Here is a 72,089-nt window from a genome sequence, read left to right on the forward strand (position 1 = left end):
CCAGAGAGCAGAACTGACCCATATAGCCGGGACTTCAGAACCACCCGCTGGAAGTCCCATCCAACCTGACCAGACCGTGACGATGCCTATTTCAAATTGATATTGTGAGTACCTAGCAGAACTGTGCAGAACCAATCTCTTAGTTAAAATAATCTAATCCAAACTATTTTAACCTAAGTAGAACAGCCTCCTAGAAATCGTGTCATCTGTCATTTTTAAAGCTGCACAACTGTCACCTGTCAATTCTGCAGCTGCAAGCTGTCACCTGTCATTTTGAGTTTTACTTTAAATCCGAAAATCTACCTTTATAAAATCGTCCGTATCTCTGGAACCGTTTGGGCTAGGAACGTGGTGTAACTTTCATTTTAAAGCTGAAAGCTGTGATTCTAGGCTTTCCAACGAACCTAGAACCGACTTCCTAGTCCCTATACTTTTTCCGAATCACGATTTACGCACTCGCGAAATTTACCGCGATTTGCGATTTTGGCTCAATTTCTCCACTTGTCAAAATAGCAGCTCCATTCTTTCTTTTGTTAAAATCCGTTTGCAACTTGGTAATAACTCATAGAGCATTGCTAAAGTGAGCCTGAACTAATACCAACACGCATCTCCCACTCACCCTGAATCGCTAGAGGGAATTAAAATCAGTTGGCACAGTTTCCCATCCATTGCCATCACATTTAAAAAGCATTTTGGGCCTGTGTTTCAAACTCCTACCTGTTTCCTCTAAGCTTGCTGGGGGGGAACTGAATTTCGTATTGTATTTGATTGTATTCCTGAAGACTGTGTGTGTTACTTCCATCTCCTTGCATTGCATATAGGGGGGGGGGGTGAATTGCCACCAGGGGAAAAGTGAACATATTATCTCTTGTGAAACCATATCAGTTTATTTTCTGTACTGCATTTATTCCACCTTGCATTTCCTTGAAACCATAAAGCATTTCAGCTACCTCATCCTCTATACTACTCCTAAGTAATCAAGTGTACCACTGTAACATTACCCATTGTGGATCCACATCATATATCTAAATGTACTATCAGATATTAATTTGTTATAAAAGTGTGACACATATATATTGTTTAATTGTCCAAATAAACCTTTTTATTTGCAAAACAAACCTGCTTCTTGGCTCAGTGGGGTCAGGGGGATTCTAAGAGGGGGGTGTTATACAAGGGTTGTCATCCCGAGTACTGAACTGGATATAAAAATACATCAATAAGGGTTTTCCTCAGCATCCCAGACTAGGCATTGACTTAGCTGTAGTGTTGATTGAATATCGCTTACATCGTATAAATATGCAGGTGTCCTCCGCTGTGTGAGGGATTTCGCTTTTGAAGGTAAGTACGACTGAGCTGGGCATGTGTTGGAGAAAGGGACTGTGGCGGGCAGGGTGCTAACATCTGTATACATGGGAAGTTATTTGTTTATAGGGTTGCTGGCATGGCGTAAGACGAGGGTACACGGGGTGTGTAAAATTAGAAACATTGGGCCTCATTTTAAGTTTGCTGATCCGGAAACAAGCCTGCCGATAAGCTTACTGCCACCCTTGTTTCCAGACCAGCAAACTATGAGTATGCCTGCCGGGCCTCTGTACCCGTCAGTTCTGACACTGCCGGGCACAGCTGTCACGGTAGGCAGACCGGTCACGGAAGCAACGGTGGCGGTGCTTCCATGGGGACTTATATTTTACTGGCACCTGACTTCCCGGGCCGCTGGACTTGGAATCTCCCGGTGGCACCGGGTAGTCAGGTGTCGGTATTATTTTTTACGAGTCTGCCGGCAAACCGCTGGTAGCACCGGCAGGGTTACCTCTGGATTTGTAATGAGGCCCATATTGTCTTTTTTACACCAACCTCAGGACTGGAACCATAGTCATCAGGATCGCAGGCCGACCACTTCACCACTGCACCTTATAACCTGATGAACTATAATACACAGCTAAAGGTGAAATGTCACATTTCAGGACTGCATGTTTCTTGGAAAGCATTAGTATTGGTCCTTGGAGTTTAAAACATGCACACTTTTCAAAACACTATTAGAAGAAAATATCGTCCCTTGGTTTTTGTTTGTGTGGATTTTATGAAAGGCAAATGCCATTCGCCCTGGGCAATGTGGGTGTTTATGCAATGCCAATTGAATTACATTTGCATCCCATTATGTATGTTAATGAGTCCCCCGCACTTATATATTTAGGACTTGACCCCTGGTCCTACCTTTAGTTTTCTATCTTGCCTGGCTGAAGGCAATCTCTGGAAGCAAAGATGCAGGCAGGCTGGCTGAAAACTGGCAAATGGCAAGAGGTGCCACTGCCAGTCTGCCACTGCTGCTGGAGTCGAGTCAAGACAGGGTGACTTTACTGACTGACTGACTTTCGACTGACTTTAGTGTTCTTTATATATGCTTGCACAGTGCACATTAATTTGCCCCGTCCATCAGAATGATGTAAGCACAATTTCATGGCTGGTGGTCTTGACTGGCCATTAACTGCTGCAGTTTTCAATGCAGCTTAGCAGGAGTCGGCAGCTCAGCAACAGTGACACGTGCTGCTAATGAAACTTAGCAGCAGGGGTCGGCCGGCGCTGCAGCAGCAGTGACACGTGCTGCTAATTAAACTTAGCAGCAGGTGTCGACTACTTAGCAGCAGGGGTCAGCGGCTCAGCGACAGTGACACGTGCTGCTAATGAAACTTAGCAGCAGGCGTCGGCAGCTCAGCGACAGTGACACGTGCTGCTAATGAAACTTAGCAGCAGGGGTTGGAAGCTCAGCGACAGTGACACGTGCTGCTAATGAAACTTAGCAGCAGGGGTCGGCGGCTCAGCAACAGTGACACATGCTGCTAATGAAACTTAGCATCAGGGGTCGGCGGCTCAGCGAGTGACACGTGCTGCTAATGAAACTTAGCAGCAGGGGTCGGCGGCTCAGCGACAGTGACACATGCTGGTAATGAAACATAGCAGCAGGGGTCTGCGGCTCAGCGAGTGACACGTGCTGCTAATGAAATTTAGCAGCAGGGGTCTGCGGCTCAGCATCGCTAATGAAACTTAGCAGCAGGGGTCTGCGGCTCAGCATCAGTGACACGTGCTCCTAATGAAACTTAGCAGCAGGGGTCTGTGGCTCAGCGAGTGACACATGCTGCTAATGAAACTTAGCAGCAGGGGTCTGTGGCTCAGCGAGTGACACGTGCTGCTAATGAAACTTAGCAGCAGGGGTCTGCGGCTCAGCGAGTGACACGTGCTGCTAATGAAATTTAGCAGCAGGGGTCTGCAGCTCAGCATCAGTGACACGTGTTGCTAATGAAACTTAGCAGTAGGGGTCTGCGGCTCAGCGAGTGACACGTGCTGCTAATGAAACTTAGCAGCAGGGGTCTTTGGCTCAGCGACAGTGACACGTGCTGCTAATGAAACTTAGCAGCAGGGGTCTGCGGCTCAGCATCAGTGACACGTGCTGCTAATGAAACTTAGCAGCAGGGGTCTGTGGCTCAGCATCAGTGACACATGCTGCTAATGAAACTTAGCAGCAGGGATCGGAGGCTTAGCGACAGTGACACGTGCTGCTAATGAAATTTAGCAGCAGGGGTCGGCGGCTCAGCGACAGTGACAGATGCTGCTAATGAAACTTAGCAGGAGGGGTCTGCGGCTCAGCGAGTGACACGTGTTGCTAATGAATCTTAGGAGCAGGGGTCTGTGGCTCAGCATCAGTGACACGTGCTGATAATGAAACTTAGTAGCAGGGGTCGGTGGCTCAGCGACAGTGACATGCGCTGCTAATGAAACTTAGCCTCAGGGTTCGGAGGCTCAGCGACAGTGACACATGCTGCTAATGAAACTTAGCAGCAGGGGTCGTCGGCTCAGCGACAGTGACACATGCTGCTAATGAAACTTAGCAGGAGGGGTCTGCGGCTCAGCGAGTGACACGTGCTGCTAATGAAACTTAGCAGCAGGGGTCTGCGGCTCAGCATCAGTGACACGTGTTGCTAATGAAACTTAGCAGCAGGGCTCGGCGGCTCAGCGACAGTGACACGTGCTGCTAATGAAACTTAGCAGGAGGGGTCTGCAGCTCAGCGAGTGACACATGCTGCTAATGAAACTTAGCACCAGGGGTCTGCGGCTCAGCGACAGTGACAACTGCTGCTAATGAAACTTAGCAGCAGGGGTCGGCGGCTCAGCGAGTGACACATGCTGCTAATGAAACTTAGCAGCAGGGGTCTGCGGCTCAGCGAGTGACATGTGCTGCTAATGAAACTTAGCAGCAGGTCTCGGCCGGTGCCGCAGCGGCAGTGACACGTGCAGCTAATGAAACTTAGCAGCAGGGCTCGGTGGTTCAGCGACAGTGACACGTGCTGCTAATGAAACATAGTAGCAGTGGTAGGCAGCTCAGCAACAGTGACACATGCTGCTAATGAAACTTAGTAGGAGGGGTCTGCGGCTCAGCGAGTGACACGTGCTGCTAATGAAACTTAGCAGCAGGGGTCTGCGGCTCAGCGACAGTGACACGCGCTGCTAATGAAATTTAGCAGGAGGGGTCTGCGGCTCAGCGAGTGACACATGCTGCTAATGAAACTTAGCATCAGGGGTCTGCGGCTCAGCGAGTGACACGTGCTGCTAATGAAACTTAGCAGCAGGGGTCTGCGGCTCAGCGACAGTGACACGTGTTGCTAATGAAACATAGCAGCAGGGGTCTGCGGCTCAGCGACAGTGACACGTGTTGCTAAAGAAACTTAGCAGCAGGGGTCGGCGGCTCAGCGAGTGACACGTGTTGCTAATGAAACTTAGCAGCAGGGGTCGGCGGCTCAGCGAGTGACACGTGTTGCTAATGAAACTTAGCAGCAGGGGTCTGTGGCTCAGCGAGTGACATGTGTTGCTAATGAAACTTAGCAGCTGGGGTCTGCGGCTCAGCGAGTGACACGTGCTGCTAATGAAACTTAGCAGCAGGGGTCGGTGGCTCAGCGAGTGACAAGTGTTGCTAATGAAACTTAGCAGAGGGGTCTGTGGCTCAGCGAGTGACACGTGTTGCTAATGAAACTTAGCAGCTGGGGTCTGCGGCTCAGCGAGTGACACGTGTTGCTAATGAAAATTAGCATCAGGGGTCTGCGGCTCAGCGAATGACACGTGCTACTAATGGAACTTAGCAGCAGGGGTCTGCGGCTCAGCGACAGTGACACGTGTTGCTAATGAAACTTAGCAGCAGGGGTCTGCGGCTCAGCGACAGTGGCACGTGCTGCTAATGAAACTTAGCAGCAGGGATCTGCGGCTCAGTGAGTGACACATGCTGCTAATGAAACTTAGCAGCAGGGTCTGCGGCTCAGCGACAGTGAAAAGTGCTGCCAATGAAACTTAGCAGCAGGGGTCTGCGGCTCAGCAACAGTGACATGTGCTGCTAATGAAACTTAGCAGCAGGGGTCTGCGGCTCAGCGACAGTGACACGTGCTGCTAATGAAACTTAGCATCAGGGGTCGGCATGTGCGGCAGCGATTGAAAAAGGCTGATGGCCCAGGGGTATTCATGTTATGAAGCAGTAGGGCAGCAGCGGTGAAGTGATTCATGTAGGTGCGGTGTGAATATTGACAAGCGCAACAATAAGAAATTAATAGGGCTAATACACAGACAAAAACCACAACAAGTGACTTCCAATTATTATAGGAAGCCCAAGGTCACTTATAATAAGCGGACCTGGCAACACTTCTTCGCTGTACCCCCCGCTGTGGGTCCAACTTTGTCATGCGTTTAGGAGGTAAGTGCAGAGGTGGGGGGGCAACTGGCATGTTGGCAGGTCTGTGGCTCGTAGAGCCCCTTTGATTTTTAGCACCTTCCCTACCCCCGCTTACCTTGTGTTTGGGCCTTAAGGGGGACGGTTTGTGGAGCAAATTGAGTCGTGCAGGACTGAAGCATCGGGGTGGTTTTACCCACAGGCCATGTGTGGTGTTTTCCCATGTAGTGAAATTGTCTCATGAGGTTCCTCTGTTGTCTTTATTGTTGCGTGGCAATCTAGTGTGTTGTGTACGGAGTACACCGTTGTGCGCATGCGCGACCTCACGGGGTTCACGCATGCGGGTTTAGTTAATAAAGGCGGTGCCTAGCAGTTCGCACCAGAGCACCGGAACAGCAACATGTCTCCGGCATCTGTTCTTGCGCGCCTTCCAGCGCGAACGTGCGAGCGTGAGCGGGGGTTGCCCCCAGGCTGCAGGGCACCCCCCGTAGAATATAACACTGGCGACGAGGAGGCACGGATCTCGTTCTCTGCTCCGACAGCGTCAGAGAGACAGAACGTTGCTCCGTATCACGGACCCATTAGGAAAGCCGGCGGCCATTTTGTTTTTGGTTCTCTCTCTCCTCATACACAGTTGGCAGTGGTTGCGGCCCGGGAGGGTGCTCGTGCGCCATCTGCCAGCTGAAATTTGTGAATTCAATTTTTGGAACCTCCACACCCCAGCTGGTGCAGGGCTGTGGCACAAAGAGAAGAAAGAAGTGGACTCCGGCATTCTCCAGCACTGCCACACGTCCAGGACAAGTCACCCACCAGTAGGAGGAGGACATCGTGAGTACCTGGCGCGAAAATGGGTGAGGAGACAGATGATGAGGGTGCCGTCGCCCCAATTCCACGCAGATCACGCAGCTCCCTAGCCCCCATGCCTGAATTTGACACCACAGGGCCTCCATCCAAACTTGGTCCCAAGTGGTTGTTGTGGGTCAAAAGACTGGAAATATTTTTTTCAAGGCATCAGCGGAAAAAGATGATGAAGCAAAAGTTGCGATTATGATCTATTCAGCGGGAGCGGAAGTCCACAAAATTTACGACTCTCTCAACATCCCCGTGGTCACGTATGCTGCAGTCAAGCAGGCACTTAAGGACCATTTCCTTCCCATGGCAAATGTCGACTTTGACAGATTTGTCATGGGTGCCGAAAAACAACTGGACAATGTGTCTTTGGACAAGTTTTGTGCCCGCCTGAGACATCTGGCGACCTCCTGTAGATGGGTAAATGAGGAGGAAATGGTTCGCAATCAGCTACTGCAAGGGTGCAGCTCAGGTAAACTGAGAAGACAAGTACTGAGGGAACCTGGTCTGACCCTCCAGCAGATTCTGGACATGGGGAGAGCACACAAACTAGCAGAAGCCAGAGGAGCAAAAATGGATGCAGCCACACGCTCCAAGAAAGAAGAAGAGGCTTTCGCAGTGGGACGATCGGCTGCTGGAAGGTCAAGATGGACACCAAAGAGGGCTGAGACCCCGCCAGCACCAGGAAACACCTCATCATGCTCCTACTGTGGATATGACCTCCCACACGACGGCGAATGCCCAGCAAAGTCGAGAGTCTGTGGCCGGTGTGGAACACCTGGGCACTATGCAAGAATGTGCAGGGCTGCGGCGCCTGTGACTGCGGTGAGAGGACCAGAGAGAGTCGGAAGGGGTGGCACTCGCAGGGTGAGAGGTATTTCGTTGATCGATCAAGGTCTGCAAGACCTGAACATTGCTGAGGAGGAGGAGGAGGATGAAGAAATCTTCTTCATTTCAAGCATAGTGAAGGGTCCTGGCACAAGGCGACAACCCACATGCACTGTTAACATTGGTAAAATCCCCACTCCCGTTCTCATAGACACTGGTGCGTCGGTCTGTGTGTTGGCCACCAAACATTACGAGGCTCTACCAGGCCCACCAGACCTATCAGCGTCCACGGCACAAATATATGCATTTGGAGGGGACGCACCCTTGCCCATCCAGGGTGTGTTCGTGGCCCCGGTGTCTCACGGACAGAATACCATCAAAGCAAGGTTCTTTGTCACCAGCGTCAGCCCGCATTCCCTTTTAAGCTGTGCAGCGTCGGAAGCACTCAAAATTCGCTTTTGAAGTGTATCACGCCGATCTGAACGGCATATTGCACAGATTTGAATCACTCTTCAAGGGCATTGGGAAACTAAAAGCTGAGCTCATACGTTTACACATTGACAAGTCAATGAGGCCGACGGCGCTCAAACATCGCCGCATTCCTTTTCACCTAAGAGCCCAAGCGGAGGAAGAGTTGCAGCTGCTGGTTGACCGAGACATTATCGAAAGAGTAGAAGGTCCCACCCCCTGGGTATCTCCTATTGTGGTGGCCCCAAAATTAAAACAACCCGGGGCGGTACGTATCTGTGTAGATATGAGGCTACCAAATGCCGCAATCAAAAGGGAGCGTCATCTCACACCCACCCTAGATGACATCGTTGGGGAACTCCAGGAAGCCAAAGTCTTTTCAAAACTGGACTTAAGATCAGGTTATCACCAGTTAGAGCTCCACCCCGAGTCAAGGTACATTACAACATTCACGACTCATGAGGGGCTGTACCAATATAAAAGATTAAGCTTTGGGATCTCGTCCGCGGCAGAGGTTTTCCAAAACGCCATCAGAGGAGCCCTGTCTGGACTAAAAGGGGTCATCAATATGTCTGACGACATCTTAGTCTTTGCCAGGTCAGAAGCAGAACACCTAAAACGACTGGAAAGCACTTTCGAGAGATTACACGCCGTAGGTTTGACTTTGCACAAAGAAAAGTGCGAATTCCTAAAAGACAAGCTGGAGTTTTTTGGGTTCACATTCCATGCTGGCGGTGTCTCTCCGGACCCGGAGAAGGTGAAAGACATCAGAGAAGCATCCCCGCCATCATCACCGGCAGAAATACGGAGCTTCCTAGGAATGGTCAACTATTGTGCCCGTTTCATCAGAGACTTGGCCTCCTTGTCGGAACCTCTAAGGGCACTCACTAGGAACGATGTAGCATGGCAATGGACAGAAAAAGAGGATAAATCCTTCAAAGCCATCAAGGAGGCCCTATCGGAGCAGGAAACAATGGCCTATTTCAATCCCGACCGGGAATCTGAAATTGTGGTTGATGCCAGCCCGGCGGGACTGGGGGCAGTCCTCATGCAAGCGGACGGATAAGGGGTCATGCGACCCATTGCATATGCCAGCAAGGCCCTCACCGACACAGAGAGGAGATACTCCCAGATCGAAAGGGAAGCCCTTGCCATTCTGTGGGGGTGTAAACATTTCAGGATCTACATCCTGGGAAAACCCGTTGTGGTAGTGACCGATCACAAACCATTAATACCCATCTTGTCAGGAACTTCATCTAAACCACCACCCCGCATTGAGAGGTGGATGCTGTCACTCATGAAATACAGCGTTAAGTTAGTATACCGCCTAGGAACACATAACCCCGCCGACTATCTCTCTCGCCATCCGAGCACGAGAGGCCCCGGGGACCCAGTGGAAGTGGCGGATTGTGGAGATGCTATACACCTCGTCATTGAATCGGCCCTGCCCCTTGCCTTATCCAGACAAGAAATTGCGGACGACTCGAACTCGGACAAAGCATTTCTGAGAGTGAAGGGAGCAGTGGCTACGGGGGAGTGGCGGGAGATTCTCCTGAACAACGCTCGGAGAAACACCGAAGTACAAAGAGATTTGCAAATGCTCTGGAAGGCTCAACACAAACTTTCCGTGACTGCAGACGGACTGTTACTGCGGGGATACCAGATAGTGATCCCCAGGTCACTAGTGATGAAAGTTCTTCAATTGGCTTACACAGGACATCAGGGGATGGCCAAGATGAAAGCACGCCTCAGGCTCAAAGTCTGGTTTCCCGATCTAGAGCACAGAGTGGCCGAGTTTGTGAGGACCTGTATACCCTGCCAAGCTAAGAGCCCTGCAGAAAGGGGTCCGCCCATTCAAACCATGGAGAGGAGTAGTATACCGTGGGGTACGGTACACGCGGTCTTCGGATCGACAGGCAGGGGAATGTACTTTTTGGTGGTCACCGACCAGTGGTCGCGGTATCCCGAGGTGGAGCTAGTTGAATCGACTGCTAGTGACCACACCATCCTGGCGATGGGCAAGATCTTCGCCACCCACGGGTTCCCCCTCGAGATCTGCTCGGACAATGGTTCACCGTTCCAAGGACAGCAGTTTGCTCGATATTGCGAGGAACGGGGAATCAAGCACCGAAAAGTCACACCGCTATGGCCGAGAGCCAATGGGGAGGTCGAACGGTTCATGCAAACACTGAATAAGGTTTTTCACATTTCAGTTAATGGAGGGGAGGACCTACGGCACAATCTGGTTGACTTTCTTCGCGAGTACCGAACCACTCCACATCGATCCACCGGAATCGCCCCTGCTGAGGCGCTTTTCAAGCGGATACCGAGAGGACTGATACCCGAAGCCGGCGGGAGACATCCAGGAGTGATCGACGATGCCCAGGTGGAAGCCGAAAGAGCGGATCAGAATGAGAATGAGACAACACGGCGGAGACTGCCCGAGAGAGAGATCGCGGTGGGAGATACCGTGTTGGTCCGGAATAGGAGACCAGAGGGGAAACTCTCGATGACCTACGAAACACAACCACTGGGAGTAACACACGTCAAAGGCTCCATGATTACTGCTGCAAATGCGCGGGGTACAGTAACGAGGAATGTCTCATTCTTCAAGCGCATAGGACCCACGGCAACGGAGGAAGAACCACGTCAGGGTCTAGGACAGACAACTGAAGCGCCGCAAGGAGATGACAGACCGCGAGAGGATTTACAGTTTTACAGTTTTACAGTTTTTGTTGTTTGGGGGAAAAAGGAGGGATGTTGTGTACGGAATACACCGTTGTGCGCATGCACGACCTCACGGGGTTCGCGCATGCGGGTTTAGTTAATAAAGGCGGTGCCTGGCAGTTCACGCCAGAGCACCGGAACAGCAACACGTCTCCGGCGTGTGTTCTTGCGCGCCTGCCAGCGTGAGCGTGAGCGGGGGTTGCCCCCAGGCTGCAGGGCACCCCCCGTAGAATATAACATAGTGCTGCCAAAGTCGATGAAACTCGAGAGACGCGTGCTGGCAGTGGCGCAACAGTCACTGTGGAGACCAAGCTTTCGCCCCCTACCGCCACCCTTGGAAGATCATTGCTTGGGGTGTCTGAAAGTCCCGGCTTTACTAGCGTAAGCGTTTAGGTGTTTATTTAGTTCTGCGTTCTCATGCATACATTATGGACATTTGAAATGGCTTTTTTGCAGTTTGCCGAGTATAAGTGTTGTTCGTGAGAGTAACGCGGCTCTGTTATTGAAAGGGCCCGCCTTGGTCGTACTCTGAGGGGCCGTTAGTGGGGGAGAGAGTTAAGAGAACGTGGAACCTTTGTGGGTACTCCAAAATTCAGGCACCTGCTGCGTGTCAATGTCAATGACGGGCGCAACGGTGGAAACATGGTGTGATGAATCAGACATGATTCCTCCCAAAATCCTGACCTGGATCCCTTCTCATGTGGCCAGGGGAAGACAGACGCTCCCTGTTCCTGACCCTGGGGGTGGTGTTCTAAGGGAGGATCACATGGTGGGGAAGCAGGTCAGGAGGAATTTTCCCAGCAACCCCCATCTTTTAATGGCTTATGGTAAAGTGGAAGTAGTTGTGGAAACTAACTTTATCATCAAGGACTCAGAATCCCATAATTCCCGCAGTACTGGGACGAGGAAGAGTGAGATAGAGGAACAAAGATACAGGAGTGGTCAGCTAAGTGGCAACAGCGACCCACACCTGAGGGAGACTGAGAGGCTTAAACAAAAAACCTCAGGTGTGGGAAGGAGAGAAGCAATGGAAGCAGAAGAAGCAGAGAAAGCAGGACTGGAGAGTTCCCTGCAGGCTGTATATGCTGTGGGAAGCAAGGTTAGAGGAGTTAGAGGACCTGAGTCTGTACCTGGGTCTGTACCTCTAACACAGCTAACTGCAGAGGCTGTGCGGCGGGAAGCACGAGAGGGAAATGCTTACCCATCCACAGCGCGTTGTGTAGAGGCTGCACGGTGGGAAGCATAGGTAGCAGAAGTTGCAGAGAGGTTCCAGGTGGCTGGGATGCACCCAGAACTCTCAGGAGCCATGGCAGCTCAAAATCCGCGCAGACAAACGCAAAGGCGATCCAAAGGAATGTGTTGGCCTGACCCAGAGAATCCTCAAATACAGCGGTTCTGTGATCACAGAATGGGGCACACGAGAGTGACATACCTAGTGATTCTGCAGCATATGAATGACTTCAGGAGTGAGTGAGAACTGTGCAGACTGTTAGGGAGAATTATCATTTTGGTGCTAATTCCCTTCAACCTTAGAGACCCCCAGTTCTTTTGCTGGACTTTAGGACTGTTATCATTTTAACTCTGGAATGAGTGAGCCCTTTGTCTCACTCTATCATGTGTTTTGACCTGATTTGGATTATGTGTTCCTTTGTTTTTGGAGTCTGACCAACTCCAATGGCATTTACTTTTTGTATGGTGGCACACAGCAACTTCAGTGCAGTGTCACAGAGAAATATTTTAGATTTCTCATAAGGTTTAAATACCTTTTCTTGTGTGAACTACAGTTCCCAAGAATAGTAAAGTGGAATTGCCTTTACTTAACTTTTCTCTTTGTGGGTCCTGCACACACCATCTTATGTGGAGTGCTGGGGAGTTACTTAGTAGCCCCTTATCCTACCTACTCATGTAACATGTTTTATGTTACCCTCACTACTTTAAGTGGCTGGTGGCAAAGGTTTTTAATTTTCCTACCATTGTGCATTCCTAGCGCAGGCTGAATCCTCAGCTGTAGCATAGCACCCATGGGTGACCATTGTGTCAAAATGGTTCCGGTATTCTTTTTTTTGCCATTTTCTGTTTGTGAGGTCTTTCTTGGGCTTTACTCTGTGTGCCAAGCCAGATTTGAGCTCTTTGTTTGTTTTGTCTTTGGTTGGCAGGCTTCAGTACTAAAACCCACCTCTGGCTCCAGTGTGTCTGGAAGGGCAGGAAGTTGGGGAGGTTCCCGAAACTCCCCTGTCCTTTGTCTTTAGGAATGCGTGAATGCACCCAGTCCTGATTGACTGGCTGGTTGTCCTTGCAGAACAGCCATCCTGCTGTTTGAATGACAGCTAGCCTGTGCATGAATGGGATAAACCTGCTTAAAAGGTGAGGGTTTTGGGACTGAAGAGAATTGACTACTGGGAAGAACAACCCGATGAAGAAACCGTGAACGAAGCTGCTGCATCCTCCTGGACCTTTGAATTGCCCGGTGAAACCCTGCTGCTGTGCTGAAACTCCTTTTTCAGATTGACAAGAGAAGCTCTGGAAGGGACAACTTCTTCCCTTGGGTTAGTGGTTCAACTAACTCGGAGGCGAACTCTGCTGGACCATTCTTCCCGACTGGATGTACTTCTTTGCTGCTGTAGAAACCGAGTGCCAGGGGTCGAGAAATCCATAGTCGAGTGCAACGTCTGGGATCCGGCTAGAAGCTCCAAGAGTCTACAAAGGACCCTCCAGAAGTAGGACGACCAGAGCTCGAGTCCCCTCACTAGGGTGCAGGACTCAAGGAGTGAAGGAAGCCCAACTGGTATACAAGATCTGCAGTGGTGCTGTTACTGCGCTCGCAGAAACCGTGAAGTGCCGTTGTCCTGAAAAGAACCATAGCTGTCACCGACCTCCGAATTGCTGTGGCAGGAGTCCTCCAGATGTCCTCCCTCTTGTCCCCATGACTGAGTACCAGGAACCCGGGATCTGCATCGCTGCAACCAGACAGAAGCCAGCTGGACCACTCTTCTTCTAACCAAAGGTACTGTTCTGACTTTGGGTACTCAACTCAGTGTCTTTAGCTTTGCTCTTCTCAGTTGAGACTTGCAGTAGCTACTTTGCTAGAGTTGATTTCAGCTCTACCCTTCACAAGTATAACAGCTTGTGACCCTACAGTGATTTTTCTTCAACAAACTCTATAACTTTGTGCAAGACTTTGCTATATAAGAAGTGTCTCAGCTCCATAGACTGTGCTCCAATTGACTTTGGATGTCCTGGCTCCCTGCAGACTCTTCTAGTCCATTTGACTTTGATACTTACTGTCCCTCATTGGTGAGATCTTGGTTTTTAACTATTATTGCTGGGAAAGGTTTTTATCTAGACTTCATTGCAGAATTCAAGTGCTTATATGCTCTGAGAACCTGTTTAACCTTTTTCCTTCCTTTAACGTTTCCTTTCTGTGAAACCCCAGAATCTACAAAGTGTGCTAGTGATAAATAAATGCCAGGACTGTCCTAGTTAGTGAAGTCACCTCTGGGTGTAGGAAGTGTGTAAGAAGCTTCTCAAACCAGTATCTACTAGCTTTGTATTGACACCGGAAAAGTATTTAAAAGCATATTTGATTGTTGCATATATTGCCCTTTTTAAAGAACCCTTATTTAAAAATGACTGTTAACTAAATAAATTAATTATTTATAACAAAACCTTGAGTGTAAGTGTTACTTGGCTACTTGTATCTGCGAATTTCATTGCTAAAGCTCTACAGCTCCCATATACTCTTCTTGAGTTAAGATGGCTGCTCAGTCACACTACCAACTTGTGTAGTACAGACCTAGACCAAAAGGTGGGTTACCTAATACCAAGTGGACAAGGGTTGTGTAGTCTCGCAAAGGATTACTACACCAATTCTTGCCTAACACAGACGAATATTACGAATACTGAAACAAACAAAAGTGGCATTCCCTAAAATTAAAAGACCTAGAACTGAGTCTACATATTGTGAAAGGCTCATACCACCCGGTGGGGAAGTCCCATTGAAACCTCCGGTATACAAGCAGTACCTAAGCCAAAACATTGCCAAAGACCAGGGGGCAATGGAGAGAAGCCCAGGGTTGTGCAGACCAGCACTCAGATTCTGGGATGCAAACATGTGTAGTTGATACAAACCCACATTGCCAAAGCCTGAAGAGAAACCAGACAAAGCCTAAGCCTTGATGCAAACCCACATTGCCAAAGCCTGAAGAGAAACCAGAGAAAGCCTAAGGCTTGATACAAACCCACATTTCCAAAGCCTGAAGAGAAACCAGAGAAAGCCTAAGGCTTGATGCAAACCCACATTGCCAAAGCCGGAAGAGAAACCAGAGAAAGCCTAAGGCTTGATGCAAACCCACATTGCCAAAGCCGGAAGAGAAACCAGAGAAAGCCTAAGGCTTGATACAAACCAACATTGCCAAAGCCTGAAGAGAAACCAGAGAAAGCCTAAGGCTTGATGCAAACCCACATTTCCAAAGCCTGAAGAGAAACCAGAGAAAGCCTAAGGCTTGATGCAAACCCACATTGCCAAAGCCGGAAGAGAAACCAGAGAAAGCCTAAGGCTTGATACAAACCAACATTGCCAAAGCCTGAAGAGAAACCAGAGAAAGCCTAAGGCTTGATACAAACCCACATTTCCAAAGCCTGAAGAGAAACCAGAGAAAGCCTAAGGCTTGATGCAAACCCACATTGCCAAAGCCGGAAGAGAAACCAGAGAAAGCCTAAGGCTTGATGCAAACCCACATTGCCAAAGCCGGAAGAGAAACCAGAGAAAGCCTAAGGCTTGATACAAACCAACATTGCCAAAGCTTGAAGAGAAACCAGAGAAAGCCTAAGGCTTGATACAAACCCACATTGTTGAAGCCCCTGAAGAGAAACCAGAGAAAACCTAAGACTTGTAACTATTGGTCTATTGGTGCAGAAGGAAAAGGGAAGTGGCAACCAGGCTGCCCTTCTGGAGAAAGCTATCCAGAGGGAGAGGAGCAGAGTTGCAAGAGTCCATAAAGGCTCAGATGAATGTATTTCCTTTAATATTAGTCGGGCAGGTGAGTAAACCCGAAGGTCACCCCTGTAGTAGTGGCACGCCTGGTATGAGAAGTACACCAGGTATTGTGGTAGTTGTGGGGTTGGCATGGAGGTACACCAAGCACCCGTGGATACAGTGCAACAGTTGATGAAGTGTTGAAGTGTGGCAACTAATATTATTCAGTGACAAGAAGAAGAGAACTGTATAAAATGCCTTTTGAAAAATGGTGATTCTTCAGAAGTTCTAATTTGACAAATCATTCTGACAAAGAAAATTGTTGTGGTTATGATATGATAAGATAAAATATGATGTGATATGATATGATAAGGCATTTATAACACGCCTATAAACAAGTGTTTCAAGGCGCGACGAGGCAAGGGAGGAGGAACAGAGGGAATACAGACAACGATCTTACTAGGCCAGGTGTCATTCAGATCTTGCAAGTGCATGGGAAGGGGAAGTGGGAGAGTGCAGGGGGGAAGGGAGAGGGAACAGTGCAGTACATGAGGTTATAGAATTAATACGCAATAAATAAAAATACGGCCAGCAGGTGGCAAGTGCAAGGTTAAGTGCAGACATTGGGTGTCAAGTGCTGATAGTGGGACTGTAGGGATACAGAAACAGTCCCTGACTATAAGGGTTGCCTGGAGGGCAGTGCAGGTGTGCAACTGTCAGCGAGGGGACCTGGGCCTGAGATCAGAGGGTAGCCAGGTAACTAGTGCAATTTCAGATTTAGCCAGGAGATCAGCAGTGGAGAGCTGGAGAGAAAGCAGAAGCAAAGAGGAAGGTTTTGAGGTGCTTCCGGAACCGGAGATGGCTCTCCTCAAGTTTTAGAGAGGAAGGGAGGCTGTTCCAGAGGGAGGCCCCAGCTGAAGAAAGAGATCTACCACCAACTCGTTGCTTGGAGAAGCGATGACCCTGAGGGAGTTGGAGGCGGATGAGCGAAGAGCTCGAGAGGCAAGGTATTTAGGAAGAGAGAGTTGAAGGTATTGAGGCATTGTGGACAATGCAGAGGGTTTTGAACTTAATCCGCGCAGCCACTGGGAGCCAATGGGGAGATTTCAGTCCTGGAGAGATACGATCCCTGGACTTGAGGCCAAGGACAAGTCTCACGGCCCTGTTTCTGGATGAGTTGCAGAGGGCGGAGAGTAGAAGCCGGCAGATTTAGAAAGAGGCTTTTGCAGTAGTCCAGCCTAGAGAGAACCAGAGCTTTGGAGGCAGTGAGCTTCTGGGGGAAGGAGAGGAAAGGAAGAATACCTCTGACAAGGTGCAGCTGGTAGTGTGACTTCTTAGAGACGTCAGAGATGTGAGGAGAAGGAGAGTATGGAGTCGAAGATGACCCTGAGGTTTTTAGCCTCACAAGTGGGAGAAGGAAGAGGGCCAAGAGCGGCCAGCGAGAGAGTGACAGGAAAGGAGAGAGCAGGTGTGCAGATGAGGAGAATTTCAGATTACTGGCATTAAGGCAGAGATCATTGGCGTTGCACCACTCCTGGATGGCGGACAGACAGTCAGAGATGAGACAGGGAGAAGAGGTGGCTGAGGGTAGCTGAAAATGAGCTGAGTGTCATCTGCATACCACTGGAAGTTGGGACAGAGCGTGGCAATGCAGTGGGCAAGAAGTGCCAGGTATTGGTTGAACAACCAGGGAGAGAGGTGAGGCCCCTGGGGAACACCACAGGTAGAGATAGAGATAGAGGAGAGGAAAGACCCAAGTTGAACCTGGGAAGGTCGATCAGAGAGGAAAGAAGTCAGGGCCTGACCGGTGATACCCAGATTATTGCAGAGACGGTTGAGCAGGATGGCATGGTTGACCATGTCAAAGGCAGAAGAGATATCAAGCAAGATGAGGACACAAGGGGTGTTGGAATCAAGGTTGGAGAGCAGGTCTTCACGGATCTTCAGGAGAGCAGTTTCCATACTTCTGGCAGCTCTGAAGCCAGACTGATGATCATGGAGGCAGCCAACAGATTCAGTGTGAAGATTGAGCTGGGAGATGGCCAGCTTTTCCAAGAGTTTTCCCAGGAAAGGAGTGATGGAGATTGGATGATAGTTAGCCGGGCAGGACAGGTTGGCAGAGGGTTTCTTAAGAAGAGGGTACACAAGGGAGTGCTTCAGGGGTAAGGGAAGACTCCAGCGGCAAAGGAGTGGTTGCAGAAGTTGGCCAGAGCAGGAGCCAGGGAGTCAATGTGGTCCTTGATGGTTTTGGAGGAACAGGGATGAACCTGTTTTGACGAGACTTTCATAGATCGGACTTGTCTAGAAACCTTGTCAGGGGAGAACGGGGGAAAGGCAGAGAAGGAGGGAGGAGAGGTGGCAAAAGAGGGGCCAGACGCGGAGCAGGGAGTAGAGGGAGGAAGGGGAGACGAGGAGAGAGAGGACAGGATGTCCTGATTTTTAGAGATGAAATGAGAAGCCAGTGCCGTGCAGAGGGCCTGGGAAGGGACAGGAGAGGTAGAGACTGTGGCTGGATTGGCCAGTTCCTTGCTGATTTGAAAGAGTTCAGCAGAGTTGTTAGATGCCGCAGAGACGCAGGCTTGGTTGTGAGCTCTCTTCTTGGTGAGGACAGAGAGCCGGTATTGCCTTTGGTTTACCGGAAAAGGCATACATGAAGATTGTTCCTTTCTTTGAAGTATTATTGAAATGGCGAAAATGTTCACATTGAACTGAAATTAACACGAACTATGTTGGAACTTTGTATATAAGGGTCAGGATTTCGTCCCTTACTTTTGGAACTGTTGAGCTAGACGTAGCTCAAATCTGGGGAAGGGGAATTTCACCCTGAAAAGACATTGATAATACAATGATGCATTGGTTTCTGTTAAATGACATTGCCATACATTTCCTTATTATGTTGTTGAATGTGTAAGTGTGAGGACCAGATAGTCTTTGAGAGAGTATTTCTTTTAGTTAATCTAAGGCAGGCAATCCTTGTTAGGGTTGGGATAGTGAGGCGATTTTTAATAAAATGGCTAACTTTGAAAATTACTCATAAAGTTGTCTGCCTCATAGTTCTTACCCCTCATCTATGGCGTCAGTAGTGGGATCGGAGTCAATTGATACAAATAGGGGAACCCTTAAATTCAAGAAATGAACTAAGAGGGCCTCCACTCCCACAATAGCTACTGCACAGTCAATAGGTTTTCATCTATATAATAGTAGAGGGGAATTAATTCAACCCGGAGAACGGACTCTGATCCCCACGGATTTGATTCTTATTCCTCCCCAGGGTGCTTACGTTCACCTTGCCTCTGAGTCGGGTCTTGCCTGACGCTATGGCCTAGACGTATTGGCAGGAGTAATTGACCCAGACTATAGAGGAGATGTTAAAATATTGATAGAAAATAATGGGAAGAAAGTCTACCAAATTAAAGCGTGAGAGAGAGTCAATTAAGCATTTTGGGTAAGGCTGTGTTTCCCAAACCATAGGAAGTTAAAAATAGTAGGCAGACAACCAGAAGAACTAAAGGTTCCAGAGAGGCTGACCAGGAACCTGTAACCCCCATTATTCAAGAAACCGAAGAAGAGGTTATCCCAGATTTAGTCTTTGCCCAACTTAACAATCCTTTGTTAGCAGAAACCTTTAATCAAACAAACAGTGGGGAGGAAGGAAGGAGAAAGAGTTGTTTATTTGTCTTTCTAAAAAATGGGTTACTATATAGAGGTGATATTGATCTCTCTGGTGTCACAAGGACTCAAAAATTGTTGTTCCCAAGAATCAGAACAAAGATTATATTAGAAATGGTGCCTCCTCATTTGACAGGAGGTCATTTAGGAATAGCAACAACACAGGCTCAAATCATAAATCGATTCTAAAGGCCAGGAATGTATGCCGATATAAAGAATTTTATAAACATCTGTAATGTGTGCCAGAAAACTAATAATAAAATGCCCCCTCTGCCCCATTGCAACCTTTACCCATTATCAATGTTCCCTTTTCTAGGATCGGGATGGATAAAGTAGATCCCTTAGAAACATCAAGGTTGGGTAACAAACAAATATTGGTCCTCTTGGACTATACGACTCGTTACCCTGAAGCATTTGCCTTAGGGAAAAAAACGTATCTGCACATTTTGAAAATGTTCCTTCCCTTTTTTTCTCGAACTGATTTTCCAAAAGAAATTTTCACCAACCAAGGTTCTACTTGTATGTTTAAACTCATGGCTGAAGTTAAAGAAATCTTTCGTATTAAAACCTTAAGGACCTCGATTTACCATCCTCAAATGTATGGTCTAGTTGAGAGATTTAAGCAGACTTTAATGTATATCCTAAGAAAATGAGTTGAGGCAGACAGGAAAAAATTAGATCTTATAGTACCATGGGTCCTGTTTGCCATTAGAAACCTACCCCAATCTTCCACCAGAGTGTCCCATTTCGAATTGTTATATGGGAGAGAACCCAGGGATGTATTGGATATGTTATGAGAGACCTGGGAGGGAAGAGAAAGAGCTACTATTCCCTTGTCCCCGACGGCTCAAAGATTGAAAGACCAAATGGCCGTGGTTAGGAATATAATACACACTAATAGGACACAGGCCCAGGAACATCGAAAGAATATCATGATATTAAGGCGTTAATTAGATCTTTTTCTGTAGGCCAGAAGCTATTAGTCCTCCTCCCCTCTTCAGAAAACAAGATGCTTTCAAGATGATATGGACCATATTGCATCTTAGAACAAACTAGGCTTTACAATTATAAAGTCTCTCAGCTGAATCGGAAAATTCAAATACATATATATCATGTTAATCTACTTAAGGAGTGGCGAGAAGATCCTGAAAGAAATAATTCTGTTATGGTGACTGGTTTGTTTTCCGACGGCAGTGAAGCTAATCAATTATTATCTCCTGGGCTATCCCAAAGTCAGGAACAAGACGTGCTAGACCTGTTAGAACAGTTTCCTGATGTATTTAAAACAGAGCCAAGAAGAGTACAAGGGGTATATCATTATATCTGTACCCCTCCAGGACAGGTAGTCCATCAAAAGCCCTTTAGAATTCTTGAGAATAGAAAACAAATTATCCAGGAAGAAATAGAAGCCATGTTAAAAGCATACATTATTGAACCATCCCAAAGTCCTTGATCCTCCCCTATTGTGTTAGTCGCTAAACCAAAAAATTCCTGGAGATTTTGTATTGACTTCCCCAAAGTCAATGAAGTTTAACAATTTGACAATTACCCAATGCTCCGGATAGATGACTTGATGAATCGGGGATGCTGTATACCTTTCAACCATCGATTTACCTAAAGGTTATTGGCAGGTACCAGTTTAGCCCAGGGATAATCCCCAAACCGCTTTTACCACACCTTTAGGATTGTTTCCGTTAAAAGTGTTACCTTTTGGGTAACATGGGGCTCCTGCTACCTTCTATAAAAGTGTTACCTTTTGGGTTACATGGGGCTGCTGCTACCTTCTATAAAAGTGTTACCTTTTGGGTCACATGGGGCTGCTGCTACCTTCTATAAAAGTGTTACCTTTTGGGTTACATGGGGCTCCTGCTAACTTCTATAAAAGTGTTACCTTGTGGGTTACATGGGGCTCCTGCTGCCTTCTATAAAAGTGTCACCTTTTGGGTTACATGGGGCACCTCCTACCTTCTTTAAAAGTGTTATCTTTTGGGTTACATGGGGCTCCTGCTACCTTCTATAAAAGTGTTACCCTTTGGGTTACATGGGGCTCCTGCTACCTTCTATAAAAGTGTTACCTTGTGGGTTACATGGGGCTGCTGCTGCCTTCTATTAAAGTGTTACCTTGTGGGTTACATGGGGCTCCTGCTACCTTCTATAAAAGTGTTACCTTTTGGGTTACATGGGGCTGCTGCTATCTTCTATAAAAGTGTTACCTTTTGGGTCACATGGGGCTCCTGCTACCTTCTATAAAAGTGTTACCTTTTGGGTTACATGGGGCTCCTGCTCCCTTCTATAAAAGTGTTAACTTTTGGGTTACATGGGGCTGCTGCTACCTTCTATAAAAGTGTTACCGTTTGGGTTACATGGGGCGCCTGCTACCTTCTATAAAAGTGTCACCTTTTGGGTTACATGGGGCTGCTGCTACCTTCTATAAAAGTGTTACCTTTTGGGTTACATGGGGCGCCTGCTACCTTCTATAAAAGTGTTACCTTTTGGGTTACATGGGGCTGCTGCTACTTTGTATAAAAGTGTTACCTTTTGGGTTACATGGGGCTCCTGCTACCTTCTATAAAAGTGTTACCTTGTGGGTTACATGGGGCTGCTGCTACCTTCTATAAAAGTGTTACCTTTTGGGTTACATGGGGCTGCTGCTACTTTGTATAAAAGTGTTACCTTTTGGGTTACATGGGGCTCCTGCTGCCATCTATAAAAGTGTCACCTTTTGGGTTACATGGGGTTCCTGCTGCCTTCTTTAAAAGCGTTATCTTTTGGGTTACATGGGGCTCCTGCTAGCTTCTATAAAAGTGTTACCTTTCGGGTTACATGGGGCTCCTGCTGCCTTCTATTAAAGTGTTACCTTGTGGGTTACATGGGGCTCCTGCTACCTTCTATAAAAGTGTTGCCTTTTGGGTTACATGGGGCTGCTGCTATCTTCTATAAAAGTGTTACCTTTTGGGTCACATGGGGCTCCTGCTACCTTCTATAAAAGTGTTACCTTTTGGGTTACATGGGGCTCCTGCTCCCTTCTATAAAAGTGTTACCTTTTGGGTTACATGGGGCGCCTGCTACCTTCTATAAAAGTGTTACCTTTTGGGTTTTATGGGGCGCCTGCTACCTTCTATAAAATGGTTACCTTTCGGGTTACATGGGGCTCCTGCTGCCTTCTATTAAAGTGTTACCTTGTGGGTTACATGGGGCTCCTGCTGCCTTCTATAAAAGTGTGACCTTTTTAGTTACATGGGGCTGCTGATACCTTCTATAAAAGTGTTACTGTTAGTCTGAAGATATACCTCAGGGGGGTGGTGGACTGTGTTACTGCAAAATTGCTATGCTAGGGGACACACACAACAAACAAACCAAACACTAGAAATGACACTGAAGGGGCCACTGAGGGACCCTCGAATGTGGAAACAAGGCACAATTACCACACACGAACTGATACGCCAGACACAAGGTTTTATTCCCAAAATCTAGGGTTTATTGCAAAACAAATAGTCCCAGTTAGCCAAGTGGTCCCACGCCCCGCGACATGTGTCTAACAGACCTCGGGGGACGCAAGAGAGCAACAGTTGTACATCAGTTACATATATACAAAATGAGCATCTTACAATCAGTAATGACACATTCGGTGCCGCCCCTATTCATTCCCTTTGAATTGGGAGCAATGATTGACCATTGTGATGAATATGACACCTTAGACCACCATATGTAGTAACAGTTTGCAATCTCACATTTACAGACACTATTCTTTATTTAAGAGAACACAGCGCTTCTGTTTTCATGGACAAGCTGCGCGTAGGGGACTGGCACATTCCAGGCCTCTCTATCTCCTGGTTTGGATTCACGCTCTAGAGGTCAGCTTGCTCTCTGGGCCTCACAGTGCTCAGAAGGGGGGCCGTAAAGAAGAACATAATTCAAACCTTTTGATATTCGTTTGGTACATTGCTTTTCTTTCAGGAGACTCGCTGGCATCCGTGTACTGATTAAAATGTCTTACTCCCTGCCTTCAAGGACATGTGAGGGAGGGAATCGGGCATTCCTGTCTGGCTCTCCAGTGTAATGTTTCAACATGTCTTTTAGCCTTGGACCATTGAAGCGAAATAATATCTACAGCAAAGTAGTTTTACATGAGGCAAAATGGCAACGTTAGAGAGTGAGAGAAAACAAAATGGCGATTCTGGTCATCTTAAAATGGCTGCACTCTAGTTGAGCTAATAGCTACGTAATAACTAATGAGTATATATTCTTAACACTTTAAATGAGGCGGTTGGTCTTCGGCCAACCAATTATCATGCATTTCCTTCCGCTCAAGGGGTGTTTGAGTTTTTTTGGACTGACAAACCCTCCTCTTGGCCGTATGCCAAAATGCCTCATCCATACATTGCATCCTCCTCCGACCAAGTGTTCAGGTCAGACTCGGAATCTGATTCGAACTCTGATTCACAGTCATTCGTTTTCTCCTCCTTATTATTATCAATATCGATTGCCATGAATTCTTTAATGGTTGTGGATTTGTCACTTGTGTGGCTGTTTTGCCTAATTATATTCTTTTGTGCCACCATCTGCACACATTCTTCACTTATTGCAGCGTATACTATGGGGAGACAATGTACGCAACAACAGCATGTCACGAATATTCCCAAGATTGCTACTAAGATTGCAAATAGTTTCCATCCCCAATACCGTAACACTCCCCAGAACCAGGAGATAATGTCTTATCGCCTCGAAAATTGTGGGGGAGGAGTCGCTTACAAATACGCAACACGCTGATCCCACAATTTTGCAAACATCACTGCAATCAACTAAGATTATATCAAGGGCCATTCTATTTTGTAGTGACATTAATCTAATTCCCTTTTCCTCGAGAGTCATATTATATAATATGTCAGTTGTTCCATTTATTGTTTCTTCTAATATTCTGGACAGTCGTCTTATGTTATAAGAGTTTATTGCTTGGCCCCAAAATGGTATAAAGGATTTTGCTATGTCCCCTACATATATCTGACTTTTTTTAGAAACACCCCAGGAAACAGAAAGCCTAAATAACACGTGCCTCCCCAGTTCCTAGGTAACCAAGGATATGCTTTTTCTCCACATATGAAGTACACAGGATCTCCCACATATATTGGCTCCATTTCTTTATCAAGGAATGCTATGTTCCTGAATCTGGTAAATGTTCCTACCTGGAAAGATCCATTTTTCTTTAAACAGAATGGGACAGAATGAGTGTTATAATTCACTGTATATGAAGGGGGTTCCACATCCTTATTCCACTGTGGGTTCATGTGGAACGTGAGCACAGACGTTTTATAAGTTACAATCTATCCTGTGGCATTATTGCTGGTGTAATTAATCGTGTTCTATGGAACATGGAACAACCCACTGGTTTCATAATCACTCCCTTCAATTCATTCATGTTTGTTTTGTCTAGTTGACCAGTTTCACTTTCATTCCATTTCCCATAATATAAGGCACTCAGAGAGGCATAGCATGCGGAAGTTAATGGCAGGGGCTGTACATACCATCCTATTCCCTTACCACCATGTTGCGGCAAGTGGGCGCAAACCCAACAGTTGTTTTTTCTTAATATTGAGTGTATCATGTTCATTATTAATAGCAATGGGGGTCATTCCGAGTTGGGTGATAAGGGAAAAACCATGCCGGTAAAGGACTACCGGCATCGTTTCCCGTTACGGCCCATTCTGACCCACCAGACCATTATTTACGGCACCGTAAAGTACGAGGCCGTAAATAGTGGTTTTGTGGTGCGCGCCCGACACGCCATGCCGGAATTAGCGGCATGGCGTAAACCGGAGCTGATCCCAAGTAAAGCGGACATGGAAAAAACGGCCTCCACAAGACCGCAAAATACCTTGCCGCCATGGAGTAAATACCGGCATCGCCGAGAAGGTGTAAAGAACCCTGAGCAGTGTTACCAAGAGGAACAGGTGCACTCAATCAGCACAGGTGGAGGCAATGGAGTCTGGCACAGCACAAAAGGAGCACACCCACACACCACACCCCCTCCCACACCAAGATGATACCAATTGTAGCAGCATTCCTGGAGCTGGAGGCCCTGCTTGCAAGGCAGCAACTACAACAACAGCAACAACAACAACCACAGCCCCCACCACAGAGGATACACAGGAGGAGAAGGAGGGTGAGACAGGCCCAGCATGCCCTACCGGTGCAGCCACCACTACCACGCCGGCAGCCCCCAATCCCCTGCATCAGAGCCACCCCCTTCAATCTCACACCAGAGCACATCCACACCCTGTACCGGCTTGACCGGGACACCATTACCACCGTAGTGGACCTGATACATGACGACATAGTGAGCCGCATAGAAATCAGCACTGCCATCCCCCCTCTACTGAAGGTAGTGTCTGTGCTCCACTTCCTTGCCACAGGCAGCTACCAGCATACAGTGGGGCACATGCATGGCATTTCACAGCCCATATTTTCCCGAATACTCATCCAAGTGCTGGATGCCCTCCTCACCCACACAAGGGAATACATATCCCTACCCCGTACTCCCCAGGAGATATATGACACCAAAGCTGTCTTCCATGCACTGGCAGGCATGCCGAATTGCATAGGTGCCCTCGACTGCATCCACGTTGAATTGGTGGTCCCGCATGCCATGGAGGAGCCGTATCGCAACTGCAAGCAATACCACTCCATCAACGTCCGGATGGTGTGTAATGCCAGTAAAGCCATCACACATTGCAATGCCCGATACCCCGGATCAACTCATGACTCCTTGGTCCTGCGGAATTCAACACTACCACGCTACATGGAGCGACATGCTGGACGACGTGCCTGGCTGCTTGGTGAGTAACCTGAATGGGCCATGGCAGTGCATTGGGGCTGTGAGTAGGTTGCCTGCATACTCCACCTGGGTGGGAAAGGGGGGGATGCATACTCCACCTGGGTGGGAAAGGGGGGGTGCATACTCCACCTGGGTGGGAAAGGGGGGATGCATACTCCACCTGGGTGGGAAAGGGGGGGGTGCATACTCCACCTGGGTGAGAAAGGGGGGGATGCATACTCCACCTGGGTGGGAATGTCCACGCCAGTGCACGATGTTCACCTCACAGCACACTGTGCCCCAAGGCAAGTGACACGGCACATGACCACATAACCACACAGTGATGAATTTGAGCCAACACCTAACACTACATGACTAACAGGAAACCTGGCCAGATACCACAACACATGCACCACAAATCGGCGGACCTTACACACCGTAGCGGCATCCTGCACCATGCAGTGCAATAGCACCATGTCGCTGACTCCTGCATCTCAACACACAGGACAGTCATCCCTGGGAGTGCATAGAAGTGAGTCTAACAGGGATCCTACAGCGTGTCACTGGTCCTGCACCCCCATAGGATTGCTGCAAGTCACCATTGTAGGGATCCTTGCAGAATGACGAGTATGCTACCAACTACAGCCAACACCCCCTTTCACCAAGTCTTGCGCAAGACATCAATGAATGCAGTCCAACACTGCTGCATGCATGTACGATGCACATGCAACAAGACGTGAGTGCACACCATGACGCATCAGGGAGATGCTACCCCCTCCATCATTCCATTGCACATGACACATAGCCGGTCCAGTAATGGGGTAACTGTATCCTGGGACATGTGTGTATGGCCAGTAATCACCTGCGGCCATGTAAGACTAGTACAATTCTCCACCATGAATGCACAAACACTTACCTTCATTCCACTCTCATGCAGGTGATGCTGGCTACCCTTTGAAGCCGTGGCTCATGACCCCGGTCCACAACCCACAGAACAGGCACGAGGAGGACTATAATAGATCCCATACCCGTACACGGGTGGTGATAGAGCAGACCTTCGGCCTGTTGAAGACACGATTTCGTTGCCTCAGCCGGTCGGGTGGGGAACTCATCTACAGCCACGAGAAGGTGTCCAAGATCACCATGGCATGTGTAATGCTGCATAACACGTGCATCCGTCAGAACTTGCCACTGCCCCCTGACGTGGAACTGCTACCACCAGATGATGATGAGGGGGAGGAGGAAGGAATGGCAGGACAGCATCACGGTGCCGATGCACAGGAGGGACGTCCCGTGCGGCAATCATTGATCGGACAATATTTCTGACTCACAAGTCAGCTGAGGGTGTGAGGATGACAGGGCATTGGACACTGGGTGTGGGGATACATGTACACCATGCACTGTGCGACATTAAAAGACACCTGCACAATGATCAATGTCCACTCTGTTTTTTAGGGATGATCAACCAGTGTATTGAATAATAATGTAGAAACGTGTACAACAAAACCTCCACCCTCACCCCCCTCCCCCTCCCCCCCAACTCCCACACACTCCCTCACCCCCCTCCCTCTCCCCCCCAACTCCCACACACACCATCCCCCCTCCGCCTCCACCCCAACTCCCACACACACCCTCACCCACCTCCCCCTCCCCCCCAACTCCCACACACACCCTCACCCCCTTCACCTCCCCCCACAACAACCCCACAATAGTCCCATCAGTGCAACATAGGCCACATGTGTGTGGCAGTATGGTCAATGTGCACTTCCAGAGCCAGGGGGATCCATGTTGTGGCGACGCAATGTACGCAGTGACCGACGGACAGGGCTGGTCTGCGTGGAGGAGCTTTGGGAGGGTGGGTACTCCCACTGGGGCTGTGGTCTGGGGGTGCTGCCTCCAGGGCATCTGCGTTCCGGCCCAGCACCTCATAGAGCCGGTTTGTGCTCGCAGTGATCACCTCGCCCAGAGCCTGAGGTCATTGTGCCACTCCGACCTAGATTCGCGGTTGTTCCCGGATAAAGTCCTCAATCAGGCCCGTGAGGTGCTGGGAGCGCATTGCATCCATGGCCGGTGTGGCCGATGTGCTTGGCAGGCTTGGTATAGAGCCTGCAGCCCTTTCGGGACTTTCTGCAGGGGAGGTGGATCCAGGACAGGCAGGTGGTACTCCTTGGCCTGTGAGCCCTGGGGTGTCACTCTCCCCGGAGTCGCTGTGTGCCACCTGGCTGTATGATGGAGTGTCTGGGCTATGTCCAATGTCATTGGGGTCCTCCACGTTGGACACGGAAATTAATGTTGGGCTATCTGGCACATCGAGGAGGCACATGGCAGCATTCTCCCCTGCCACACTGGACTCCTCAGAGTGCACCGTGGGGCATGTCTCCGGCGGCACTGCAGGCATGAGTAGGGGTGCGGGTGGGGGTTGTGCACACTCCATGGGGGTTGCTGGAGCAGGTGGTGTTGCCTGTGTTTTCTTCCTGCTTGCAGGTATACGGTGTCCCCTGGCTCTGCCCCTGCAGGTACTCGGCTCGGTTGCTTCCTGGTCCTCACTTTCATGCCCGCTGCCTATGGGGGGGAAGAAAGAGACGGCATGAGCAATGATTTGGGGGTCAGCATTTCTTCAAGCCTGTGGGATTGCAGCATTTTGTTGACATTTGGGTGGTGAGTGGGACAGTGATCTGGGCTTGGATGGAAAATGCATGCAGATGTCTGGGTCACTCATGTTGGCGGAGTACTGTGGTGACTCACATTGACAGCCTCTTTGTGTGGTATGGCCAATATGGGTTGCAGCCTTGCACCTGACATCAGCCTGGGTCCCACTTGTTACGGCATGATTTCATTGGGGGGGGTTTCCCATACATGATGTGACAGCTTGCCCAGCCCTTGGCGGTGCCTTACATTAGGAATGCATTTACTGTCTTGACTCATGACACTCACCTCCATCAGCGGATGACGGAGCACCGCACTCCATTTCGCCAACCCCTTCTATGGCTTCTGTGCCCATCATGTCCGCACACGTTTGCTCCCAGGGCATCATCTTGATGGGAGATGTTGGGCCTCCTCCTGTCTCCAGGGCCTGACTTCGGTTGGCCGATAGGATGGCCCGCACCCTGAGACGGAGGTCATCCCACTGTTTCCAGCAGTCCTTCGTGGTGCGGGGGGTGTTTCCTACGGCGCTCACCCTCTGTGCAACCAAGTCCCAGATCTCCTTCTTCCTGACGACGGTGGGCCTACGCATGTCACTGCTGAATACTATCTCAGCATGTTTGTGCAGAGAGTCCACCAGGACCTGGAGCTCATCCTGTGGAAAGCGCTCCTTCCTTATGCGGGCGGCACCCTTTTTCAGTGCTTTCGGCATGATGCTGGTCTCTAATGGCTATTTTCCCGATCCAAATATGCCTCCGGGTCCTGTATGAAGAGGTTGGCAATGGATTGTGTTTTTAAAGATGGCTTCCGCGCGCCTTCCCGTTCCTGTACGGTGACTGTAATTTATGGTATCCGTAAATTACTGTCACCGCTAATTACGGACGGCGAGGCTTTGATGGCAGTGTTGTAAAGAACGTCTCGCTTCATGCCGCTAAGGGGTTTAACGGGCCCTTTAGCGGTATGCCGCTAGGGGATTTACCGGCATGGCGGAAAGCTCGTGCCCGCGAATAGCCTGTAAATAGCGGCGTGGTACCAGATCGGACTCGCTCTTTCCGCCATGCTGGTAAAAACCAATACTTACCGCCAACCTCGGAATGAGGCCCAATGTGTTGTTCCCATATCCTTCCCTATGTTTCTCTTCCATTGGGGACAAGCTATAGGAAATCACATGAACTGGGCGTTGTGGAAATGTTCACAATAGGCAAGAGCACTTCAAGAGGGTTTGTTTCTTCTAGGTACCATAATACTGATATGGTCAATATTGGGGCTAATATACTCATTATGCACATTATTATGGATAGACCTAGCATACAGTTCTTTCGACCATGTCCTTTTTCCGCCTTTCTATGTACTGCGCTTAACTGACTATCAGCATTGGTGCAGGAGGGGGCATTTGCTGGTTCTGACATTTTTCTCTCGTCCTTCTTCTCCTGCTGTGCTCGTCGTGAATATCTTTTGTTCATGTGCTTCTTAGGATGTTAAAAGAGTTCAATCAATGTTTACATTCTTTCTATGCCAGTTTGCTATTTGCCTGGATTGCTTATTCATTTTGCAAGGCCTCCGTGCATTTGCACATCACTCTAGAGTTTCAGAGCAGCTGCCTTTGTACCATGTGCCCCCCGCTTGTTCGTTCGGGTTCCTGACACACGGATTTAGCACCGAGGAGTTGCGTTTGTTAAGCTGTCTGACTTGCACAACTCACACGCCACTCTCCTCTAGGCCTCCGGTTCCCACTTCATCTGAAAATAGGAAATAGAGGCAATAAAATCACAAAGAGATGAAGATGTGATCACTCCTTTTTTCTGCTCTGCAGGTTGTACCGATTTGCTCCCGGTATCGTGTGGTCGACAAATAGTGCGGGTGCACTTCCGATCTCAAGCTTGGAGTGAGCCTGGGGCACAATGGCAGATGATGATGGGTGCCCAGGCGACGATGCAGGCTGTGGCACAATAGAAGATGGTGGGCGCCACAGAGGTATGCGCTTGATGCTGGTCAGCAGTGATGCAGAATCTGCTGGACAACGTTGGGGCACTCTTTGCCCTTCCTCTTTTATGGCAATCTCATCAGGCTTTGTTTTAGGATCAGGCAGCTTCTGTGGCAAGGGACTGGCAATGGCATTTTTCGTTCCTGGAACCGCTGCTGTCTCTTTCTGGTCTTTGTCCCGATCAGTCGAAGTGTCAAATGGTTGTGGGACATTCTTGGCGTGCGTGGCGTGGATCCACGCCTTCTGTCCATCCATGCGTATCACTGTCTGCGTGGTCAAAAGTATTTGGTAGGGCCCACACCACCTGGGTGCCAGTGATGTTTTCCGTTCATGGTTTCTAATCAGCACCCAGGTTCCTGGCTCCAATGCATGTCCTGGGCCAGTGTACCGCACCGGTAATGCCTCCTGCACCTGCTGATGAATCAAACGCAGTTTTTTTACTAACAGATTACAATAAATACTGAGTACAGGGTATTCTACCTCTCTCATTCTTTTCGGCTGGGGTGCGCACCACACATTTGTCGGTCTCCCCATTATGATTTCATATGGGGAGAGCCCAGTTCTCGCCTGTACTGACGTTCGCATACACAGTAACGCTATCGGCAATGCATCTACCCAACTTAGCTTGCTGCCTGCACAGATCTTACTGATTTTGGACTTCAAGATTCCGTTGTGGCGTTCAATAAGACCGGCCGACATCGGATGTCTCGAAAAATGGAATCGTTCATCAATCTGTAACCCTGCACAAATCTGCAGTATCACTGCACCTACAAAATGCAGACCATTGTCTGACCATATGACACGGGTCAGACCGAAGCAAGAGAAATACTCTTTCGGCATTACTTTTGCCGTGCTCATGGCTGTGCAGTCTTTCAATGGATACACTTCCACCCATTTGCTGAATGCACATATGATCACCAGAACATATTTCAGGTTTTGGCATCTCTCCATTTCTATGAAGTCAAAGTGGATCACTTCGAATGGCATAAAGGGAGGTCCGAAACTTCCTGTTGGAGTCACTGTTCCCTTTCCCACATTGTGCTGTAGGCACATAATGCAGTTCTGTAACAGCCTTTCGGCATTCTTTATTTTGACAGGATTTTCCCAGACCGTGGCTAAATGTTGGACTATTTTCTTCGCACAGATATGTGTGGGACTGCGAGCCATTGTAACCATCGCATTTACATAAGAATTTGCAACATCCAATTCCCGCTTCTCTTGTCCACCTAACAACCCTCCAAGTTCAGTTCTGCAGAGCCCTTGGCCCAACCCTGTATTTCGTCGGCGGTAGCTTCCGCCTGCATCTCTCTTACAGTTACAATTCCATTTTCTATCATGCAGGGCACTTCCTCCGATTGTACTGTTAACATTTTTGTATTCAAATCAATGGCCGTCTGTTTCGCAATTCTGTCTGCAAATGCGTTTCCTTCTCCCACTTTACATGTCACCTTTTTATGCGCCTCGCATTTCACTATTGCCAGGTGCTTTGGACACGTAAGAGCAGACAGTAATCGTACAATGAAAGGGCCATGTTGAATTCTAGCCCCATGTGATGTTAGGAAACCTCTCTCGGCCCATAATCGGCCAAAGTTATGAACTACGCCAAAGGCTTACTGGCTATCTGTGTAGATATTTACGCTCAAGTTCTCTGAAATTTCACAAGCTCTTGTTAAAGCAATTATCTCTGCTGCTTGGGCAGAGTTATAAGGAATTCTTTTACTTTCCACAACGCTTTTTAATGTGGTGAAGCGTATGCGGCTGTTGATGTGCCGTCAGGTAATTTAAAACAGGAGCCGTCACAAAACAGTTCCCCTTCTGGTTCTTTTAGTGGTATATCACTTATATCAATTCTCCCTTTTGTTTCTTCCTCAGTAACCATTAAGCAATCATGGGGAGGCAATTCAGTCCCATCAATGTTTTCCCCAGGCATTGGCATTATTCTGCTGGATTCAAAGCACTACACCTCATAACTTGGATGTGGGGCGCGAACAATACAATTTCATATCTAGTCAATCTAGCAGAGGTGAGGTGTTGCGTCTGCGTTCTATTGAGTAGAACATCTATGGCGTGTGGCACCATTAAAATTAAAGTGTGCCCCAATACCATCCCTTCTGTTTGTTTCACTGACGCAGCAGCTGCTGCAACAGCTCGCAAACATCGGGGTAGTGCGCGCGCTACAGGGTCAAGCGCGGAAGAAAAATAACCGCACAACCTATTTCTTCCACCTTGTTCCTGCGTTAAAAGAGACAACGTGCATCCTTCGCTCTCATGCCCAAACAGCCTAAAAACCTTTTCATAATTCGGCGTGCCCAAAACTGGAGCAGAACTCAAAATTATTTTTAGCAAATCAAATGCTTTCTGACATTCTTCATTCCACTGCAAAGGCATCACAGCATCCTTCTTTGTCAATTCCACCATTGGTTTTACAATCAAGGCGAAGTTCACAATCCATTGACGGCAATATGAAGCCCTGCCTATTATAGCACTCACTCCTTTCTGCGTCTTTGGAATAGGCATACCAGAAATGCTCTCTATCCTCTTTGGCGTTAATCTTCTCCCTTCCTTTGAAAGTAGGTAACCCAAATAAGTTACTTCCTTCTGACAGTACTGGAATTTCTTTAGGCTTGCTTTATGACCATGTGTAGCTAGATGAGTCAATAACAAAACAGTACTTTTTTTACATATCTCTTCCGTGTGAGCAGCGATTAGTAAATCGTCAATGTATTGTAGCAACACACAGTCTGCTGGTAATTCTAACATCATCCCTTGGTTCCAGATATACCTCTGTCAGGGCAACAAAATATCTCAGTAGGGTGCGCAGGCACCCCAGTAATAAATCCTGAGTCCAAATCAGTAGCAGTGACAATGGGGCCTTTTACTGAACATTGTCCATTTCTTTTAACAGAGCATTGTGGGGAAAATCTTTTAGGATTAAATTTATTGAAAAAATTAAGCGCAGTTATCCATTGTACACCAGATGGGGTATTTTTGACAATTTCCCCCCAGACTATGCCGACTTCTGAATTTATGACGAAACCTTTAACAGGAGAAATGAGTGAGGTGCCAACTTGCATTTGGGCCTCACATTTCTGGCCCCTCACAATGGATAGGAAATGTAACGTTTAATTAAAGGTTTTGGTAAATTCTGGCAACATGTCACATTCTCTGGTACAACACATGGTTGGGCTCGGTCCTAGGTGATTTTATGTTAAACAGGTGCATTTTTATATAATCTACCACATTATATTACGACGTCTTATTTCTGGTCCCCTTTATAATACATGCATTAAGAAAGCATATGTTTTTGTTGCAAGTTCAGGCACAAAACAAGCCGTGTGGGGGATTTAATTATTTACAAACAATGCAATTTACCTAGATCGCTGCTAAAAAAGAAGCGCTACAGGGAAAGTGGGTCAGCTCTCACATGAGCATTAGGCAGCATAGGTTCAGCTTCATCCTGGAAAGCGGGTCAGCTCTCACCTGGGCATTAGGCAGCTTAGGCTCAGCTTCATTCTGGAAAGCGGGTCAGCTCTCACCTGGGCATTAGACAGCACAGGTTCAGCTTCATTGTGGAAAGCGGGTCAGCTCTCACCTGGGCATTAGACAGCACAGGTTCAGCTTCATTGTGGAAAGTGGGTCAGTTCTCACATGAGCATTAGGCAGCTTAGGCTCAGCTTCATCTTGGAAAGCGGGTCAGCTCTCACATGGGCATTAGGCAGCTTAGGTTCAGCTTCATTCTGGAAAGCGGGTCAGTTCTCACATGGGCATTAGGCAGCATAGGTTCAGCTTCATCGTGGAAAGTGGGTCAGTTCTCACATGAGCATTAGGCAGCTTAGGCTCAGCTTCATCATAGAAAGCGGTTCAGCTCTCACCTGGGCATTAGGCAGCAAAGGTTCAGCTTCATTGTGGAAAGCGGGTCAGCTCTCACATGGGCATTAGACAGCACAGGTTCAGCTTCATTGTGGAAAGTGGGTCAGTTCTCACATGAGCATTAGGCAGCTTAGGCTCAGCTTCATCATAGAAAGCGGGTCAGTTCTCACATGGACATTAGGCGGCATAGGTTCAGCTTCATCGTGGAAAGCGGTCAGCTCCCCTATGGGCATTAGGCGGCATAGGTTCTGCTTCATCGTGGAAAGCGGGTCAGCTCTCACATTGGCATTAGGCAGCACAGGTTCAGCTTTATCGTGGAAAGCGGGTCAGTTCTCACATGGGCATTAGGCAGCATAGGTTCAGCTTCATCGTGGAAAGTGGGTCGTTCTCACATGGACATTAGGCAGCATAGGTTCAGCTTCATCCTGGAAAGCGGGTCAGCTCTCACCTGGGCATTAGGCAGCTCAGGTTCAGCTTCATCATAGAAAGCGGTTCAGCTCTCACCTGGGCATTAGGCAGCATAGGTTCAGCTTCATTGTGGAAAGCGGGTCAGCTCTCACATGGGCATTAGACAGCACAGGTTCAGCTTCATTGTGGAAAGTGGGTCAGTTCTCACATGAGCATTAGGCAGCTTAGGCTCAGCTTCATCATAGAAAGCGGGTCAGCTCTCACATGGGCATTAGGCGGCATAGGTTCAGCTTCATCGTGGAAAGCGGTCAGCTCCCCTATGGGCATTAGGCGGCATAGGTTCTGCTTCATCGTGGAAAGCGGGTCAGCTCTCACATGGGCATTAGGCAGCACAGGTTCAGCTTCATCGTGGAAAGCGGGCCAATTCTCACATGGGCATTAGGCAGCATAGGTTCAGCTTCATCGTGGAAAGCGGGTCAGTTCTCACATGGGCATTAGGCAGCATAGGTTCAGCTTCATCGTGGAAAGCGGGCCAGCTCTCACATGGGCATTAGAGAGCACAGGTTCAGCTTCATTGTGGAAAGCGGGCCAGTTCTCACATGGACATTAGGCAGCTCAGGTTCAGCTTCATCAAGGAAAGTGGGTCAGTTCTCACATGGACATTAGGCAGCTCAGGTTCAGCTTCATCAAGGAAAGTGGGTCAGTTCTCACATGGGCATTAGGCAGCTCAGGTTCAGCTTCATCAAGGAAAGTGGGTCAGTTCTCACATGAGCATTAGGTAGCTCAGGTTCAGCTTCATCGTGGAAAGTGGGTCGGTTCTCACATGAGCATTAGGCAGCTTAGGCTCAGCTTCATCATAGAAAGCGGTTCAGCTCTCACCTGGGCATTAGGCAGCATAGGTTCAGCTTCATTGTGGAAAGCGGGTCAGCTCTCACATGGGCATTAGACAGCACAGGTTCAGCTTCATTGTGGAAAGCGGGCCAGTTCTCACATGGACATTAGGCAGCTCAGGTTCAGCTTCATCATAGAAAGCGGGTCAGTTCTCACATGGGCATTAGGCAGCTCAGGTTCAGCTTCATCAAGGAAAGTGGGTCAGTTCTCACATGAGCATTAGGCAGCTCAGGTTCAGCTTCATCGTGGAAAGCGGGTCAGCTCTCACCTGGGCATTAGGCAGCTCAGGTTCAGCTTCATCGTGGAAAGGGGGTCGGTTCTCACATGAGCATTAGGCAGCTTAGGCTCAGCTTCATCATAGAAAGCGGTTCAGCTCTCACCTGGGCATTAGGCAGCATAGGTTCAGCTTCATTGTGGAAAGCGGGTCAGCTCTCACATGGGCATTAGACAGCACAGGTTCAGCTTCATCGTGGAAAGCGGGTCAGTTCTCACATGAGCATTAGGCAGCTTAGGCTCATCTTCATCATAGAAAGCGGGTCAGTTCTCACATGGGCATTAGGCAGCTCAGGTTCAGCTTCATCAAGGAAAGCGGGTCAGTTCTCACATGGGCATTAGGCAGCTCAGGTTCAGCTTCATCAAGGAAAGTGGGTCAGTTCTCACATGGGCATTAGGCAGCTCAGGTTCAGCTTCATCAAGGAAAGTGGGTCAGCTCTCACCTGGGCATTAGGCAGCATAGGTTCAGCTTCATTGTGGAAAGCGGGTCAGCTCTCACATGGGCATTAGACAGCACAGGTTCAGCTTCATTGTGGAAAGTGGGTCAGTTCTCACATGAGCATTAGGCAGCTTAGGCTCAGCTTCATCATAGAAAGCGGGTCAGCTCTCACATGGGCATTAGGCGGCATAGGTTCAGCTTCATCGTGGAAAGCGGTCAGCTCCCCTATGGGCATTAGGCGGCATAGGTTCTGCTTCATCGTGGAAAGTGGGTCAGCTCTCACATGGGCATTAGGCAGCACAGGTTCAGCTTCATCGTGGAAAGCGGGCCAATTCTCACATGGGCATTAGGCAGCATAGGTTCAGCTTCATCGTGGAAAGCGGGTCAGTTCTCACATGGGCATTAGGCAGCATAGGTTCAGCTTCATCGTGGAAAGCGGGTCAGCTCTCACATGGGCATTAGAGAGCACAGGTTCAGCTTCATTGTGGAAAGCGGGCCAGTTCTCACATGGACATTAGGCAGCATAGGTTCAGCTTCATCATAGAAAGCGGGTCAGTTCTCACATGGGCATTAGGCAGCTCAGGTTCAGCTTCATCAAGGAAAGTGGGTCAGTTCTCACATGAGCATTAGGTAGCTCAGGTTCAGCTTCATCGTGGAAAGTGGGTCGGTTCTCACATGAGCATTAGGCAGCTTAGGCTCAGCTTCATCATAGAAAGCGGTTCAGCTCTCACCTGGGCATTAGGCAGCATAGGTTCAGCTTCATTGTGGAAAGCGGGTCAGCTCTCACATGGGCATTAGACAGCACAGGTTCAGCTTCATTGTGGAAAGTGGGTCAGTTCTCACATGAGCATTAGGCAGCTTAGGCTCTGCTTCATCGTGGAAAGCGGGTCAGTTCTCACATGAGCATTAGGCAGCTTAGGCTCAGCTTCATCATAGAAAGCGGGTCAGTTCTCACATGGGCATTAGGCAGCTCAGGTTCAGCTTCATCAAGGAAAGTGGGTCAGTTCTCACATGAGCATTAGGCAGCTCAGGTTCAGCTTCATCGTGGAAAGTGGGTTGGTTCTCACATGAGCATTAGGCAGCTTAGGCTCAGCTTCATCATAGAAATTGGTTCAGCTCTCACCTGGGCATTAGGCAGCATAGGTTCAGCTTCATTATGGAAAGCGGGTCAGCTCTCACATGGGCATTAGACAGCAGAGGTTCAGCTTCATTGTGGAAAGCGGGTCAGTTCTCACATGAGCATTAGGCAGCTTAGGCTCAGCTTCATCATAGAAAGCGGGTCAGTTCTCACATGGGCATTAGGCGGCATAGGTGCAGCTTCATCGTGGAAAGCGGTCAGCTCCCCTATGGGCATTAGGCGGCATAGGTTCTGCTTCATCGTGGAAAGCGGGTCAGCTCTCACATGGGCATTAGGCAGCACAGGTTCAGCTTCATCGTGGAAAGCGGGACAATTCTCACATGGGCATTAGACAGCACAGGTTCAGCTTCATTGTGGAAAGCGGGTCAGTTCTCACATGAGCATTAGGCAGCTCAGGTTCAGCTTCATCATGGAAAGTGGGTCGGTTCTCACATGAGCATTAGGCAGCTTAGGCTCAGCTTCATCATAGAAAGCGGTTCAGCTCTCACCTGGGCATTAGGCAGCATAGGTTCAGCTTCATTGTGGAAAGTGGGTCAGTTCTCACATGAGCATTAGGCAGCTTAGGCTCAGCTTCATCGTGGAAAGCGGGTCAGTTCTCACATGAGCATTAGGCAGCTTAGGCTCATCTTCATCATAGAAAGCGGGTCAGTTCTCACATGGTCATTAGGCAGCTCAGGTTCAGCTTCATCAAGGAAAGTGGGTCAGTTCTCACATGAGCATTAGACAGCTCAGGTTCAGCTTCGTCGTGGAAAGTGGGTCGTTTCTCACATGAGCATTAGGCAGTTTAGGCTCAGCTTCATCATAGAAAGCGGTTCAGCTCTCACCTGGGCATTAGGCAGCATAGGTTCAGCTTCATTGTGGAAAGCGGGTCAGCTCTCACATGGGCATTAGACAGCACAAGTTCAGCTTCATTGTGGAAAGTGGGTCAGTTCTCACATGAGCATTAGGCAGCTTAGGCTCAGCTTCATCATAGAAAGCGGGTCAGTTCTCAAATGGGCATTAGGTGGCATAGGTTCAGCTTCATCATGGAAAGCGGTCAGCTCCCCTATGGGCATTAGGCGACATAGATTCTGCTTCATCGTGGAAAGCGGGCCAATTCTCACATGGGCATTAGGCAGCATAGGTTCAGCTTCATCGTGGAAAGCGGGTCAGTTCTCACATGGGCATTAGGCAGCATAGGTTCAGCTTCATCGTGGAAAGCGGGTCAGTTCTCACATGGACATTAGGCAGCATAGGTTCAGCTTCATCATAGAAAGCGGGTCAGTTCTCACATGGGCATTAGGCAGCTCAGGTTCAGCTTCATCAAGGAAAGTGGGTCAGTTCTCACATGAGCATTAGGCAGCTCAGGTTCAGCTTCATCGTGGAAAGCGGGTCAGTTCTCACATGGGCATTAAGCAGCATAGGTTCAGCTTCTTAGTGGAAAGCGGGTCAGCTCTCACATGGGCATTAGACAGCACAGGTTCAGCTTCATCGTGGAAAGCGGGCCAATTCTCACATGGGCATTAGGCAGCATAGGTTCAGCTTCTTAGTGGAAAGCGGGTCAGCTCTCACATGGGCATTAGACAGCACAGGTTCAGCTTCATCGTGGAAAGCGGGCCAATTCTCACCTGGGCATTAGGCAGCATAGGTTCAGCTTCATCGTGGAAAGCGGGTCAGTTCTCACATGGGCATTAGGCAGCATAGGTTCAGCTTCATCGTGGAAAGCGGGTAAGTTCTCACATGGGCATTAGGCAGCATAGGTTCAGCTTCATCGTGGAAAACGGGTCAGTTCTCACATGAACATTAGGTAGCATAGGTTCAGCTTCATCGTGGAAATCGAATCAGCTCTCACATGAGCATTAGACAGCACAGGTTCAGCTTCATCGTGGAAAGCGGTCAGCTCCCCTATGGGCATTAGGCGACATAGATTCTGCTTCATCGTGGAAAGCGGGTCAGCTCTCACATGGGCATTAGGAAGCACAGGTTCAGCTTCATCGTGGAAAGTGGGTCAGTTCTCACATGGGCATTAGGCAGCATAGGTTCAGCTTCATCGTGGAAAGCGGGTAAGTTCTCACATGGGCATTAGGCAGCATAGGTTCAGCTTCATCGTGGAAAGCGGGTAAGTTCTCACATGGGCATTAGGCAGCATAGGTTCAGCTTCATCGTGGAAAACGGGTCAGTTCTCACATGAACATTAGGCAGCATAGGTTCAGCTTTATTGTGGAAAGCAGGTCAGTTCTCACCTGGGCATTATGCGGCATAGGTTCTGCTTCATCCCTGGAAAGCGGGTCAGCTCTCACATGGGCATTAGACAGCATAGGTTCAGCTTCATCGTGGAAAGCGGGTCAGCTCTCACATGGGCATTAGGCAGCATAGGTTCAGCTTCATCGTGGAAAGCGGGTCAGTTCTCACATGGGCATTAAGCAGCATAGGTTCAGCTTCTTAGTGGAAAGCGGGTCAGCTCTCACCTGGGCATTAGACAGCATAGGTTCAGCTTCATCGTGGAAAGCGGGCCAATTCTCACATGGGCATTAAGCAGCATAGGTTCAGCTTCATCGTGGAAAGTGGGTCAGTTCTCACCTGGGCATTAGGCAGCATAGGTTCAGCTTCTTAGTGGAAAGCGGGTCAGCTCTCACCTGGGCATTAGACAGCATAGGTTCAGCTTCATCGTGGAAAGCGGGCCAATTCTCACATGGGCATTAAGCAACATAGGTTCAGCTTCATCGTGGAAAGTGGGTCAGTTCTCACCTGGGCATTAGGCAGCATAGGTTCAGCTTCTTAGTGGAAAGCGGGTCAGCTCTCACCTGGGCATTAGACAGCATAGGTTCAGCTTCATCGTGGAAAGCGGGCCAATTCTCACATGGGCATTAAGCAGCATAGGTTCAGCTTCATCGTGGAAAGTGGGTCAGCTCTCACATGGGCATTAGGCAGCATAGGTTCAGCTTCATCGTGGAAAGTGAGACAGCTCTCACATGGGCATTAGGCAGCATAGGTTCAGCTTCATCGTGGAAAGTGGGTCAGCTCTCACATGGACATTAGGCAGCTTAGGCTCAGCTTCATCACAGAAAGCGGGTCAGCTCTCACATGGGCATTAGCCAGCATAGGTTAAGCTTCAATGTGGAAAGTGGGTATGCTCTCACATGGGCATTAGGCAGCAAAAGTTCAGTTTCATTGTGGAAAGTGAGACAGCTCTCACCTGGGCATTAGGCAGCATAGGTTCAGCTTCATCGTGGAAAGCGGGTCATCTCTCACATGGGCATTAGCCAGCATAGGTGCAGCTTCATTGTGGAAAGCGGGTCAGCTCTCACATGGGCATTAGGCAGCGTAGGTTCACCTTCATCGTGGAAAGTGGGTCAGCTCTCACATGAGCATTAGGCAGCATAGGTTCAGCTTCATTGTGGAAAGCGGGTCAGCTCTCACCTGGGCATTAGGCAGCATAGGTTCAGCTTTATCGTGGAAAGTGGGTATGCTCTCACATGGGCATTAAGCAGCATAGGTTCAGCTTCATCATGGAAAGCGGGTCAGTTCTCACCTGGGCATTAGGCAGCATAGTTTCAGCTTCATTGTGGAAAGCGGGTCAGTTCTCACATGGGCATTCGGCAGCATAGGTTTAGCTTCATCATAGAAAGCGGGTCAGCTCTCACCTGGGCATTAGGCAGCATAGGTTCAGTTTCATTGTGGAAAGTGAGACAGCTCTCACCTGGGCATTAGGCAGCATAGGTTCAGCTTCATCGTGGAAAGTGAGACAGCTCTCACATGGGCATTAGGACAGCATAGGTTCAGCTTCATCGTGGAAAGCGGGTCAGCTCTCACATGGGCATTAGCCAGCATAGGTGCAGCTTCATTGTGGAAAGCGGGTCAGTTCTCACCTGGGCATTAGGCAGCATAGGTTCAGCTTTATCGTGGAAAGTGGGTCAGCTCTCACATGAGCATTAGGCAGCATAGGTTCAGCTTCATCATGGAAAGCGGGTCAGTTCTCACGTGGGCATTCGGCAGCATAGGTTTAGCTTCATCATAGAAAGCGGGTCAGCTCTCACATGGGCATTAGGCAGCATAGGTTCAGCTTCATCGTGGAAAGCGGGTCAGCTCTCACATGGGCATTAGGACAGCATCGGTTCAGCTTCATCGTGGAAAGCGGGTCAGCTCTCACATGGGCATTAGCCAGCATAGGTTCAGCTTCATTGTGGAAAGCGGGTCAGTTCTCACCTGGGCATTAGGCAGCATAGTTTCAGCTTTATCGTGGATAGTGGGTATGCTCTCACATGGGCATTAAGCAGCATAGGTTCAGCTCCATCATGGAAAGCGGGTCAGTTCTCACCTGGGCATTAAGCAGCATAGGTTCAGCTTAATCGTGGAAAGCAGGTCAGCTCTCACATGGGCATTTGGCAGCATAGGGTCAGCTTCATCCTGGAAATCAGGTCAGCTCTCACATGAGCATTAGGCAGCATAGGTTCAGCTTCATCAAGGAAAGTGGGTCAGCTCTCACATGGGCATTAGTCAGCATAGGTTAAGCTTCAATGTGGAAAGCGGTCAGTTCTCACCTGGGCACTAGGCAGCATAGGTTCAGCGTCATCGTGGAAAGCAGGTCAGCTCTCACATGGGCATTAGTCAGCATAGGTTAAGCTTCAATGTGGAAAGCGGTCAGCTCTCACATGGGCATTAGGCGGCATAGGTTCAGCTTCATCGCGGATAGCGGGTCACTTCTCACATGGGCATTAGGCAGCATAGGTTCAGCTTCATTTTGGAAAGCAGGTGAGATCTCACATGGGCATTAGGCAGCATAGGTTCAGCTCCATCGTGGAAAGCGGGTAGGTTCACACATGGGCATTAGGCAGCATAGGTTCAGCTTCATCATGGAAAGCGGGTCAGCTCTCACATGGCCTTTAGGCAGCATAGGTTCAGCTTCATCATGGAAAGTGGGTCAGTTCTCACCTGGGCTTTAGGCAGCTCAGGTTCAGCTTCATCAAGGAAAGTGGGTCAGATCTGACCTGGGCATTAGGCAGCATAGGATCAGCTTCATTGTAGAAAGTGGGTCAGTTCTCACATGGGCATTAGGCAGCATAGGTTCAGCTTCATTGTAGAAAGCGGGTCAGATCTGACCTGGGCATTAGGCAGCGTAGGTTCAGCTTCATCATGGAAATCGGGTCAGTTCTCACAAGGGCATTAGGCAGCATAGGTTCAGCTTCATTGTAGAAAGCGGGTCAGATCTCACCGGGGCATTAGGTAGCATAGGTTCAGCTTCATTGTGGAAAGCGGGTCAGCTCTCACATGGGCATTAGGCAGCATAGGTTCAGCTTCATCGTGGAAAGCGAGTCAGCTCTCACATGGGCATTAGGCAGCTGTAACGCTCACCTGAATCCCTCGGAGGCGCAGGTCTGGGCTGGGGGTTCTCGGAGTCTTCTAGGGTCACGCGCAGTCCTCGAATGCCACCCTGGAAAGGCCCTTTCCTCACTGAGATCTTGATCTGAAGGGTGAGGTGTCTGCAATTATGAGAGCAAGGGGTTAATATGGATATATAAGCCTGACTGGGTAAGCTGCCTCCCCTTCCTGGTACTCCCAAGTAGTTCGTAGGCTAAATGTGCTCACCTTATGTAGGTGAAAGCGGAGCTCTCCATCCTGCGTCTGTGCAGGGGCGCCGAAGCCAGTTACTTCACTGGTTAATTGTCCAGCCTCTTGGTTGCAGAGGATGAAGATTTGGAGCTAGGCCGTTGTTAGCAGCACGAACGGCGGTTGCTTGAATATGGAGGTCCGGAGAGCGTTGGAATGGCGAAGGTATTGCAGGCAAGTAAGTAGAAAATATCAATTCGAAGTTAAAAGCACTTCTTAATGTCTCTTTTGCTTTTTCAGGTCGCAGAAGCAGCTGGGTAGAAAAATGGATGTCGAGGAATGCGCCGAGGAGTGAGAAAGATGAGCGCTGCCCAAAACACGTGCGTATAGATGGAGTTTTGTATTTCTTAATGATGTCCTTTTGTTTTGCAGATGCGAGTAGCAGCGTCGGCGGAGGCGAGAAGAATGCAGCGCAGGTAAGGAAAGTTTCACGGAGGTTTACTAACCAATGTCTTTTCTTCCACAGGGTGCCGGAAAAATGGAAAGCTGCAGCCCGTGGCTTGAGATGCACCGATGGACTAGGTAAGTGCTGAGCTGGTTTTATCTCGTGCTAACCTGGTGTTCTTTTCCCTTCTCAGATGCTGCTGAAGACGAAGATGGTATTTCAGAAGGTAAGATTGCGGATTTCTCTTCCCCAGATGCAGAAGTTGAAGATTCTCTGGAGCTGACACGATGAGCGTCCTGCTGCTATTGCAGAATAACGTGAAGCACGTTGCTCTGATCGGGCGTGGTTTAAATAGCTTACTGGAGTGCTTAGGTGTCTCCTTCCACAGCAGCCTCGCCCAGGTAAGAAGTCCCAGCTTCCAGAATAGTTCCAGTATCCAGTCCCAGGGAGTGGTGCTGGCCACACCCAGAAGGTAAAGTAGTTCCAGCCATGGATGGATGAGGATTTCATCCTGCAGGTGAGTGAGCAGCATGGTCTGCAGCAGGTAGGTCCACCCAAGCACCATTCCTTACATCATGAGCCCGGCACGTCCTGTGCCGGGACTGGGTCCCCTTATGAGCCTGGCGCCACTGGCGCCAGGACAAGGTCCATAAGGCCCCTATGGGAGCCGATGGGTGCCTGGAAATGAAGTTGTGACCCAGCTTCCGAGGCAGTTGGGCTAAACCTGACTCCTTGGAGGCTGCGGTCATGACAGCAGCATAGGTTCAGCTTCATCGTGGAAAGCGGGTCAGCTCTCACATGGGCATTAGGCAGCATAGGTTCAGCTTCATCGTGGAAAGTGGGTCAGATCTCACATGGCCTTTAGGCAGCATACGTTCAGCTTCATCATGGAGATCGGGTCAGTTCTCACATGGGCATTAGGCAGCATAGGTTCCGCTTCATTGTAGAAAGCGGGTCAGCTCTCACATGGGCATTAGGCAGCTTAGGCTCAGCTTCATCGTGGAAAGTGGGTCAGCTCTCACATGGGCATTAGGCAGCTTAGGCTCAGCTTCATCGTGTAAAGCGGGTCAGCTCTCACATGGGCATTAGGTAGCATAGGTTCAGCTTCATCGTGGAAAGTGGGTCAGCTCTCACATGGGCATTAGGCAGCACAGGTTCAGCTTCATCATAGAAAGCGGGTCAGCTCTCACATGGGCATTAGGTAGCATAGGTTCAGCTTCATCGTGTAAAGCGGGTCAGCTCTCACATGGGCATTAGGCAGCAGAGGTTCAGCTTCATTGTGGAAAGCGGGTCAGCTCTCACATGGGCATTAGGCGGCATAGATTCTGCTTCATCGTGGAAAGCGGGTCAGTTCTCACATGGGCATTAGGCAGCACAGGTTCAGCTTCATTGTGGAAAGTGGGTCAGTTCTCACATGGGCATTAGGCAGCACAGGTTCAGCTTCATCGGGGAAAGCGGGTCAGTTCTCACATGGGCTTTAGGCAGCACAGGTTCAGCTTCATTGTGGAAAGCGAGTCAGTTCTCACATGGGCATTAGGCAGCATAGATTCTGCTTCATCGTGGAAAGCGGGTCAGTTCTCACCTGGGCATTAGGCAGCTTAGGCTCAGCTTCATCGTGGAAAGCGGGTCAGCTCTCACATGGGCATTAGGCAGCATAGGTTCAGCTTCATCGTGGAAAGGGGGTCAGCTCTCACATGAGGATTAGGCAGCATAGGTTCTGCGTCATCGTGGAAAGCGGGTCAGCTCTCACATGAGGATTAGGCAGCATAGGTTCTGCGTCATCGTGGAAAGCGAGTCAGCTCTCACATGGGCATTAGGCAGCATAGATTCTGCTTCATCGTGGAAAGCGGGTCAGTTCTCACCTGGGCATTTGGCAGCTTAGGCTCAGCTTCACCGTGGAAAGTGGGTCAGCTCTCACATGGGCATTAGGCAGCATAGGTTCAGCTTCATCGTGGAAAGCGGGTCAGCTCTCACCTGGGCATTAGGCAGCTTAGGCTCAGCTTCACCGTGGAAAGTGGGTCAGCTCTCACATGGGCATTAGGCAGCATAGGTTCAGCTTTGTAGTGGAAAGTGGGTCAGTTCTCACCTGGGCATTAGGCAGCATAGGTTCAGCTTCATTGTGGAAAGCGGGTCAGCTCTCACCTGGGCATTAGGCGGCATAGGTTCAGCTTCATGGTGGAAAGTGGGTCAGATCTCAGACGAGCATTAGGCAGCATAGGTTCAGCTTCATCGTGGAAAGCGGGTGAGCTCTCACATGGGCATTAGGCAGCATAGGTTCAGCTTCATCAAGGAAAGCGGGTCAGCTCTCACCTGGGCATTAGGCAGCATAGGTTCAGCTTCATCAAGGAAAGCGGGTCAGCTCTCACCTGGGCATTAGGCAGCATAGGTTCAGCTTCATCGTGGAAAGCGGGTCAGCTCTCACATGGGCATTAGTCAGCATAGGTTAAGCTTCAATGTGGAAAGCGGTCAGTTCTCACCTAGGCATTAGGCGGCATAGGTTCAGCTTCATCGCGGATAGCGGGTCACTTCTCACATGGGCATTAGTCAGCATAGGTTAAGCTTCAATGTGGAAAGCGGTCAGCTCTCACATGGGCATTAGGCGGCATAGGTTCAGCTTCATCGCGGATAGCGGGTCACTTCTCACATGGGCATTAGTCAGCATAGGTTAAGCTTCAATGTGGAAAGCGGTCAGCTCTCACATGGGCATTAGGCGGCATAGGTTCAGCTTCATCGCGGATAGCAGGTCACTTCTCACATGGGCATTAGGCAGCATAGGTTCAGCTTCATTTTGGAAAGCAGGTGAGATCTCACATGGGCATTAGTCAGCATAGGTTCAGCTTCATCGTGGAAAGTGGGTCAGCTCTCACATGGGCATTAGGCAGCATAGGTTCAGCTTCATCGTGGAAAGCGGGTCAGTTCTCACATGGGCATTAGGCAGCATAGGTTCAGCTTCATCGTGGAAAGTGGGTGAGTTCTCACCTGGGCATTTGGCAGCTTAGGCTCAGCTTCACCGTGGAAAGTGGGTCAGCTCTCACATGGGCATTAGGCAGCATAGGTTCAGCTTTGTAGTGGAAAGTGGGTCAGTTCTCACCTGGGCATTAGGCAGCATAGGTTCAGCTTCATTTTGGAAAGCGGGCAGCTCTCACATGGGCATTAGGCAGCATAGGTTCAGCTTCATGGTGGAAAGTGGGTCAGATCTCAGACGAGCATTAGGCAGCATAGGTTCAGCTTCATCGTGGAAAGCGGGTGAGCTCTCACATGGGCATTAGGCAGCATAGGGAAGGAAACCCTGGGGAAAAGGCGGGGATGGTTCTGTGCTCTTGATCATAACGCTATTTTTTTCCTTCCGGCTACTGGGACCCGGTTCCAGAGTTTCCTGTTTCACCTCTGGTCCTAATGACTGGCAAGGGAGTAAATATTCTCTCTCTGGCTGGTACTTGGGAACTCAGGTATAAGTTCACCTGGGATTCTAAATCTTGACAGAGACACTCAAGCCATTCTAATGAAAGAGAATTTGTTTTAAAAGGAGTACAGCCAAGAAAATATGCAGGCAAAATGTACTCAAACGTGTCCTTTACACCACCCAACCACTAACAAACCAAGGCACAGGGATATATTGTACACAGGAACATATGCACGTCATCACTACACTCCAATCCATCCCAAATCTGTGAGGCTTGCTCTTACCTTGCAGAGAGCAGGCTGTAATGTGGGAGACAGAGGCTGGCTTTGGAAGGAGGAACGCTGCTGTGCCTGGAAGAAGGCAGCCAGAATAATTAGCATCATGTTAAATATGCAGCAATATGGGGCAGAGGAAAATAACATGCATGTCACTGTCACAGAGATTTAAGAATTCCATGTAGTATAGTCAGTACAGCCGACACGTGTTTCGACCCCCTCTGGGTCGTCCTCAAGGCTGTTTGTTAAATATACATAGTAACGTCATCATCAGAAGAGACCAAATTCAGCGTGTTGCATATTAAATACTGTGTAATATTACTGCATTGGACTCACACTTTTCGGGTATCTAGCACTATTTAACCTCATATAGCCTCTTAATTATACCTGTCTGAGACATTTTGGGTGTGTTTGGCGGGCAGAGGTCGGTACCCATCACCTTCTCTTTGCTGTTTCAGCAAACTGGTTGTTCTATTGCATAAATCCATCGAGTATACTATCTTATACCTCGCAATGACTATGAATATTGCCTTGCAATTCTCCTGCAAATGCCTCTCTCGTGTGACAATAATCTTGGGGTATGTAACTTTGGTTCTTGATATATTTTTGCTTTTTATATTTTTTCCCCAAACATTTTGCTTGTATTATATGTTACGTGCAATTTTACCTCAGACGGTATTTAACATGCAACACGCTGAATTTGGTCTCTTCTGATGATGACGTTACTATGTATATTTAACCAACAGCCTTGAGGACGACCCAGAGGGGGTCGAAACACGTGTCGGCTGTACTGACTATACTACATGCAATTCTTAAATCTCTGTGGAATCGTGTTCTATACCCAATGGACTTATGTAATTGAGCTTGTTAACCAAGTAGGGTAGAGCACTGATACCCTAGGACCCTAGGACCCAACCCCCATTTTTGTTTCAATATGTAAACTGTATTTTCCATCCTTGGCTGAGAGGGCATAGTGCCAGCTTCCAAGGCGAGCACGTTGCCCCTGAGCTATGCTCCCGTGACTGGCATAGTGCCAGCTGACCGCACACTGTTTGGAGTGGTTTGTGTTGGGGGTCAATGTGTTTTTTTATAAATGCTCAGCACTGATTGGTTCCCATTGTAGTAGAACGTCGTATGTTCGCTCACTCTGCCTTCTGCAAAAATATATATCTTTTCAAATGCTGTGTTAACATTGTGATAACTGCATTGGGCTTTGTTACATGCGTCTTGCCTTCTGCTCAACCGCTCCAGAAACTGCAGCCCACACAGCATCCCTCAGGGTTCAGACGTATGCATTTATCGCATTAAATTGTCAAATAGAAATAATGTTAGATGAAGGATGTGTGTGAAGTGGCTCATTATACCGTGCAGGGAGGACCTTCCTTTCCAGGACCGCTCCTGTAACAGAAACGATGGCAAAGGGACAGGACAGAGCACTCATGGCCCTCGTCTTTCCCATAAAGGGGCACCACCAGGAGGAGACGGCCCACAGTCCAAGTCAATGGTAGATGTGAGTGGTTGGTGGGCTGATAGCAATCTCCCCAGGTATTTTAGATGCCTGTGTGTGTAAAACCAAAAACATTGACCATCATTTTGTCATTTTAACGCTGACCTCCAGGAACCGTGGTTGCCAGATTCGAGGGCCTGGCACTTCTCGACTGCACCATAAACCCAATGAGACATGGCACACAGGTAAAGGTGAAATGACACATTTCGCGACTGCATGTTGCGGGAAACCATTGGGATTGCTTCTTGGACCCCATTTAGGAAGCTCCTCTGCAGCTCTTTCCCTGTAGCACTGGACTGGGGTTCTTATGGGTGGAATTATTCAGCAATGCACACCTGCTCTGCTGGTTCTGAGATTAGATCACTGGAGCTGTTCTGCTGTCAGCATCTGCCTGAAGTATTTGCATTTCCTGGTTCACCTCTGAGTTATGCTTGAGTTAGTTTGCAGTTCTGAAGGTTGAGTTTCATTCCAGAGCGCACTAATCCTCGGTTTCATAAACCGGTTTTCAGATTTATAATTACATGGCAGGATGGGGGAGCTCTTAAGAGATATGGTTTTGCTTGTGTGCATTGCAGTCCCAATGAATGAAATGGCAGTGATGTCCAGAGTATGAATTATTCCAGGATAATGACTGGAGGGGCAGGAACGTGCTAAACGTCTATGTGGCCTTTTTTGTCTTCCAGGATATCTTTCACATATAAACATGCAGGTGTCCTCCGCTGTGTGAGGACTTTTGGCTTTGAGGGTAAGTACGACTGAGCGGGGCATGTGCTGGAGACAGTGACTGTGGTGGGCAGGCAGCTAACATCTGTATACATGGGAAGTTATTTGTTTATAGGGTTGCTGGCATGGCTTAAGTCGAGGGTACATGGGGTGTGTAAAATTAGAAAATTGGGCCTCATTTTAAGTTTGCTGGTCCGGAAACAAGCCTGCCGATAAGCCTTCTGCCACCCTTGTTTCCGGACCGGCAAACTATGAGTCTGCCTGCCGGTGCCCCTGTACCCGACAGGTTTGAACCTGCTGGGCGTAGCGGCCACGGTTGACAGGCCGGTCACGGCAGCACTGGAACTGTTAGCCACGGTGCCGGTGCTTCCGTGTCCCCACTGCCATAGAGTCTATGGGAGTGGGGACTTACATTTTACCGGCGCCTGACTTCCCGGGCCGCCGGACTTGAAACTTCCATGTGACACCAGGAACTCAGGCTCTGGTAAAATGTTATGAGGCTGGCAGCAACCCACCGAAAGCACTGGCAGGGGTACCGCCGAACTTGTAACGAGGCACATTTTCTTTTTTACACAAACCTCGGGACTCGGACCATAGTCATCAGGATCGCAGGCCGGCCACTTCACCACTGCACCTTATAACCTGATGAACTATAATACACAGCTAAAGGTGAAATGTCACATTTCAGGACTGCATGTTTCTTGGAAAGCATTAGTATTGGTCCTTGGAGTTTACACCATGCACACCTTTTAACGTTTTCAAAACACTATTAGAAGAAAATATCGTCCCTTGGTTTTTGTTTGTGTGGATTTTATGAAAGGCAAATGCCATTCGCCCTGGGCAATGTGGGTGTTTATGCAATGCCAATTGAATTACATTTGCATCTCATTATGTATGTTAATGAGTCCCCCGCACTTATATATTTAGGACTTGACCCCTGGTCCTACCTTTAGTTTTCTATCTTGCCTGGCTGAAGGCAATCTCTGGAAGCAAAGATGCAGGCAGGCTGGCTGAAAACTGGCAAATGGCAAGAGGTGCCACTGCCAGTCTGCCACTGCTGCTGGAGTCGAGTCAAGACAGGGTGACTTTACTGACTGACTGACTTTCGACTGACTTTAGTGTTCTTTATATATGCTTGCACAGTGCACATTAATTTGCCCCGTCCATCAGAATGATGTAAGCACAATTTCATGGCTGGTGGTCTTGACTGGCCATTAACTGCTGCAGTTTTCAATGCAGCTTAGCAGGAGTCTGCAGCTCAGCAACAGTGACACGTGCTGCTAATGAAACTTAGCAGCAGGGGTCGGCCGGCGCTGCAGCAGCAGTGACACGTGCTGCTAATTAAACTTAGCAGCAGGGGTCGACTACTTAGCAGCAGGGGTCAGCGGCTCAGCGACAGTGACACGTGCTGCTAATGAAACTTAGCAGCAGGCGTCGGCAGCTCAGCGACAGTGACACGTGCTGCTAATGAAACTTAGCAGCAGGGGTTGGAAGCTCAGCGACAGTGACACGTGCTGCTAATGAAACTTAGCAGCAGGGGTCGGCGGCTCAGCGAGTGACACGTGCTGCTAATGAAACTTAGCAGCAGGGATCTGCGGCTCAGAGACAGTGACATGTGTTGCTAATGAAACTTAGCAGCAGGGGTCTGCGGCTCAGAGACAGTGACACGTGCTGCTAATGAAACTTAGCAGCAGGGGTCTGCGGCTCAGCGACAGTGACACGTGCTGCTAATGAAACTTAGCAGCAGGGTTCTGTGGCTCAGTGACAGTGTCACGTGCAGCTAATGAAACTTAGCAGCAGGGGTCGTCGGCTCAGCAACAGTGACACGTGCTGCTAATGAAACTTAGCAGCAGGGGTCTGTGGCTCAGCGAGTGACACGTGCTGCTAATGAAACTTAGCAGCAGGGGTCTGCGGCTCAGCGAGTGACATGCGCTGCTAATGAAACTTAGCAGCAGTGGTCTGCGGCTCAGAGACAGTGACACGTGCTGCTAATGAAACTTAGCAGCAGGGGTCTGCGGCTCAGAGACAGTGACACGTGCTGCTAATGAAACTTAGCAGCAGGGGTCTGCGGCTCAGCGAGTGACACGTGCTGCTAATGAAACTTAGCAGCAGGGGTCTGCGGCTCAGCGAGTGACACGTGCTGCTAATGAAACATAGCAGCAGGGGTCGACGGCTCAGCAACAGTGACAGGTGCTGCTAATTAAATTTAGCAGCAGGGGTCGGCGGCTCAGCAAGTGACACGTGCTGCTAATGAAACATAGCAGCAGGGGTCGACGGCTCAGCAACAGTGACAGGTGCTGCTAATGAAACTTAGCAGCAGGGGTCTGCGGCTCAGAGACAGTGACACGTGCTGCTAATGAAACTTAGCAGCAGCGGTCTGCGGCTCAGCGACAGTGAACAGTGCTGCTAATGAAACTTAGCATCAGGGGTCTGCGGCTCAGCGACAGTGACACGTGCTGCTAATGAAACTTAGAAGCAGGGGTCGTGGCTCAGCAACAGAGACACGTGCTGCTAATGAAACTTAGCGACAGGGGTCTGCGGCTCAGCGACAGTGACACGTGCTGCTAATAAAACTTAGCAGCAGGGGTCTGCGGCTCAGCGACAGTGACAAGTGCTGCTAATGAAACTTAGCAGCAAGGGTCTGCGGCTCAGCGAGTGGCACCTGCTGCTAATGAAACTTAGCAGCAGGGGTCTGCGGGTCAGCGACAGTGAAAAGTGCTGCCAATGAAACTTAGCAGCAGGGGTCTGCGGCTCAGCAACAGTGACACGTGCTGCTAATGAAACTTATCAACAGGGGTCTGTGGCTCAGCGAGTGGCACCTGCTGCTAATGAAACTTAGCAGCAGGGGTCTGCGGCTCAGCGACAGTGAAAAGTGCTGCCAATGAAACTTAGCAGCAGGGTTCTGTGGCTCAGCAACAGTGACACGTGCTGCTAATGAAACTTAGCAGCAGGGGTCTGCGGCTCAGCAACAGTGACACGTGCTGCTAATGAAACTTAGCAGCAGGGATCGGAGGCTCACCGACAGTGACACGTGCTGCTAATGAAACTTAGCAGCAGGGGTCGGCGGCTCAGCGACAGTGACACGTGCTGCTAATGAAACTTAGCAGCAGGGGTCGGAAGCTCAGCGACAGTGACACGTGCTGCTAATGAAACTTAGCAGCAGGGGTCGGCGGCTCAGCGACAGTGACGCGTGCTGCTAATGAAAATTAGCAGTAGGGGTCAGCAGCTCAGAGACAGTGACACGTGCTGCTAATGAAACTTAGCAGCAGGGGTCGGCCGGCGCTGCAGCAGCAGTGACACGTGCTGCTAATTAAACTTAGCAGCAGGGGTCGACAGCTCAGCGACAGTGACACGTGCTGCTAATGAAACTTAGCAGCAGGTGTCAGCGGCTCAGCGACAGTGACACATGCTGCTAATGAAACTTAGCAGCAGGTGTCAGCAGCTCAGCGACAGTGACACGTGCTGCTAATGAAACTTAGCAGCAGGTGTCAGCAGCTCAGCGAGTGACAAGTGCTGCTAATGAAACTTAGCAGCAGGGGTCGGCAGCTCAGCGACAGTGACACGTGATGCTAATGAAACTTAGCAGCAGGGGTCGGAAGCTCAGCGACAGTGACACGTGCTGTTAATGAAACTTAGCAGCAGGGGTCGGCGGCTCAGCGACAGTGACACGTGCTGCTAATGAAAATTAGCAGTAGGGGTCAGCAGCTCAGCGAAAGTGACACATGCTGCTAATGAAACTTAGCAGCAGGGGTCGGCCGGTGCTGCAGCAGCAGTGACAGGTGCTGCTAATTAAACTTAGCAGCAGGGGTCGACGGCTCAGCGACAGTGACACGTGCTGCTAATGAAACTTAGCAGCAGGCGTCGGCAGCTCAGCGACAGTGACACGTGCTCAGGGGTGGACTGGCCTATAGCGACAGGGGTCTCTGCACCCTGGGCCTCTTTTGTGTGGCATTTCAAAATGTTCTCATAGGAAAAGCATTGGGCTTGCTGAAAATGTGTCATATGGGGCCACTTTGAACATTATTTCCAGGGCCTCTTTTGGTCCCCAGTAATTATTTCCAGGGCCTCTTTTAGTTCCCAGTCCACCCCTGCACGTGCTGCTAATGAAACTTAGCAGCAGGGGTCTGCGGCTCAGTGAGTGGCACCTGTTGCTAATGAAACTTAACAGCAGGGGTCTGCGGCTCAGCGACAGTGAAAAGTGCTGCCAATGAAACTTAGCAGCAGGGGTCTGCGGCTCAGCAACCGTGACACGTGCTGCTAATGAAACTTAGCAGCAGGGGTCTGCGGCTCAGCGAGTGGCACCTGCTGCTAATGAAACTTAGCAGCAGGGGTCGACGGCTCAGCGACAGTGACACGTGCTGCTAATGAAACTTAGCAGCAGGTGTCAGCAGCTCAGCGACAGTGACAAGTGCTGCTAATGAAACTTAGCAGCAGGGGTCGGCAGCTCAGCGACAGTGACACGTGCTGCTAATGAAACTTAGCAGCAGGGGTCGGAAGCTCAGCGACAGTGACACGTGCTGCTAATGAAACTTAGCAGCAGGGGTCGGCGGCTCAACGACAGTGACACGTGCTGCTAATGAAAATTAGCAGTAGGGGTCAGCAGCTCAGTGACAGTGACACGTGCTGCTAATGAAACTTAGCAGCAGGGGTCGACGGCTCAGCAACAGTGACAGGTGCTGCTAATGAAACTTAGCAGCAGGGGTCTGCGGCTCAGAGACAGTGACACGTGCTGCTAATGAAACTTAGCAGCAGGGGTCGGCGGCTCAGCAACAGTGACACATGCTGCTAATGAAACTTAGCAGCAGGGGTCAGCGGCTCAGCAACAGTGACACATGCTGCTAATGAAACTTAGCAGCAGGGGTCTGTGGCTCAGCGATTGACACGTGCTGCTAATGAAACTTAGCAGCAGGGATCTGCGGCTCAGAGACAGTGACACGTGCTGCTAATGAAACTTAGCAGCAGGGGTCTGCGGCTCAGAGACAGTGACACGTGCTGCTAATGAAACTTAGCAGCAGGGGTCTGCGGCTCAGCGACAGTGACACATGCTGCTAAGGAAACTTAGCAGCAGGGGTCGGCGGCTCAGCAACAGTGACACATGCTGCTAATGAAACTTAGCAGCAGGGGTCTGTGGCTCAGCGAGTGACACGTGCTGCTAATGAAACTTAGCAGCAGGGGTCTGCGGCTCAGCGAGTGACATGCGCTGCTAATGAAACTTAGCAGCAGGGGTCGGCGGCTCAGCAACAGTGACACATGCTGCTAATGAAACTTAGCAGCAGGGGTCTGTGGCTCAGCGAGTGACACGTGCTGCTAATGAAACTTAGCAGCAGGGGTCTGCGGCTCAGCGAGTGACATGCGCTGCTAATGAAACTTAGCAGCAGGGGTCTGCGGCTCAGCGACAGTGACACGTGCTGCTAATGAAACTTAGCAGCAGGGGTCGGTGGCTCAGCAACAGTGACACATGCTGCTAATGAAACTTAGCAGCAGGGGTCTGTGGCTCAGCGAGTGACACGTGCTGCTAATGAAACTTAGCAGCAGGGGTCTGCGGCTCAGCGAGTGACACGTGCTGCTAATGAAACATAGCAGCAGGGGTCGACGGCTCAGCAACAGTGACAGGTGCTGCTAATTAAATTTAGCAGCAGGGGTCGGCGGCTCAGCAAGTGACACGTGCTGCTAATGAAACATAGCAGCAGGGGTCGACGGCTCAGCAACAGTGACAGGTGCTGCTAATGAAACTTAGCAGCAGGGGTCTGCGGCTCAGAGACAGTGACACGTGCTGCTAATGAAACTTAGCAGCAGGGGTCTGCGGCTCAGCGACAGTGAACAGTGCTGCTAATGAAACTTAGCAGCAGGGGTCTGCGGCTCAGCGACAGTGACACGTGCTGCTAATAAAACTTAGCAGCAGGGGTCGTGGCTCAGCAACAGAGACACGTGCTGCTAATGAAACTTAGCGACAGGGGTTTGCGGCTCAGCGACAGTGACACGTGCTGCTAATAAAACTTAGCAGCAGGGGTCTGCGGCTCAGCGACAGTGACAAGTGCTGCTAATGAAACTTAGCAGCAAGGGTCTGCGGCTCAGCGAGTGGCACCTGCTGCTAATGAAACTTAGCAGCAGGGGTCTGCGGGTCAGCGACAGTGAAAAGTGCTGGCAATGAAACTTAGCAGCAGGGGTCTGCGGCTCAGCAACAGTGACACGTGCTGCTAATGAAACTTAGCAACAGGGGTCTGTGGCTCAGCGAGTGGCACCTGCTGCTAATGAAACTTAGCAGCAGGGGTCTGCGGCTCAGCGACAGTGAAAAGTGCTGCCAATGAAACTTAGCAGCAGGGTTCTGTGGCTCAGCAACAGTGACACGTGCTGCTAATGAAACTTAGCAGCAGGGGTCTGCGGCTCAGCAACAGTGACACGTGCTGCTAATGAAACTTAGCAGCAGGGATCGGAGGCTCACCGACAGTGACACGTGCTGCTAATGAAACTTAGCAGCAGGGGTCGGCGGCTCAGCGACAGTGACACGTGCTGCTAATGAAACTTAGCAGCAGGGGTCGGAAGCTCAGCGACAGTGACACGTGCTGCTAATGAAACTTAGCAGCAGGGGTCGGCGGCTCAGCGACAGTGACGCGTGCTGCTAATGAAAATTAGCAGTAGGGGTCAGCAGCTCAGAGACAGTGACACGTGCTGCTAATGAAACTTAGCAGCAGGGGTCGGCCGGTGCTGCAGCAGCAGTGACACGTGCTGCTAATTAAACTTAGCAGCAGGGGTCGACAGCTCAGCGACAGTGACACGTGCTGCTAATGAAACTTAGCAGCAGGTGTCAGCGGCTCAGCGACAGTGACACATGCTGCTAATGAAACTTAGCAGCAGGTGTCAGCAGCTCAGCGACAGTGACACGTGCTGCTAATGAAACTTAGCAGCAGGTGTCAGCAGCTCAGCGAGTGACAAGTGCTGCTAATGAAACTTAGCAGCAGGGGTCGGCAGCTCAGCGACAGTGACACGTGATGCTAATGAAACTTAGCAGCAGGGGTCGGAAGCTCAGCGACAGTGACACGTGCTGTTAATGAAACTTAGCAGCAGGGGTCGGCGGCTCAGCGACAGTGACACGTGCTGCTAATGAAAATTAGCAGTAGGGGTCAGCAGCTCAGCGAAAGTGACACATGCTGCTAATGAAACTTAGCAGCAGGGGTCGGCCGGTGCTGCAGCAGCAGTGACAGGTGCTGCTAATTAAACTTAGCAGCAGGGGTCGACGGCTCAGCGACAGTGACACGTGCTCAGGGGTGGACTGGCCTATAGCGACAGGGGTCTCTGCACCCTGGGCCTCTTTTGTGTGGCATTTCAAAATGTTCTCATAGGAAAAGCATTGGGCTTGCTGAAAATGTGTCATATGGGGCCACTTTGAACATTATTTCCAGGGCCTCTTTTGGTCCCCAGTAATTATTTCCAGGGCCTCTTTTAGTTCCCAGTCCACCCCTGCACGTGCTGCTAATGAAACTTAGCAGCAGGGGTCTGCGGCTCAGTGAGTGGCACCTGTTGCTAATGAAACTTAACAGCAGGGGTCTGCGGCTCAGCGACAGTGAAAAGTGCTGCCAATGAAACTTAGCAGCAGGGGTCTGCGGCTCAGCAACAGTGACACGTGCTGCTAATGAAACTTAGCAGCAGGGGTCTGCGGCTCAGCGAGTGGCACCTGCTGCTAATGAAACTTAGCAGCAGGGGTCGACGGCTCAGCGACAGTGACACGTGCTGCTAATGAAACTTAGCAGCAGGTGTCAGCAGCTCAGCGACAGTGACAAGTGCTGCTAATGAAACTTAGCAGCAGGGGTCGGCAGCTCAGCGACAGTGACACGTGCTGCTAATGAAACTTAGCAGCAGGGGTCGGAAGCTCAGCGACAGTGACACGTGCTGCTAATGAAACTTAGCAGCAGGGGTCGGCGGCTCAGCGACAGTGACACGTGCTGCTAATGAAAATTAGCAGTAGGGGTCAGCAGCTCAGTGACAGTGACACGTGCTGCTAATGAAACTTAGCAGCAGGGGTCGACGGCTCAGCAACAGTGACAGGTGCTGCTAATGAAACTTAGCAGCAGGGGTCTGCGGCTCAGAGACAGTGACACGTGCTGCTAATGAAACTTAGCAGCAGGGGTCGGCGGCTCAGCAACAGTGACACATGCTGCTAATGAAACTTAGCAGCAGGGGTCGGCGGCTCAGCAACAGTGACACATGCTGCTAATGAAACTTAGCAGCAGGGGTCTGTGGCTCAGCGAGTGACACGTGCTGCTAATGAAACTTAGCAGCAGGGATCTGCGGCTCAGAGACAGTGACACGTGCTGCTAATGAAACTTAGCAGCAGGGGTCTGCGGCTCAGAGACAGTGACACGTGCTGCTAATGAAACTTAGCAGCAGGGGTCTGCGGCTCAGCGACAGTGACACATGCTGCTAATGAAACTTAGCAGCAGGGGTCGGCGGCTCAGCAACAGTGACACATGCTGCTAATGAAACTTAGCAGCAGGGGTCTGTGGCTCAGCGAGTGACACGTGCTGCTAATGAAACTTAGCAGCAGGGGTCTGCGGCTCAGCGAGTGACATGCGCTGCTAATGAAACTTAGCAGCAGGGGTCTGCGGCTCAGCGACAGTGACACGTGCTGCTAATGAAACTTAGCAGCAGGGGTCGGTGGCTCAGCAACAGTGACACATGCTGCTAATGAAACTTAGCAGCAGGGGTCTGTGGCTCAGCGAGTGACACGTGCTGCTAATGAAACTTAGCAGCAGGGGTCTGCGGCTCAGCGAGTGACACGTGCTGCTAATGAAACATAGCAGCAGGGGTCGACGGCTCAGCAACAGTGACAGGTGCTGCTAATTAAATTTAGCAGCAGGGGTCGGCGGCTCAGCAAGTGACACGTGCTGCTAATGAAACATAGCAGCAGGGGTCGACGGCTCAGCAACAGTGACAGGTGCTGCTAATGAAACTTAGCAGCAGGGGTCTGCGGCTCAGAGACAGTGACACGTGCTGCTAATGAAACTTAGCAGCAGGGGTCTGCGGCTCAGCGACAGTGAACAGTGCTGCTAATGAAACTTAGCAGCAGGGGTCTGCGGCTCAGCGACAGTGACACGTGCTGCTAATGAAACTTAGCAGCAGGGGTCGTGGCTCAGCAACAGAGACACGTGCTGCTAATAAAACTTAGCAGCAGGGGTCTGCGGCTCAGCGACAGTGACACGTGCTGCTAATGAAACTTAGCGACAGGGGTCTGCGGCTCAGCGACAGTGACACGTGCTGCTAATAAAACTTAGCAGCAGGGGTCTGCGGCTCAGCGACAGTGACAAGTGCTGCTAATGAAACTTAGCAGCAAGGGTCTGCGGCTCAGCGAGTGGCACCTGCTGCTAATGAAACTTAGCAGCAGGGGTCTGCGGGTCAGCGACAGTGAAAAGTGCTGCCAATGAAACATAGCAGCAGGGGTCTGCGGCTCAGCAACAGTGACACGTGCTGCTAATGAAACTTAGCAACAGGGGTCTGTGGCTCAGCGAGTGGCACCTGCTGCTAATGAAACTTAGCAGCAGGGGTCTGCGGCTCAGCGACAGTGAAAAGTGCTGCCAATGAAACTTAGCAGCAGGGTTCTGTGGCTCAGCAACAGTGACACGTGCTGCTAATGAAACTTAGCAGCAGGGGTCTGCGGCTCAGCAACAGTGACACGTGCTGCTAATGAAACTTAGCAGCAGGGATCGGAAGCTCACCGACAGTGACACGTGCTGCTAATGAAACTTAGCAGCAGGGGTCGGCGGCTCAGCGACAGTGACACGTGCTGCTAATGAAACTTAGCAGCAGGGGTCGGAAGCTCAGCGACAGTGACACGTGCTGCTAATGAAACTTAGCAGCAGGGGTCGGCGGCTCAGCGACAGTGACGCGTGCTGCTAATGAAAATTAGCGGTAGGGGTCAGCAGCTCAGAGACAGTGACACGTGCTGCTAATGAAACTTAGCAGCAGGTGTCAGCGGCTCAGCGACAGTGACACATGCTGCTAATGAAACTTAGCAGCAGGTGTCAGCAGCTCAGCGACAGTGACACGTGCTGCTAATGAAACTTAGCAGCAGGTGTCAGCAGCTCAGCGAGTGACAAGTGCTGCTAATGAAACTTAGCAGCAGGGGTCGGCAGCTCAGCGACAGTGACACGTGATGCTAATGAAACTTAGCAGCAGGGGTCGGAAGCTCAGCGACAGTGACACGTGCTGTTAATGAAACTTAGCAGCAGGGGTCGGCGGCTCAGCGACAGTGACACGTGCTGCTAATGAAAATTAGCAGTAGGGGTCAGCAGCTCAGCGAAAGTGACACATGCTGCTAATGAAAAATAGCAGCAGGGGTCGGCCGGTGCTGCAGCAGCAGTGACAGGTGCTGCTAATTAAACTTAGCAGCAGGGGTCGACAGCTCAGCGACAGTGACACGTGCTGCTAATGAAACTTAGCAGCAGGCGTCGGCAGCTCAGCGACAGTGACACGTGCTCAGGGGTGGACTGGCCTATAGCGACAGGGGTCTCTGCACCCTGGGCCTCTTTTGTGTGGCATTTCAAAATGTTCTCATAGGAAAAGCATTAGGCTTGCTGAAAATGTGTCATATGGGGCCACTTTGAACATTATTTCCAGGGCCTCTTTTGGTCCCCAGTAATTATTTCCAGGGCCTCTTTTAGTTCCCAGTCCACCCCTGCACGTGCTGCTAATGAAACTTAGCAGCAGGGGTCTGCGGCTCAGTGAGTGGCACCTGTTGCTAATGAAACTTAACAGCAGGGGTCTGCGGCTCAGCGACAGTGAAAAGTGCTGCCAATGAAACTTAGCAGCAGGGGTCTGCGGCTCAGCAACAGTGACACGTGCTGCTAATGAAACTTAGCAGCAGGGGTCTGCGGCTCAGCGAGTGGCACCTGCTGCTAATGAAACTTAGCAGCAGGGGTCGACGGCTCAGCGACAGTGACACGTGCTGCTAATGAAACTTAGCAGCAGGTGTCAGCAGCTCAGCGACAGTGACAAGTGCTGCTAATGAAACTTAGCAGCAGGGGTCGGCAGCTCAGCGACAGTGACACGTGCTGCTAATGAAACTTAGCAGCAGGGGTCGGAAGCTCAGCGACAGTGACACGTGCTGCTAATGAAACTTAGCAGCAGGGGTCGGCGGCTCAGCGACAGTGACACGTGCTGCTAATGAAAATTAGCAGTAGGGGTCAGCAGCTCAGTGACAGTGACACGTGCTGCTAATGAAACTTATCAGCAGGGGTCGGCCGGCGCTGCAGCAGCAGGGACACGTGCTGCTTATTAAACTTAGCAGCAGGGGTCGACGGCTCAGCGACAGTGACACATGCTGCTAATGAAACTTAGCAGCAGGCGTCAGCAGCTCAGCGACAGTGACACGTGCTCAGGGGTGGACTGGCCTATAGGGAACTCTGGAGATTTCCCGGTGGGCCTCTGCACCCTGGGACCCTTTTGTGTGGCATTTCAAAATGTTCTCATAGGAAAAGCATTGGGCTTGCTGAAAATGTGTCATATGGGGCCACTTTGAACATTATTTCCAGGGCCTCTTTTGGTCCCCAGTAATTATTTCCAGGGCCTCTTTTAGTTCCCAGTTCACCCCTGCATGTGCTGCTAATGAAACTTAGCAGCAGGGGTCTGCGGCTCAGCGAGTGGCACCTGCTGCTAATGAAACTTAGCAGCAGGGGTCTGCGGCTCAGCGACACTGAAAAGTGCAGACAATGAAACTTAGCAGGAGGGGTCTGCGGCTCAATGAGTGACACATGCTGCTAATGAAACTTAGCGACAGGGGTCTGCGGCTCAGCGACAGTGACACGTGCTGCTAATGAAACTTAGCAGCAGGGGTCTGCGGCTCAGCGACAGTGAAAAGTGCTGCCAATGAAACTTAGCAGCAGGGGTCTGAGGCTCAGTGAGTGGCACGTGCTGCTAATGAAACTTAGCAGCAGGGGTCTGCGGCTCAGCGACAGTGAAAAGTGCTGCTAATGAAACTTAGCAGGAGGGGTCTGCGGCTCAGCATCAGTGACACGTGTTGCTAATGAAACTTAGCAACAGGGGTCTGCGGCTCAGCGACAGTGACACGTGCTGCTAATGAAACTTAGCAGCAGGGGTCTGCGGCTCAGCGACAGTGACAAGTGCTGCTAATGAAACTTAGCAGCAGGGGTCTGCGGCTCAGCGAGTGGCACCTGCTGCTAATGAAACTTAGTAGCAGGGGTCTGCGGGTCAGCGACAGTGAAAAGTGCTGCCAATGAAACTTAGCAGCAGGGGTCGGTGGCTCAGCGACAGTGACACGTGTTGCTAATGAAACTTAGCAGCAGGGGTTGTGGCTCAGCGACAGTGAAAAGTGCTGCCAATGAAACTTAGCAGCAGGGGTCTGCGGCTCAGCAACAGTGACATGTGCTACTAATGGAATTTAGCAGCAGGGGTCTGCGGCTCAGCGAGTGGCACCTGCTGCTAATGAAACTTAGCAGCAGGGGTCTGCGGCTCAGCGACACTGAAAAGTGCAGACAATGAAACTTAGCAGGAGGGGTCTGCGGCTCAACGAGTGACACATGCTGCTAATGAAACTTAGCAGCAGGGGTCTGCGGCTCAGCGACAGTGAAAAGTGCTGCCAATGAAACTTAGCAGGAGGGGTCTGCGGCTCTGCGACACTGAAAAGTGCAGACAATGAAACTTAGCAGGAGGGGTCTGCGGCTCAACGAGTGACACATGCTGCTAATGAAACTTAGCAGCAGGGGTCTGCGGCTCAGCGACAGTGAAAAGTGCTGCCAATGAAACTTAGCAGCAGGGGTCTGAGGCTCAGTGAGTGACACGTGTTGCTAATGAAACTTAGCAGCAGGGGTCTGCGGCTCAGCGACAGTGAAAAGTGCTGCTAACGAAACTTAGCAGCAGGGGTCTGCGTCTCAGCGACAGTGACACGTGCTGCTAATGAAACTTAGCAGCAGGGGTCGTGGCTCAGCGACAGAGACACGTGCTGCTAATGAAACTTAGCAACAGGGGTCTGCGGCTCAGCGACAGTGACACGTGCTGCTAATGAAACTTAGCAGCAGGGGTCTGCGGCTCAGCGACAGTGACAAGTGCTGCTAATGAAACTTAGCAGCAGGGGTCTGTGGCTCAGCGAGTGGCACCTGCTGCTAATGAAACTTAGTAGCAGGGGTCTGCGGGTCAGCAACAGTGAAAAGTGCTGCCAATGAAACTTAGCAGCAGGGGTCTGCGGCTCAGCAACAGTGACACGTGCTGCTAATGAAACTTAGCAGCAGGGGTCTGCGGCTCAGCGAGTGGCACCTGCTATTAATGAAACTTAACAGCAGGGGTCTGCGGCTCAGCAACAGTGAAAATGCTGCCAATGAAACTTAGCAGCAGGGGTCTGCGGCTCAGCAACAGTGAAAAGTGCTGCCAATGAAACTTAGCAGCAGGGGTCTGAGGCTCAGCGAGTGACACGTGTTGCTAATGAAACTTAGCAGCAGGGGTCTGCGGCTCAGCGACAGTGAAAAGTGCTGCTAATGAAACTTAGCAGCAGGGTTCTGTGGCTCAGCGACAGAGACACGTGCTGCTAATGAAACTTAGCAGCAGGGTTCTGTGGCTCAGCGACAGTGACATGTGCTGCTAATGAAACTTAGCAGCAGGGTTCTGTGGCTCAGTGACAGTGTCACGTGCAGCTAATGAAACTTAGCAGCAGGGGTCTGTGGCTCAGCGACAGTGACACGTGCTGCTAATGAAACTTAGCAGCAGGGGTCTGCGGCTCAGCGACAGTGACACGTGCTGCTAATGAGACTTAGCAGCAGGGGTCTGTGGCTCAGCGACAGTGAAAAGTGCTGCCATTGAAACTTAGCAGCAGGGGTCTGCGGCTCAGCAACAGTGACACGCGCTGCTAATGAAACTTAGCAGCAGGGTCTGCGGCTCAGCGAGTGGCACCTGCTGCTAATGAAATTTAGCAGCAGGGGTCTGCGTCTCAGCGACAGTGAAAAGTGCTGCTAATGAAACTTAGCAGCAGGGGTCATTGTATAAGTTGGAAAAGGCAATCAATAGTGCCTATTTACCTGGTCTGCTAGCACAATGGGTTAATAATTGAGGTTGGTAATGCAATATTTGAGGGTTCGAGCCCTTCTGCGAAGGCTAAATTGTTGGGGTTGATTATTGTGTATTTACTTTATCCTTTCCAGGCGCTTCACTAGCAACTTACTCCACACAGCCGGCGAGGTTTAAAGTTTGTTTAATAGTAATTCAGTGTATTTTACTTGTCTCCTTTGTCCTTCCTTCCCCTCGCACATTTATCCAGCCCCTGTCCCATTTGAAATCTCAATTATTCGGGCACCTATCTTTGTAACTAAGGGCCCAATTCATGGAATTATCTGAGCGGAAAATAGGCACTTGCGCACGCAACTGAGCGCAAATCCGCCTTCATTGATTCATGGAATGTAATACGCTGTACTTTTCCTGGACTTGCGTGGAGTTTGTGCTGCCACGGCACGCCTGTGCGAGCTGTCGAGGGCCTTGCATGTGTCTCCAAGCAGAGCAAGGGCATGGCTTGTGCAGAGGGCTGAGAAGGGGGCAGAACACCAAAAATGGGGAAGAACCTGCGAAAAAGTGGGCATTCTGAGGTACGTCCCGCATGAAGTTCCTCGCACGCCCACATTTGCACGGCACGAGATGTATTCATGGATTCGATTGTGCACCGTCTCGGTTGGGAAATGGCAACGCAAGTCCTTCATACGATCTGGCAGGCATAAGAACACTTGTGCATAAGATTTGTAGCACACAGGTGGGGTTGCATGTCGGATTCCGGGGTGCATGTGCTCAATTGGGGTTCTGATGTTACTTAGGGGTGTGCTTAAGCAGTGTAGCAGATTGCAGGAACTTTTTATGGGGGTTGACACGCAGATTTTCCGAATTATTGCTGAGTTACCATTTTTTTATACGCATGTTGTCGGGTGCCAGATACAGTTATGGGGGACCCTGCGCAAGTACCCCAAGTCGCAGGCCTGCTTACGGGGAACCCCATGCACTGTTTGAGGGCAGCGCGCAAAGGTAGCTGTTCTGGCTGTTTATGCTTTGCATGTGGGTGTGTCGGCGACGTTCCGGTCGCAACTTGCGAATACGGTTACATTGCGCTGTAAATTACATAAATACGCAGGGCATGCATTTTTTCATTCTGTGCACAGTGTCCTTCTCACCGCACGGCCATTGTGGGATTTCTGCACACATTTCCATGAATCAGACCCTGACAGTGTTGGATGAAAAGCTGGAAATGCAAACAAGAAGTCGTGGGATGTGTACTTTCGTCCGCAATGAATCATTACATGATGTTTGACAGGACATAGCAAGAGTGCCAGTCAACGTGCACCCATCAGAAGTCATTGCATGACAAGGTGATGCAATGTGGAACATCGTGAGGGCATATTGTATGCTCCAATGCTTTTGCGGTCAATGGGGGTTAAGTTTGCGAAGAGGTAGAGGGAAAGTTTGGGTCCTTGATAGTAAGATTTGAATTTACGGGTGTGCTATGTTACGAAGATGGGATGTGCTTCACCGGGGTTGTCAAGTCTCATATCGGGAGATGTGCCATGCCGCTGTATTGAGCCTTGAGAGGGCAGATAATGCGATGGTATGCTATGTTATGACTGCCTGCTATCGGCAGAGTGCAAGTCCAAGTCCGCAGTAGGGGTGAATTCCTAAACAAAATAGGTTTTTATGGCTAGCTATATCGTAGAGCAGCGAACCATCCCGTTCTCATATGGTTCCTTTTAATGACTTGGGGCTGATGGGAAACGTAGAGATGCATATATGAAATAAATAGCATCTGTGCTATAGTGCATTTGCTGTCGGAATGCATACGAACAAATAAACTTCTTGAAAAACAACAAATGTGTGAACAAACCGGGCATACCAGAAGCGCAACAAGTACAAGTGCTTTCTATAAGATAAGTGTCGGGTCTAGTGTTTTCATGTTGTGCATGTCTTGGGCTAGGGAGTATTGCCTATGAATTTTATCCACTTTCCCTGGTTTTAATTCAATGTGCTGAATGTGTTTGACTACGGTTATAATTCTCCCCACGGGTATGCTTTTCTTTCGTAAGACCGAACTGTCATTACTGTCAAAATGTGAGCGCTGCTTAACCCCGGTAACGTCTTTTGTTTCACAACACCGGTCTGTCAAATCCTAATGTACGTACCTTGAATTGACCTAAACCAAAGGAATTGGTTGTGTGTAGTATATTTAGAGTGTGGTTTTGTTTAATAGAAGTGAAGTGTTTTGTGAACAGATGGTTTAAAAATAAATGTACTTATATTTTTTAAACAGAAACGTTGAGTCAGTGTTAGCTTGAGTCACAGTAATTGTAGTCCTTTGTGTAATCCCTGTTACTGCTCATTTGCTCTTGAGATAAGTTTGGTAAAGGAAAAAAATCTGAACTGGTTGCTAAGTTATTGGGAAAACAAGGTCTGGGGAGTGGGTCAGAAGGGCCTACCACTCCAGCAAATGTGGATAATGAGGTTTCTGATTCTGAGAGTGTTGGATTAGAAGAAGTAGACGGGTCTATGCCAGTAGGCCCTACAACTCCTCTCCCTGCCCAGAGACTACAACCTCTGTCCACAGGGACCCCATCAGGTCCTACACTCACTCCCGAATGTATTGCACTTGAGAAAATGAGACTTGAGTTGGAAGTGGAACGTATTGATGCACAAACTGCCATGAAACATCAAGAATTAAGGCTCAGAGAAATGGAGATGGCTCATGCTTTAGAGATGAAGAAATTATCTATAGAAAATGCTTCTCCCCCAGGATCTTCTAGGTCTCCCAGCCCTAAGAGACCCCGTATGCCAAAGGAAATGATTGGTATGTATGAGACTAAGCTTGATGTTTTGGATTGGTTAGCAATGTTTGAATACAATCATGGGATTCAAGGTATCTCAGGGAATCAGTTGATTCCTTGGCTTTTCTCTAGGCTCCCCCCTGTTGCAAGTGATGCTGTAATGGAGTTGGGGGAGGTGGATAGGATGGATTATGAGTGTGTGAAGCTAGCTTTGATAGCTAGATTTGGGAAGACCCCTTCCCAGTACCTTAAGAGGTTTAGGACCCTCAAAAAGCATGATGGTACCCCTTGGGCTACCTGTGTATGTGACTGTTTGAAAAACTTAGATGGTTAAGTTAAGGGTTACAAAGTGAACACTTATGAAGGTTTGAGGAATCTTCTTATGTTGGAGTCAGTTTATGATGCCTGCTCTCCTGAGCTTAGACAGCACTTGGCTGATTCAAAGGAGATAGATCCTAAGAAGTTAGCTAAGGCTGCTGACTTGTGGGTTGCCAACAGGGCTACTCACAAGGATTTTGGGGCAACTCAGAAGAAGGATGAGGGAAAGCAGCCAAAGAAAGATAAAAAGGAGAATTCCAATAATTCCAATCCAAAAGAGGGCCCGAAACAGAACCAGAGTAAGCCACAAGGGAAACTGAATCAGGCTAGTGTACCTCCTGGTTCTAAAACCAGGTGGAGGTCAGAGTAAGCCTCCATTCAATAGGACATTTGGAAAATGTTTTGTTTGTGAAGCTACTAACCATGTGAAAGGGGATCCCAGATGTAAGGGTAAACCTTCATGCTTCAGGCTTCTCCACCTCTCCCGGCCCACCCCACCTACACCTGGTCACTTTCATTCGCTTGGTGTCTTCACCCCACTGTGTTCCACAGTTGTGGTAAAATAGGGTTTTTTCTCCCCTCGCAGGGCTCTCAAACTTAGGTGGCCTCTGTACCTAACACGCTTTTTACTGTTCTGAAATGTGGTAAAATAGGGTTTTTCTCCCCTCGCAGGACTCTCAAACTTAGGTGGCCTCTGTACCTAACACGCTTTTTACTGTTCTGAAATGTGGTAAAATAGGGTTTTTCTCCCCTCGCAGGAATCTCAAACTTAGATGGCCTCTGTACCTAATACGCTTTTTACTGTTCTGAAATGTGGTAAACTTGGGCTTGCCGCTCACTTTCTGCCTGCGTGCTCTCGTATCGTCTGTCTTCCCCCCCACTCCCTCCTACTCCATGGTGCTCTCTTTCTCGCCTATCTTCTCTAACTGCTTCTCTATTGACTATCCTGCTCTCCTCACTAAATCTGGTAGGAAAAAGTTTAAAAAGGACATCCTGGTCTCCAACCCAGGCCTCCCTATCGCTGACACCTACACTAGTGCCTGCTCCAAGGAAACTCTCACTGACATCCTCTTTTTCGTGCCTTCACCTGACCTATGGACCCTTCATATGGTCTCTGTGCTCTCTCCTTTCTCCTCTTCTCCCATTAATGGTGGCACCCGTTGGGATGTCCTCTTGGCCTCCTTCCACTCCTCTAAGGCCATCATTAATGTCTACGCTAATGGGACCGTCTTGGTCCAAGGCCCTCAGGCCAACCTTCACCTCTTTGATAGACGCTTCCCACGCCTCATCAACTTCCTTTCCTCTCCCGCTGTCCCCCCTCCTCTGTCCTCGGCTACCTTGCCTCTACCCTCCCTCCCTGCCCCCTCTCGTGCTCCTTCTTCACCTCCCTCTTCTACACCCCCGCAGGGCGTACCTCTGATCTGTACCCCTCCCCGGAAGTCCTTCAAGGATGGCAACCTTCTCCACTTTGCCACTCTTAACTCTCGCTCTGCCATCAAGCATTCCTCCGATATCTGTCGCCTTATTGAGGAACTGGACCTTGACGTCCTCGGTCTCACTGAGACATGGTTCACAGCCAGCTCTGTCACGAGCTTTGACACACTCCTACCTGAAGGTTACAAGATCCTCTCTGTGCCCAGGCCCAACCGTGCAGGGGGGGGTGTTGCCCTTATCTTCCCTGAGTGGATTCCTGCCACTGTCACTCCTACGCAGACCTACTCCTCTTTTGAGTGTCTTGTCTGCCGACTCTCTCTCTCTCCTAGCCATTCCCTTACCGTGGCTACTATCTATCGGCCACCTGGTCAAATCTCCTCCTTCCTCTCTGAGTGGGCTGACCTCTCCTCCTCACTCCTGTCCTCAACCACTCAACTCCTCATTCTTGGTGACTTCAACATCCACTTGGATGCCTCCTGTCCCCCCACGGGACTCTTTCGTGACCTCTGCGGCTCTCTCTGACTCTCTTTTCTCCCGTCTGGGCCTACCCATTCTGCAGGGCACGCTCTTGATGCTCTGATCTCTTCTGACCTTCCACTCTCTGTCCCTCTCTCCACTCCTCTCTCCTGGAGTGATCACTTTCTCCTATCCTCCCACCTCACCCTCCCTACCCCACAGGCAAAGCCACCCTCATCACTGCCATCTTCCTTCTCGGTCATCCGAACCATGAAGCGCGTGTCAGTTGAGGCTTTCGCTGACACCTTCATGCCCCCCTCTCCCTCTTCGGCTGACTCCCACCCTGACACAGCCCTCTCCATGCTCCACGCTGCTATATCTGATACTCTTGATATCCTTGCCCCCGTCATGAGAATCCGCCTGAAGCCCAAAGCCAAATGTAACTCCTGGTATGACTCGTCACCCTAAAACGCAAGTGCAGGGTGGCAGAGAGGAAATGGCGTGCTTCATGTTCATCCTCTGACAAACTGGCCTGCCGCCTGCTCCAAAGGCAATACCGTCTCTCCGTTCTCACCAAGAAGAGAGCCCTTATCCAAGCCCGCATCTCTGTGGCATCTAACATCGGCCAAACTCTTTAAAATCTGCAAGGAGCTTGCCAACCCTGCTGCAGTCTCTACCTCTCCTGTCCCCTCCCAGGCCCTCTGCACTGCACTGACCTCTCACTTCATCTCTAAAACTCAGGACATCCTGTCCTCACTCTCCTCCTATCACCTCCCTCCCTCTATTCCTGGCTCTTCCTCTTGCCCTTCTGCAGCCACCCCTCCTCCCTCCTTCTCTGCCTTTCCCCTTTTTTCTGCTGACGAGGTTTCCAGACAAGTCCGATCTATGAAAGTCTCGTCTAAACAGGTTCACCCCTGTTCTTCCAAAACTATCAAGGACCACATCGACTCCCTGGCTCCTGCCCTGGCTGACTTTTGCAACCACTCCTTCGCCTCTGGAGTCTTCCCATCCCCCCTTAAGCACTCCCTTGTGCACCCTCTTCTTAAGAAACCCTCTTCTGACCCCTCCTGCCCGGCTAACTATCGCCCAATCTCCATCACACCCTTCCTGGGCAAGCTCCTGGAGAAACTGGCCATCTCCTATCTTAACCTCCATGCTGAATCTGTTGGTAGTCTTCATTATCATCAATCTGGCTTCAGAGCTGCCAGAAGCACGGAAACTGCTCTCCTGAACATCCATGAAGACTTGCTCTTGAACCTCGACTCCAACACTCCGTGTGTTCTCATTCTGCTCGATCTCTCTTCTGTCTTTGACACTGTCAACCATGCCATCCTGCTCAACCGTCTCCGTGATAACCTGGGTATCACTGGTCAGGCTCTGGCGTGGCTGACATCTTTCCTCTCCAATCGTACCTCCCAGGTCCAACTGGGGTCCTTCCTCTCTGACATCTTTTTCTCCACCTGTGGTGTCCCCCAGGGATCCAATCTCTCTCCCTGGCTGTTCAACCAGTATCTGGCACTCCTTGCCCACCGCATCGCCGCTCTCTGCCCCAACTTTCAGTGCTATGCGGACGATACCCAGTTCATTTTCAGGCTACCCTCGGCCTCCTCCTCTCCTTCCCTCATCTCTGACTGTCTGTCTGCTATCCAGGAATGGAGTGCCGCCAATGACCTCTGCCTTAATGCCGGTAAGACTGAGATTCTACTCATCGGCACACCCACTCCCTCCTTCCCTGCAGCTCTCTGGCCGGCCTCTCTCGGCCCTCTTCCTGCTCCTACCTGCAAGGCAAAAAACCTCGGGGTCATCTTCAACTCCACACTCTCCTTCTCTCCTCATATATCCGACGTCTCTAAGAAGTCACACTGCCAGCTGCACCTCCTCAGAGGTATTCTTCCCTTCCTCTCCTTCCCCCAGAAGCTCACTGTCTCCCGAGCCCTGGTTCTCTCAAAGCTGGACTACTGTAACAGCCTCTATCTTAATCTGCCTGCCTCCACTCTCCGCCCTCTGCAACTTATCCAGAACAGAACTGCGAGACTTGTCCTTGGCCTCAAGCCCAGGGACCATATCTCGACAGGACTGAAATCTCTACACTGGCTCCCAGTGGCTGCGAGGATAAAGTTCAAAACCCTCTGCATTGTCCACAAGGCCTTCTGGGGCCTGGGGCCTAAATACCTTCAACTTTCTCTTCCTAAATATCTTCCTTCCCGAGCCCTTCGCTCATCCGTCTCCAACTCCCTCAGGGTCAGCCGCTTTTCAAAGCAACGAGCTGGTGGTAGATCTCTCTCCGCGGAAGGGGCCTCTCTCTGGAACAGCCTTCCTGCCGCCCTGAAATTTTAGGAGAACCATCTCCGGTTTCGGAAGCACCTCAAAACCTTCCTCTTTGCTTCTGATTTCTCTCTCCCTCTCCCCTGCTAATTCTTCACTGAAACTGCACTGAATCTGCAACTGGGCCACTCTCACCGACCTCGGACCTGGGCCCAGCCACTCTCCACTTGCACTGCCTCCCTGGCAACCCCTGCACTGCGGGACTGTCTCTGTATCCCTACAGCCCCCCCTTCCCAGCACATGTCTTCACTTACCCTGCACTTGCCACCAGCTGGCCCTTTTCTTGTACTGCACTTCCCCCCTCCCCTTCCCCTTGCACTTCTCCCTTCCCCCTACCCTTGCACTTGCGCGATCTGAATGGCACCTGGCCTAGTAGGATCGTTGTCTGTCCTCCCCTTGTTTCCCCCCTTCCTGCCTCGTCGCGCCTTGAAACACTTGTGTATAGGCGCGTTACAAATGCCATACCATATCATATCATATCAGGGGTCCACACTGTCTCCTTAGCCTTCTCCCAGGTGGAAGAAGTACCTATGGCAAGTGGAAACTTTGAGTTACTGGCTGATGAACCCATGAGAGTATCAGCTAGTGTTTCTTTAGTGTCCTTGGGTCTTTGGGAACAACAGAACTTAGATGTCTATAACTCAATCCCAGATAATACTAAATAGTATTACAAAGATAGTGTTCTTGTGAATGGTCAGGAAACCCCTGTCATCAGAGACACTGGAGCCAGCATCAATGTGGTTGATGAATGTTTTTTCAAGGTGGAGGATGTTGCTAAGGCACCCAAACACCTAACCAAGTTAGCTGGAGGCCCTGTGCAAATGGTTCCCCAGTTACCAGCTCTCATCCAGTGCAATGACATGACTGTCAGAATACCTGTTAGTGTGCAGAGTAAGGTATCTGGGAGAGTTCTGTTGGGTAATGACCTGAAAACTCCTGGAGTTGTGTCTAGTACCCCCAGACCTCCAAGTAAGAGGAAGCAGGAGCTCACAAGGCCAGCAAGGGAGAGAACCTTGAGAGGCTCTCCTTGGGATCTGGTAGAAGAAACTGTCACCCCAAGTCCACAGGACTTACTTACTGCTATTGCAAGACAAAAAGAGACAAAGGGGAAACCCAAGTCTGCCAGCAAGAAAACAGCAAGCACCCCTGTGCCCACAAGGACATTACCGAGACTGTCCAAAGTCACACCTGGCACTCCTCCACCAGC

This window comes from Ambystoma mexicanum, chromosome 4p (genome assembly GCF_040938575.1).
Source record: "Ambystoma mexicanum isolate Mex_15411 chromosome 4p, UKY_AmexF1_1, whole genome shotgun sequence".
Taxonomy (NCBI): domain Eukaryota; kingdom Metazoa; phylum Chordata; class Amphibia; order Caudata; family Ambystomatidae; genus Ambystoma; species Ambystoma mexicanum.